Here is a 72089-nt window from a genome sequence, read left to right on the forward strand (position 1 = left end):
GTCTTGGCTATTGTAAATAGAACTGCTATGAAAAATGAGACACATGTATCTTTTCAAATTAGAGTTTTCTCCAGATAGATGCACAGGAGTGGATTGCAGGATCATATGGTAACTTTATTTTTAGTTTCTTAATGAACCTCCATACTGTTCTCCACAGTGGCTGTATCAATTTACATTCCTGCCAACAGTGTATAAGGGTTGCTTTCCAGCATTTTCCACACCCCTTCCAACATTTATTATTTGTAGACTTTTTGATGATGGCCATTCTGACTGGTGTGAAGTGATACCTCATTGTAGTTTTGATTTGCATTTCTCTATTAATGATGTTGAGCATCTTTTTCTGTGTCTGTTGGCTACCTGTATGTCTTCTATGGAGAAATGTCTATTTAGATCTTCTGCCCATTTTTTGATTGGATTGGGTTTTTATTTTTTATTTTTTGGTTGTTGTTGTTATTAAGCTGTTATTAAGGTTGTTTTTTAAATTATTTTGTATGAGCTGTTTTGTACAGTTTGGAAATTAATCTATTGTTGGTGACATCATTTGCAAATATTTTCTTCCATTCCACAGACTGTCTTTTCATGTTGTTTATATTTTCCTTTACTTTGCAAAAGCTTTTAAGTTTAATTAGGTCTCACTTGTTTATTTTTGTTTTTATTTCCATTATTCTAGGAGATGGATCCAAAAAAGTATTGCTGCAATTTATGTTCAAGAGTTTTCTGCCTGTGTTTTCCTCTAAGTGTTTTATAGTATCCAGTATTACATTCAGGGCTTTAATCCATTGTGAGTTTATTTTTATATATGGTGTTAGAGAAATTTCTAATTTCATTCTTTTATATGTAGCTGTCCAGTTTTTCCAGCACCATTTATTGAAGAGACTCTTTTCTCCATTGTATATTCTTGCCTCTTTTTTTGTAGATTAACTGACCATAAATGTGAGGGTTTATATCTGTGCCTTCTATCCTGTTCCAATGATCTACGTCTGGTTTTGCACCGGTACCATAATGTTTTGATGACTGTAGATTTGTAGTGTAGACTGAAGTCAGGGAGTTTGATTCCTTCATCTCCATTCTTCTTTCTCAGGATTGCTTTGGCTATCCAGGGTCTTTTGTGTTTCCATACAAATTAAAATTCTTTTTTGTTCTAGTTCTGTGAAAAATGTCATTGGTAATTTGATAAAGATTGCATTGAATCTGTAGATTGCCTTGGGTAGTATGTTCATTTTAACAATGTTGATTCTTCCAATCGAAGAACATGGTATATCTTTCCATCCATTTTATATCATTTTCAGTTTCTTTCATCTGCATCTGATAGTTTTTGGAGTACAGGTCTTTGGCCTCCTTACAAGCGTTTACTCCTAGGCATTTTAATATTTTTATGCTATGGTATGAATAACAACTTCCAATGTAGCATACAGTTTATTTCTCATGGTTAAATACTTATGATTTGGATTGCTGTGTATGTTTTACTTTAAAAAACACTGGCAACCTGGTTTTCTAAAGTGATTGTAACATTTTTTATTCCTATCAACGATCTCTGAGAACGTCAGTTGTACCACATACTTACCAACACATGTTATTTCAGTCTTCTTAATTTTAGCCATTCTGGTATGAATGCCATGGTATATCTCATTATGATTTAAATTCCCATTTTCTTAATCATTAATAATATTGCAACTTAATGTGCTTACTGTCCATTCATATATCTTTGAAGTGTCAGGTCAATTTTTCCCATTTTTAAATGATTTTGGTTTTCCTTTCTTTCTGAATTTTAAAAGACCTTTGTAAATGCTGCATATAAAACTTTCCTCAGATTATGAATTCCAAATATTTTTCTTAGTTTTTATTTATATTTTCATTTCCTTATTTGTATCTTTGGAAGAGGAAAAGAGTTGTTAATTTTGATGAAGTACTTTATTTAACTTTTAACTTTATAAGCCATGCTTTTGTGCCTTCTTCAATTAATCTTTGTCTATTGCAAGGTAACAAATATTTCCCCTCTTTTCTTATAGAATTATTATAATTTAGTCCTTTATATTTAGATCTATACTGTATGATGTAAATTTCAGCATTATTTAAAAAAAAAAGAAAATTTAGATATCCAGTTGTTCAAGCACCTTGTGTTTAAAAAAATCTATATTTAGTCCTCTGAATTATGCTGCTAATTTCAAACATTAATTTGCCAAATAAGTTTTGCTTTATTTCTGAATTCATTTCATTGATATTATATGGCTATTCTCATGTCAATGCTACTGCCTTGATTGTCCTAACTTAAAAGTTTGTCTAAAAATAAGGTATTTCAATTGGAACTTCAATTTACTTTTTAATATTATAAATCCTTTTTTTATATAAATTTTAGAAAAACTTTATATAGGTCTTTGGCATGCCCGCTAGGATTATAATTTAAACTTCTTTGAATCTATTAATAAAACTGGGAATAATACAATTTAGAAATATTGAATCTTCTAATCCATAAATACAGGATATATCTCCATTTATGTAGGTATATGTTAACTTCCATTAACAATGTTTTGTCACTTACAATATAGAGGTCTTGCATATCTTCTGTAAAATTAATCCTATTAATATACCCATTAAAATTTTTCAGAATTTAAAAATTTTAAAGTTTTTCATAACTAATGTTATAGAAAAAAATCTGACCTGACCTGAACAAATTAGGTGAAAAATCTGACATGAAATGATGTGAGCATATTTAGGGTTATTACTTATGTCATGTAATATGAATATTTTTTGTTACATAAATTTTAATTAATCACATACAAAGTGTTGCCCTTGACCATACTGGGGATGCAGTGTAATACAGAGTATACCTACAGTATTTCCTTAATAAATTCCGTGAAATTCAGAATTGTGGAACACAATTAACTTCAAGAAAGCTAAAGGGAAAATCAATTTTATTGACATTAAATTTTTTTCTCAGGAATAATAGATTAATTGAAGCAGATACACAGATAAATTGAAACTTGGTATTTGCCAACTATTTACAAATCAATGATTAAAGGACTAACTCTTCACAAATAGTCCTGGGTCATTCAGTTATTGTCATGTAATAAAATTAATAGTAGACCTCTGCATTACATCATTTATAAAAATAAAAAAACTTAAATGTATTAAACAAAATAATTAAATATTTACAAAGAAATATTAGACAATAATACCATAACCTTGGTGTTTTGTAGGATTGACTAAATAACTTTGAAACTGTACATCATAAAGCAAAATATTGGTAAATTTGGCTTTATTGAAATTAATATTCAATACAATAAAGAATATAACCTAAGTGAAAAGGTAGTTACAAGGAGATATTTCCAAATTATTCAACCATTTGGTGTCCAGAGTATATAATAACTTTTACAAATCAATGTGTAAAAGACTACAAAAATGAATGTGACAAAGAAATGTATTTACAAAAGATGAGTTTAGAAGAGAAAACACAAAAATTGTTGTTCACCCTCACCTAGAATCTAAAAATTATAATGAAAATGTCAATAAGGAAACATTTCTAGAGAAGGAGAAAGTCTCATTCTCTTAGTGTAGGCATGAAAATACTTTGCAAAGCAATTTAAAACTATCTACTAAATTTTTACTTGAGATTTCCTATCAATAACAATTTACTGTATAAAGATGCATGATGTGGAAATGGCCATATTGTCTGTATAATAACCACATTAAAGTAGCACAGGATAAATTGTTTAAACAGTGACATACACCTTCTCGCTGGTTAGTTAGCATTACAAGTTCTTCAAATACTGTTATTGTTATATCTTCTAAAGGCTTTTATTTCAGCATTATATATGTAAGAAGTATTTTCCATTGATGATTAAGGTATGTGGAATTGGTAAAAAAAAAAAAATCTTAGTAATTATGCTGCTTTCACATGAATGAGACAAAAATATCTAGCCAACCCAGTAGTCACACATGTCTTGATGTGTAGCCAACAACATTATTAGGTGATCTAGTCCCCTATTTAATAGTGAACTCTCTGTCCTGAGCCAGAAAGAATGTAATTTGATCCTGCTCTCAGAATATATTGCATCTACTTCAGAAAGACCTTGGTCTGCAAGATTTATTTTAGATTATCCTAGATAATGATTTCTTGCAGTTTACTACAATAACTGTATTTTATGTGATTGCCAAGAGTGAAACTGCATCTTTATTTAAAAAAAAAAATCAAACCAAACAAAATATACAAAGTAAAAAAACCCCAAAAAAAACAGAATGTTAAGATTTTCATAAATTAATAGTAAGAGACATAGTTTTTCATTTATAATTATCTGATTTTTTCCCTATATGCAAAATAATACCAAATTAAAACCCAAAAGTGTTTGTGCCAGTTTCCATTTCCACATGGAAGGAGCTTAGAAATCATTAAGGCATCGTTAAACAAGTAAAAAATTGAACAGATTGGAAAAAAAAAAACTCTTCTTTGATCTATAAGAGAGGGGAGGACACAGGGCAAACTGCTTCGCCAAGATTGGAAAGACAGAAGAATATAGGGAGTCACTGCTTACCTGAGTAGAAAATCATAAACAGAAACCTCTATGGGAGCAAGTGCTTGGGTAGGAAACCATGAACTGTAATTTACAAATTGCTAGAAATTCGGTGTAAACAGTGTAAGAGTTAAAACTTGAGAAAGACCCAGTCATAAGGTGGCTCCCACAGTATTGTGAGAGAGGTACAGGAGGTCTGCCAGTTTCCCACAATAAATATCAGAGAAAAATTCCCTCCGGCTTCTGTCAGGGGAGAGCAAAGAAAACTGGACAGGTACATATAAAAGTATGAGATCAGAACACTCCCTAACACCATACACAAAAATAAGCTCAAAATGGATTAAAGACCTAAATGTAAGGCCAGACACTATCAAACTCTTAGAGGAAAACATAGGCAGAACACTCTATGACATAAATCACAGCAAGATCCTTTTTGACCCACCTCCTAGAGAAATGGAAATAAAAACAAAAATAAACAAATGAGACCTAATGAAATTTAAAAGCTTTTGCATAGCAAAGGAAACCATAAACAAGACCAAAAGACAACCTTCAGAATGGGAGAAAATATTTACAAATGAAGCAACTGACAAAGGATTAATCTCCAATATTTACAAGCAGCTCAATAACACAAAAACAACCCAATCCAAAAATGGGCAGAAAACCTAAATAGACATTTCTCCAAAGAAGATATACAGACTGCCAACAAACACATGAAAGAATGCTCAACATCATTAATCATTAGAGAAATGCAAATCAAAACTACAATGAGATATCATCTCACACCAGTCAGAATGGCCATCATCAAAAAATCTAGAAACAATAAATGCTGGAGAGGGTGTGGAGAAAAGGGAACCCTCTTGCACTGTTGGTGGGAATGTAAATTGATACAGCCACTATGGAGAACAGTATGGAGATTCCTTAGAAAACTACAAATAGAACTACCATATGACCCAGCAATCCCACTACTGGTCATATACCCTGAGAAAACCATAATTCAAAAAGAGTTGTGTACCAAAATGTTCATTGCAGCTCTATTTACAATAGCCAGGACATGGAAGCAACCTAAGTTTCCATCATCAGATGAATGGATAAAGATGATGTGGCACATATATACAATGGAATATTACTCAGCCATAAAAAGAAATGAAATTGAGTTATTTGTAGTGAAGTGGATGGACCTAGAGTCTGTCATACACAGTGAAGTAAGTCAGAAAGAGAAAGACAAATACCATATGCTAAGACATATATATGGAATCTAAGAAAAAAAATGTCATGAAGAACCTAGGGATAAGACAGGAACAAAGACACCAACCTACTAGAGAATGGACTTGAGGATATGGGGAGAGGGAAGGGTAAGCTGTGACAAAGAGAGAGAGTGACATGGACATATATACACTACCAAATGTAAAATAGATAGCTAGTGGGAAGCAGCCGCATAGCACAGGGAGATCAGCTCAGTGCTTTGTGACCACCTAGAGGGGTGGGATAGGGACGGTGGGAGGGAGGGAGATGCAAGAGGGAAGAGTTATGAGAACATATGTATATGTATAACTGATTCACTTTTTTATAAAGCAGAAACTAACACACAATTTTAAAGCAATTATACTCTAATGAAGATGTTAAAATTTTTTTTTAAGAAATACAAAAAAACTCTATTCTTAACAAGGACTGATTTCAGGGGAAACTACTTAACCGCAGTCTAACTTGCTGGGATATTGTCAGAGACAAAGTGATCTGGAGAAAGGGAAATACCTAACTCTAGTCACTCTAACCATCCTGTCCAACCTATGGGGAAAGAAAAAATATATATATATATTGCAATGCTCACAGTTCAGAGACATAAGCTCACTAAAAGACAGATAAAATAATAATACTACAGAAAACTTTCCCTTACCCCATACCTCACCATAACTTTACTAAAGACCTATTTATAGCAGTTTCTTTTACCTGGTAAGTTATTTCTCATTATGAAGAAAAACTTACAAGGCTTACCAAAATAAATTTGGTACTACTTTTGGAGACAAAGAGCAGGCACCAAAACCAGATATGGCAGAGATATTGGAATTAGTAGATTGTGAGTTTAAAACAGCTATAATTAATATGCTAAGGACTCTAATGAAGAATGTACACAGCATGTAAAAACAGATTGTCATTGTAAGCAGAGACATAGAAATCCTAAAAAAAAGAACAAAAGAGAAATATTAGAGGTCTAAAACACTGTAGCAGAAATTAAGAATGTCTTTTACTTGCTTATTAGTGGACTGGAAAAGGATGGGGAAATAATTTCTGAACTAGAGAATATACCAATAAAATCCTTGAAAACTGAAAGGCAAAGAGAACAAAGAATAAAAACAGAAAAGGATGTCTAAGGATTGTGGGACAACTATAAAAGATGTAACATACACTTAATGAGACTATCAGGTGGAGAAAAAAGAACAGATATGGTGTTTGAAAAAATATTAGCTAATAATTTCCCCAAATTTATGTCAGACACCAAACCACAGGTCTAGGAAGCTCAGAGAAACCAAATTTAATAAATGTCCAGAAAGCTACATCTAGGAATATTATTTTCAAACTACAGAAAACCAAAAATACAGGAAAATTCCTGAAAAAAGGGGGAAAAAACAACTTACCTATAGAAGAACAAGATAAGAATTGTTTCCAACTTCTCAGAAAATATTCAAAAGAGAGAGTGGAGTGAAATATTATAAGTATTGACAGAATGAGAACCATGAACCTAGAAATTCTATAAAAAGCAAAATTATCTTCAAAAGTAAAGGAGAAATAAAGACTTTTTCAGACAAACAAAAAATGAGGGAATTTGTTACCAGTAGATGTGCCTTGCAAGAAATGTTAAAAGAAGTTCTTTAGACAGAATGAAAATAATATAGTTCAAAAACCTGGAGATATATATATATATATATATATATATATATATATATGCAAAGCATTAAAGAAGGAATAAGTGAAGATTACCTTTATTATTCTTACTCTTAATAAATTAATAAATTGAATAGGTGAGACTTAGGACGAATAATAATACCAATAATGTATTTGATTATGTAGCTTATGTATATATTTTATGTATTATACATACAATTATATATATTATATATGTGGTATATATAATTATTGATATATATATATGCACTTATGTATGCTTATATATAAATGAAATGATGGTGACAATGATACAAGGGATGGAAAGGAGGAATTAGAATTATTTTGTTACTATAAGGTACTCTCACTACCCACAAAGAAGTATAGTGTTATGGGAAGTGGATTTTGATTACATATAAGTGTATGTTAATAACCCTCGGAAAACACTTTTTTTTTTTAAAGAACTAAACTGCTATGCTATAAAAAGAGAGAAACTTGAGCTATATAAAATGCTCAGTTAAAATCACAAAAGGCAGAAAATGAGTGGAAGGCAAAATAGGAACAAAGACTAAGGACACAAAAAGAAAATGTTAAGAAATGTAGATATTAATCAAGTTATTTCAGTAATCACTTTCAATGTCAATGGTCTAAATGTACCAATTAAAAGATAGAGATTGTCAGAGTTTGTCAAAAAAAGTACTGAACTATATTTTGTCTTTAAGAAGCCCATTTTAAATATAAAGACATGTAGATTAAAAGTGAATGGATGGGGCTTCCCTGGTGGTGCACTGGTTGAGAGTCCACCTGCCAATGCAGGGGACAGGGGTTCGTACCCCAGTCCGGAAAGATCCCACATGCTGCGGAGCGGCTGGGCCCGTGAGCCATGGCCGCTGAGCCTGCACGTCCAGAGCCTGTGCTCCACAATGGAAGAGGCCCGCGTACCACGAAAAAAAAAAAAGTGAATGGATGGAGGAAAATATACCGTATTAATACTAATCAATACTGTACCAAGACTCATCCAAAGAAAGAAAGAATAGCTCTATTAATTTCAGATTGAACCGACTTCAAAGGAAGGAAAGTTATCAGGAATAACGAAGTGTATTACATAACTATAAAGAGATCAGTTATCCAAAAACATAACAATGAAAAGGATATTTGCCTAACAATAGAACATTAACTAAAGGAGACGGGAACTAACAGAACTGCAAAGATAAATAGATCCACTATCATAGTTGGAGGCTTAAACACTCCTCTACCAGAAGTGGACAAATATACAACAGGAGAAATTCAGCAAGGACATATTTGACTTCAACAACACCATCAATCAACTGGAGATAATTGACATCTACAGACTACTTCATCCAATACAGCAGAATACAAATTTTTCTGAAGCTCACATGAAACACTCACAAAGATGGATCACATTATGGGCTATAAAACTCACCTTAACAAACCGAAAATAATAGAAATCACCTGATGTTTGCTCTTAGACCACAATGAAATTAAACTATAAATCAAAGACAGAAACATAAATGGAAAATTCCAACATACATGCAGAGTAAATGACACACATCTAAACAATATATAGATCAAAGAAGATAAGAGAAATAAAAAAAAATTGTTTGAACTAAATTAAAATAAAAACACAATTTATCAAAATATGTGAAATTAATGAAGAGCACTGATTACAGGTACATTTATAGCATTAAATGCATAAGTTAGAAAAGGAGAAAGATCTAAAATCATTTTTTCCATATTAGGAAACAGGAAGAACAAGAGCAAATTAAATCCAAGTAAGTAGAAGAAAATAAATAAGATTTAGAACAGAAATCAATCAAATTGAAACTAGCAAATAAATATAGAAAGTAAAACAAAAAGTTTGTTCTTTAAGAGATTACATCATTTAAAAGAGTGACAGGAATGGATAAAGAATGTGTGGTACATATATGCAATGGAATATTACTCAGCCATCAAAAAGAATGAAATAATGCCATTTGCAGTAACATGGATGTACCTAGAGATTATCATACTAAGTCAGACAGATAAAGACAAATATCATATGATATCACTTATATGTGGAATCTAAAAAGGTGTTGCAAATGAACTTATTTACAAAACAGACTCACAGACTTCAAAACAACTTTATGGTTACCAAAGGGGAAAGTTGGGGGGTAGGGATAAATTAGGAGTTTGGGATTAACATATGCACACTACTATGTATAAAACAGATAATCAACAAGGACCTACTGTATAGCAGAGGGAACTCTACTCAATATTCTGTAATAAGCTACAGGAGAAAAGAATCTGAAAAAGAATGGATATATGTATATGTATAACTGAACCATTTTACTGTACACCTGAAACTAACACAACATTATAAATCATCTACACCTCAATATAAAATAAAGATAAATAAAATTATGTCTCTCGACAGGCTAAGAAGAAGAGAGAGAGAGGACCCATGATAGTAATATCAGAAAGGAAAGAGGGGAAACCACTGCAGATCCTATGGACATTAAAACAATAATCAAGGAACACTATGAACTAATCTAAGCCCACAAATTTAATAACCTAGATGAAATGACTCAATTTCTTGAAAGACACAATTTGCCAAAGTTCACACAGCAACAATTAGACAACTAAATAGGACTATCTATTTAAAATTTAATCAATAATTAATTACCTTCCAAAACCAAAAAACAGCCTCAGGTGGGTAAACTAGGGAATTCTACCAAACATTTAAGGAGGAAATTATACCAATTCTCTACAATCTCTTTCAGAAGATAAAAAACAGAGGGATACTTCCCAATTGATTCTATGAGGACATCGCTACACTAATGGAACCAGACAAAGATACTAAAAGGAAACAAAACAAACTACAGACCAGTATCTCTCATGAACAGATACAAAAAACTCTCGATAAAATAATAACAAATCAAATCCTACAATATACAAAACAATTATATACCATAAACACCTGGGATTTAGTCCAGGTATGCAAGGCTTGTTCAGTATTCAAAAATCAATGTAATGCATCACAACAGGCTAAAGGAAAAAAAAAATCATGTTCATATTAATTGATGCAAAAAAGCATTTGACATTTGACAAAATTCAACACTCATTCATGATAAAAATTATCAGCAAAGTAGGAATAAAGGGGAACTGCCTCTATTTAATGTAGAATATCTATAAAAATCCTAGTGTTAACATCATAATTAATGGTGAAAAACTTGAAGTTTTCCCACTAAAATCAGTTACAAAATGAAGATGTTCCTTCACACCATTCTTTCTCAACATCATACTGGAAGTTCTAGGTAATGCAATTAGACAATGAAAGGAAATAATAGATAAACAGATGAGAAGAAAGAAATAAAATTGTCTTATTTACAAATGACATGATCATCTATGTAGAAAGTCCAACAGAATAGACCAAAAATCTCCTTGAGCTACAAGCAATTATAGTAAGGTTGCAGCATATGAAATTAATATACAAAAGTCAATTGCTTTACTGTAAAGCAGCAAGCAAGTGGAATTTGAAATTAAAGAAAAAACAATACCATTTACATTACCATGCCCTCAAAATGAAAAACATATATAAATCTAATAAAATATGTGTAAGATAAATATGAAAAAAGCTATAAAATTCTGATGCACAAGGACAAAAATAATAATGTCCCATATTTATGGACAGGAAATCTCAATATTGTAAAGATGTCATTTCTTCCAAAATTGATGTATAGATTCAATGTAATCTCAATCAAAATTCCAGCAAGTTATTTTGGTATATCCACAAACTCAGTTCTAAAGTTTATACAGAGAGACAAAAGATCCAGTATAACTGAAAAAGTATTGAAGGGAAGAACAAAGCAGGAGGAGTGATACTACGTGACTTCAAGACTTATTATAAAGCTACAGTAATCAAAATAGTGTGATACTGAAAGAATAGACAAAAGTAATGGGACAGAATCGAAAGCCTAGAAATAGACCCATATAATTGAAATTCACTGATCTTTGACAAAGCAAAGGCAGTAATAGTCTCTTCAACAAATGGTGCTAGAACAACTAGGCATCCACATGTTAAAATATAAATCTAGACACAAATCTTATAAGTAAAATGGATCACAGATCTAAATGTAAAATGCAAAGCTAGTAAACTCCTAAAAGACAATAAGAGAGAAAAACTAGACAACCTTGGGAGTAGTGATGACTTTTTTAGATACAATACCAAAAGAATGGTCCATGAAATAAATGACAATATGGACTTCACTAAAATTAGAAATTTATGCTCTACAAAATACAATGTCAAGAGAACAAGACAAACCACAGACTAGGAGAAAATGTTGAAAAAGACACATTTGATAAAGGACTGTTAATTCAAAATACACAAAAATCTTTTTATCTCAACAATAAAGACATTCAATGTGATTAAAACTGGGCCTAAGACCTTAACAGATACCTCACTGAAGAGGATATACAAATGGCACATAAGCATATGAAAAGATGCTCCACATCATATGTCATCAGAGAAAGGCAAATGAAAACAACAATGGGATACCACTATACACCTCTTAGAATAGCCCAAATCTAGAACACTGACAATACTAAATGCTGGTAAGATGTAGAGCAACAGAAACTCTTATACGTTTCTGGCATGAAAGCAAAATGGTGTAGCAACTTTAGAAGACAGTCTGCTGGTTACTTATAAAACTAAACATAATATTATCATAGAATCCAGCAGTGACATTTTTGGTTATTACCCAAAGGAATTGAAAAACTTATGTTTACACAGAAACATGTACCTGGATATGTATATCAGCTTTATTCATAATGCTAAAAGTTGGAAGCAACAAAGATGTCCTTCAGTAGGTAAATGGATAAACTGTAGTACATTCAAACAATATAATATTATTCACTAAAAATAAATGAGCAATCAAACCATGAGAAGACATGTAGGAATCTTAAATCCGTAAAGCTTAGTGAAAGAAGCTAGTCTGAAAAGAATACATTCTTTATAATTCCAACTATACAACATTCTGGAAAAGGCAAAACTGTGGAGACAGTTAAAAAATCAGTAGTTGACAGGGCTTAGGGGGTAAGGAATGAATAGACAGAAGCAGAAGATGTTTAGAGCAGTAAAGATACAATATATGACACCATAATGATAGATACATGTCATAGATTTATTCAAACCCGTAGACCATAAAATGTACAACACAAACAGTGAACCATAAATGTAAACTATGGACTTCAGGTAATTTTGTTGTGTCAATGTAGGTTCATCAGTGGTAACAAATATACCACCTCATGGTAGTTTGTTGATACTAGGGGAGGCTATTAATGTGTGGGACAAGGAATATATGGGAAATCACTATATGTAATTTTCTCTCAATTTTGCTTAAAAAAATACATACGATATTTTTTAGAAAACAGTGTAATTAGACAAACAACATTAAATCAATAATTACCACTGATCTAAGGATGGCCACAATTTAAAAAGTTGGCTCCTAAATCACTGTTCTTTTAGAAAAGCTAAGTTATGAAAATGCTTCATATGTTACAGTTTTTATCAATTAGTTTGAATACTTGTATTGCATAAGAAATATACAAGGAACTTAAAATGGTAAAGTGAGATTTCTCTAGTTCCCCTTTCACAATGTAACATTTCTATTCCACACATTTCTTTATCATGCATTTCTGGGGAGGTAGGGGGATGTGGTTCTTGAAAGGAAGATAAAGATAAGAAGGTCTGTTATTTAAACTTAACACAAAATATAATGCCAGCTTTTGAAGGCCTTAGAATCCTACTGTGTCATGGAAATGACATTTTTAACAATTTATTGCTTTTCGGAGACCAAGTCTCTTTTTTTCCATTCAGGGAGAAATGGGTCTCAAGGTCTTTTCAGAAAGCAAGTTTGAAGTGTTACTCTTAGATGCTTTCTTGTCAACTCCCACAATGTTCACTTGCAGTTCTTAGAAATGCAAGGTCGTCTAAGATGTATAAGGGCAAAAGAGAAGAAATTTTACTCCCATATCTTCCAACTCCCTAGCTCTTTCGTACATTTAAAGGCCTTGCAACATTTACTGACAGCTTTGTTGCCTGATCTCCACAAGAGCATATTCACTTTGGGGATATTTGGGAGGTCTAAAACCAGTCTCTGATTTTCACAGGTGCTATAATGGAAACATGAATTTATTACCATTGTAGAAACTTGCTTCTTCCTTATTCCTTCCAGAAAGGTTTGCAAGAGTTAAATGTACATGCAACTGATTAGTCAATAGAGGAAGATATGATTTATCCATAAGAAAACAGGCCTGTATTTCTTCTGCTAGGCTGGTCATGGCTGTATACTTCAATCTGTTGCTTTTATTCTCATACTGTCCCTCTATCTCTGAGCCCCACTCCAAGGGCATTTGAAAATATGTATGGGCATTTTTGATAGTCATGAAAATCAAGGAGAATTATTGTGTTTAATAAGTAAATAGTTGGTTCACCAGAATGTTAGTAGTCTTCCTAGTGAGAAACATTACTGAGATGGGTTTTTAGGGGTTTGTGTTTTTCAGAGGACACATAAGTACAATTGATGACCATATGATAGAAAATAAATTTCGTAAAATCTCCATTTCCTTCTCATCTTCCATAAAATTTCTATGTATAAATGTCAATTGACATGCATTAATCTTCATGTAATTTACTCCGGGATACTGTAAAATTTATAGAAAAAAAATGAAATAAAGTAAGTTTTTTATTTTAGTTTTCTTGAGATATAATAGATATACAGCACTTTATAAAGATAAGGTGTACAGCATAATGATTTGAAACATATATGTTATAAAATGATTACAACAATGTTTAGTTAACAACCATCCACTCATATAGTTAACAAAAAAAAAATGTTTTCTTTATGATGAGAATTTTAGGATTTATTCTTTCAGCAAATTTCAAATATACAGAAGCATTAACTATAGTCATGATGTTGTACGTTATAGCCTCAGTATTTATTTATCTTATAACTGGTATTTTGTACCTTTTTATTCCTTCCTTCAGTTCCACCAACCTCCACTCTCACACCTCTGGTAATCACAAATATAATTTTTTTTTTCTATGAGTTTGGGTTTTTCTTTGTTGTTCTTTTTAGATTACACATATAAGTGAGATTATGTAGTATATGTCTTTCTCTGTATGACTTACTTCACTTAGGACAATGCCTTTTCTTTTCTTTGAATGATTTTTCCAGAAATGGGATTGCTGGATCATATGATAGTTCTACTTTCAAAGTTTTGAGAATCTTCTATATTATTTTCCATAGTGATTGTACCAATTATAATCCCACCAACAGTGCACAAGTGTTCCCTTTTCTCCATATCATTGCCAGCATGTCTTATCTCTTGACTTTTTGATGACGGCCGTTCTAAGAGGCATGAAGTGATATCTTGTGGTTTTGATTTGCATTTCCCTTATGATTAGTGATGAACTTCTTTTTATGTACCTGCTGGCCATTTGTGTACCTTTCTTTAAAAAACTGTCCATTTAGCTCCTTTGCTTATTTTTCAATTGGATTATTTGTTTTTGCTGCTATTTTTTCTTTATATTTTGTATATTAACCCCTTATCAGATATATGGTTTGAAAATCTTTTTCCATTCTATAGGTTGCATTTTTACTTTAATTTTTTTTCTGTGCAGACGCTTTTTTAGTTTGATATAGTACCACTTGTTTATTTTTTATTTTGTTGCTTGTGCTTTAAGCGTCATATCCAAAAAATCATTGCCAAGGCCCATGTCAAGGAGTAAATTTTCTGTTTTCTTCTAACAGTTTTATGGTTTACAATCTTACATTTAAGTCCTTAATTTATTTCAAGTTAATTTTTGTGAGTGGTATAAGATAGTGGTCTTGTTTTATTTTTTTACATGTGAATATCCAATTTTCCCAGCACCATGAATTAAAGATACCATCTTTCCTATATTGATTATTCTTGGCTCCCTTGTCAAAAATTAGTTCACTGTATATGCTTGGGTTTATTTCTCTGCTCTCAGTTCTGTCCAGTTGGTTTATCTGTCTGCTTTTATGTCAGTATTGCACAGTTTTTATTACTGTAGTGTGATATAGCTATTATATAGATTTAAATGAGGAAGTGTGATGTCTGATGTATTCTTTTCTCTCAGTATTTCTTCAGCTATTCAAGGTCTTTTGTGATTGCATATAAATTTTAGAATTTTTTGTACTTCTATACAAAATGTCATTTCTATCTTGATAGGGAGTGCACTGAATCTGTAGATGGTTTTTGGTAGCATTGACATTTTAACAATATTAATTCTTCCAATCTATGAACACTGGATACTTTTCCATTTTTGCTTGTGTTTTCTTTGATATTTTTTCATCAATTTCTGATAGTTTTCACAGTAAAGATTTTTAGCCTCCTTGGTTAAACTTATTCCTAAATATTTTTGGTTTTGATAATGATATTTATTTTTAATATATTCTTAATATTGCAAGTGGCATAATTTTTATTTACAAGTAATTTATTTACAAGTAATTCATTGTTGGTATATAGAAACACTACTGGTTTTTGTATGTTAATTTTGTGTCATGAAACTTTACTGAATTTGTTGATTGGATCTAACAGTTTTTTGGTGGAGTCTTTAGCATTTTCTATGTATAAATTCATGTCATATGCAAATATAGACAATTTTACTTTTTCCTTTTGAATTCTGATGACTTTTTAAAAGTTATTTTATTTTTAATTTTTTGGCCTCACTGCTCTAGCTAGAACTTCCAGTAAGTGGTAAGAGTGGACACCATTTTCTTGCTCCTGATCTTAGAGGATAAGCTTCCAATCTTTCACCATTGAGTATGTTAGCTGTGGGCTTGTCATATATGACCTTTATTTTATTGAAGTACATTCCTTCTATGCCTTATTTTTTTCAGAGCTTTTATCATAAACAGATGTTGAGTTTTGTCAGATGCTTTTTCTGCATCTATTGATCTCTTCATATGATTTTTTTCTTTCATATTATTAATGTGATATATCACATTGATTGATTTGTGTATGTTGAAGGATCCTTGCAGCCCAGGGATAAATTCCACTTGATAATGGTGAATGATCTTTCTAATGTCTTGCTAAATTTGGTTTGCTAGTACTTTATTGAGAATTTTTGCATCTATATTCATTGCGGACATCAACCTGGAGTTTTCTTTTCTGGTATTGTTCTTTTCTGACTTTGGCATCAGCGTAATGCTGGCTTTGTAAAATGAGTTTGAGAATGTTCCCTCCTCTTCAATTTTTTTGAAGAATTTTGGAAGTATTGGCCTTAATTCTCCTTTAAAAGTTTCACTGATAAAATTCACCAGTGAAGTCATCTGGTCTGGAGCTTTTCTTCATTGGGAGATTTTTGATTACTGATTCAATATACTCATTAGTAATTAGTTTTTTCACATTTTCTGTTTCTTTCTGAGTCGATCTTGGTAGGTTATATGTTTCTAAGATTTTTCCATTACTTCTAGGTTGTCAAGTTTGTTGGCATTTAGCTGTTCTTAGCAGTCAGTTATGAATCTTAGTATTTCTGTGGTATGAATAGAAATGTCTTCTTTTACTTTCATAATTTGAATTACATCCTCTCTCTTTTTTTCTTGGTTAGTCTAGGTAACAGTTTGTCAATTTTGTTTACCTTTTCAAAGAACCAGTTCAGTTTGGTTACCATTTCTATTGTTTTCTTATTCTCTATTTTATTTATTTCTGCTTAAATCTTTATTTCCTTCCTTCTGATAAATTTGGGCTAAGTTTATTGGTTTTCTTCTAGGTTTTTAAGGCATAGAGTTAGGGTGTTTATTTGGAATTTTTGTTGTTTCTTAATATATGATTTCCTGCTTAGAACTGCTTTTGCTGCATCTCATAAGTTTTGGTATGTTGTGTTTCCATTTTTGTTCATCCCAAGATATTTTTTATTCCCCCTTTAATTTCTTTTTGATCTATTGGCTTTTCAGGAGAGTGTTGTCTAATTTCTATATATTCATGAATTTTCTGATTTTCCTCCTGTTATTGATTTATAGTTTCATACAGTTGTGATCAGAAGAGATACTTGGTATGTTTCAATCTTCTTGAATTTGCTAGGTCTTGTTTTGTGGCTTAATATATTGTCTATCCTAGAAAATGGTCCCAGTGTGATTGAGAAGAATATGTATTCTGTTACTGACAGATAGAATGTTCTATATATGTCTGTAGTTCAATTTGGTCTGTAGCGTTTTTCAAACAGATGTTTCTTTATTGATTCTCTGTCTGGGATTCTCTGTCTGTCTCAACATTTATTGTTGAGAATGGGTTATTGAAGTCCCCAACTATTATTTAATTACTGTTATTTTCTCCCTTAGCACTATCAATTTTTTTCTTTATGTATTTAGGTGTTCTGATGTGAGGCACATAAATATTTGCAAAAGTATGGTTTTATAATCTTAAGATGTTTTATATAAGCCTCATGGTAATCACAAGAGAAAACCCTATTATTATAACATCCTATTTTAAGCTGATAATAACTTCAATAAAATTCCTAAATTTTACACTTTTCATGTCTCCTTCCCTTCACATTCTAGGTTATTATGTTACAGTTTTCATATTTTTTATATTATGTAACTAATAGCAGATGATCATAGTTATTGTTATTTTTCCAACGTTTGTTTTTTATCTTTTAAACTAGAGTTGTAAGTGAATTATTCATCACCATTACCATATTATGGAATCTAACTTTGACTATATATTTACTTTTACCAGCAAGTTTTACACTACTTTCTTATGTTTTTATGATTGTTAATTAGAGTCCTTTTTTACTTCTACTCAAAGAACTCTATCATTTCTTGTAAGGCAAGTCTAGTGGTGATGAACTTCCTCAGCTTTTGTTTGTTCAAGAAAGTCTTTATCCCTCCTTTATTTCTGAAAGACAGCTTTGCTGGTTATAGAATTTTTGCTTGGCAATTCTTTCTTTTAATATTTAATATATCATGACTTTCTACACTGACCTGAACAGTTTCTATTGAGAAATCCACCAATAGTTTTATGGGGGTTCTCATATATAATTTCTCTCTTTTGCTGTTTTAAAAATTATTTTTTTGTCTTTGCCTTTTGACAATTTAATTATAATGTATCTCAGAGTAGCCCTATTCAGGATCGAATTATTTGGTGGTCTTTGGGCCTCATGAATCTGGATGTCTATATTTTTCCCCACATTTTATAATTTTTCAGTCAACATTACCTTAAATATACTTTCTGTCCCTTTCTCTTTCGTTTTTCCATTTTGGAATTTCCATAACATGAATACTCTTTCTTTTAATTGTGTCCCATAAGTCCTGTAGGCTTTCTTCACTCTTTTTCATTCTTTTTGCTTTTTTCTCCTCTGACGGAAATTTCAAATGTCCTGTCTTTCAGATCACTCATTCTTCTTCATGGTCAAGAATGCTTTTGAAGCTCTCTATTGAATTCTTCAGTTCATTGTATTTTTCAACTCTAGGATTTCTGTTCATTTGTTTGGGATTTTTTTCTTTGGATGGTTTCTCTTTCTTTGTTGAACTTATTTTGTTCATGCATTGCTTTCCTAATTTTGTTGAATATTTGTCTGTATGTTCATGTAATTCACTAAACTTCTTTAAGAGGATTGTTCTGAATTCTTTGTCAGACATTTCATAGATGTTGTTTTCTTTAGTATCAGTTCATGGTGTCATATTTACATGATTTTTCATGATCCTTGATTACTTCCATTTGTATCTTGGCATTTGGGTATGCAGTTTAATCTTCTCCAGACTTCACAGGTTTGCTTTGACAGAGAGAGTTCTCCACCAGTCAGCTCAGTTTCGGTTTCTGTATGTGTCTGCTGGTAATGTCCTTGGGCAGGTGGAGCCTGTTATCAGGGTGTATTTTAGGGTGAGGCAACTGCCCAAGCCCTGAAGTTGTGTGTGTGGGGTTCCACTGGGGACTCTTGGATGGGACTTCTGGCTTGGTTCCCTGTCCAAGTAAGACTGTAAAATGGTCTCCATAATTGCCTGGATGTTCTGGTCAGGCTTTTTACTAGCCAATCAGGACTGGATATTCTACTCAGCAGTAGGTGAGACTATGAAGTATCTTCCCTGCCATGGCAGGGCAGCAGGATATGGCCCAGGGTTTGTACAGCTCATTGTTTGAGGACTCGAATCAGGCAAGAGTATGTACCAAATTCCCTGGCAAGGTGAGGCCACAAGTTTTGATCTGCAGATAGGGAAAGCTGTGGACTGTGCTCTCTGTTTAATTGCCATCGTAAGTTGTGTTGTTGGATGGGCTATGCAGCTTCTTGTGTACTCTGGTTAGGTTCCCAAATTAGGTAGGCTAAAGGCTGTATTCAGTAATAAACAGGGCTCTGAATTAGTTTTCCTGCCTATCAGGCCCAGCATTAGAAGCAGCTCCAGGGCCAGTAAGGCTCTTTATTTGTGGTCTTGACTCAAGCTGACCCATACCCCATGTTCCCTGGCTGACAGAGTTACTGGCTTTCAGAGAGGACTGTTTGTCCTCTCTGGAAAGGATTTTGTGAACTGTTAGCTCTTCCTCCTCACTTCTCTGCTGGAGCTTGCTGGGCTATGCAGTCTCCAGGCATTCCTACCATCCTCTCTGGCCAGACAGGCCAGAAGTTACATGCACAAGTGGGTAGGGCTATGGGTCATCTCCCTTATCTGTAACATGTGAATGCCCCCCCAGGCACCCCCAAAATTTCCCCCCAAATGCTTTCTGGTCAGTAGGGGCTGAGAGCTACATTCAGCAACATGTGGAGCTATGAATTAACTTCCCTTCCCAGTCATTGCAAGGGAAAACTCCATGCCCAGTATTGGCTTTGCTCTGGACATGATCAGCTCTGCTTACCATTCTGTCAGCTTTAACATTGCTGGGCTATGCAGTTTCCAGGTGTTCTTGCCAACCCTTCTGGTCAGACAGGACCCAGAACCGTGTTTAGTATTGGATGGGGTTATGGCTCAGCTCCCCTGCCTGGGCAGTGGGAACAGACAGGGCTCCAGCACCAGTGTATCTTCTTGTTTGAGGACCCAAATTAGGCAAACCTGTACTCTGCCAATTTCTCTGGTTAGACTTAACTTAGTTCCGCAGATGATCAAAGCCTCTGGTTTGGACTACTGCTTGTGCTCTGAAGGTAGTAACTTGGTCTGCTAAGATCTGAATGAGGGATATTATAAGCCCCTCTCCCTTTCTCCCTCACAACCAGATTCTCAGTGGTCAAGGACCATAGATTCCCTGTAATACTCATGGGGCGAAACCAGAGTCGGGAACCAGACAAAGTGACCCACAATGCTGGGCGTCTGGATGGCCCCTATAGACTCTGTTTCTCCAGTGAAGGAACCATAGGCTCAGGGAAGACCTCTCTGCATGATGGTGTGTCAACCAAGGAGAGGGGTAATGTGGTCAGCAGGTAGCTGCTCTTCTTACCCCTCTAATGCAATCTGTCTTGTTTTCTGTGATGTAGGGGGTACTTCAGCCTCATCCCCATGTTATAACATTCTTTCAGTGGTGTCTTGTCCATGAATAGTTAACAGTTATTTTTCTTGTGATGGGGATCAAATCAGTAATGACCTATGTTGCCATGTTGGTGACATCCTTTTAGTAGGAGTTAAATAAATCTCAACACTTAGAACATACCTAAAGAGACAGTATTGACCAAATACCTTGACCTATTAAAAAAAAGTATATGTGTGTGTGTGTGTATGTATATATATATATATATATATATATATATATATATATTTGTGGCTGTGTATATATATATATATATATTTATTTATATATTTGTATGTATACCTATTTGTATATACATGATTACCTTTATAGGAATATTGAAGTATACTAATCCCAATGTTATGGATTATCTTAAATATAAAAATGTTTTCTCAAGGACACTACTACTGTGAAAATTTCTAATAAAATAATTTGCTAAAAATAAATTGCTATGTTTAAATATTATAAAATAGTAAAGTATGAATAGGAGTATAGAGTTGTTAGAAAAGTATAAACTGGAAAAACATGGTTTTGGCTTATTTCCAGTAACTTGGTCATTATTTTTTTGTTATAAATAATAGTGAAGGAAATACTATCACTATAAATGGTGGTGTAAGAATTTTTAGCAGATTTTTAAATGCATCTCAAGATTACTTATTATCTTTACTTGTTTTTAAAAGTACTTATGGCTTTTTTTTTGGTATCTGTTCCATTTCTACTCCAAGTAGTGTACTGCATACAATTCTGATAATAATGATATTAGCTGCTATAACAATATACTCCAAACCGTTGTTTAACCAAGCTTAAACAACACTTTATTTTCTCATAGTTTTGGAAATTGGGAGTCCAAGATCAAGTTTTGGAAACTAGTGGCAGAGTGGGGTTTCTCTGAGGCCTCTTTCCTTGGCTTTCAGACTGTTATCCTCTTCTTATTCTTCAGATGGTATTTCCTCTGTACATACATACCTCTGGTGTATCTTCCTCTTCTAAGAATATTAGTCATATTGAATCTTTGCATCACTATAATGACTTCATTTTAACTTAATAACCTCTTTAAAGATCTTATCTTTAAGAATGGTTACATTCTGAGGTAGTTGAGTTGGGATTTCAACATATGAATTTTGTGGGGACACACTTCAGCCCATAACATTCCACCCTTTGGAACTCAATGTCCTTCTCACATGCAAAGTCTATTTTCCCCATTCCAACAGCCTAAAGGTCTTAACACATTTCAACAGTAACTCTAAGTCCAAATTAGCCTCTAAATATTATCTAAATCAATTGTGGGTAGAACTCAGGTGTGATTTGTCCTGAAGCAAAATTCCTCTGTAGCTGCGAACCTGTAAAACTAGACAAGTTATAGGCTTCCAAAATATTGCCGTGGAACAGGAACAGGACAGACATTCCCATCCAAAAAAGGAGAAGTTAGAAAGAAGAAAGGGGCTGTGGGCAGGACAAATTTCATTAGATTGTAAAGCTTGAGGATAATCCTCTTTTGCTGAATGCTCTGTGTTGAGCCCCGCATGGTTCTTGCTCCCACTTCCCTCCCACTTGAGTGGTAGCATTTTCCAAGCATCCCTGGATGGCAATCTCACTCTTGAGGCCCCCAACAATGGCAACCTGGTCTCCTGAAAAACAAGAAGTCCTCACCCTCTGAAACCAAAGAGACAGTTTTGAGCCCAGAACTGTGATGGGAGTGGCAGCCCCTGAACAGCTTTTTAAGGCCTTTTTTCTTTTTCTTGAAGGATGATGTGTTTACAGAAAGATAGCTCTATTGACTTGTAAAATTTCAGAGATCACACCCTTCATTTTGTCCCATCTCTATCCCCTTTATTCCAAGCTGGCAATATTTCTCCTGGTATAATCCTATCTTTATTCCTGGCTTCAGCTGAGATAGCTGATTAAATCTGTGTATGATCTCTCTATGGAGTGATAATTCAGCCATACCCTGCGTTCTCTCTAGAGCATACTTTTTCCTTTTTTGCTGTACAAATAGGCTGAGAATTTTCCAAATCTTCATTTCTGGTTTCTTTTGCTTAATAATTCCTTCAAGTTATCTCTCTCATCTTGTATTTTACTATAAGTGGTAAGGGAAAATCTGGCCATGTCTTCAACATGTTGCTTAAAAGTCTCCTCTCCTAAATATTCAAGGTAGTCATTCACAAGCCTTCCACAGGCAAAACATTAGAACACAATTCAGCCCAGCTCTTTGGCACTTTATAACAGGGATTGTCTTTTCTCCTGTTTATAATAATGTGTTCCTCATTTCTGTCTGAGACCAGAAACATGTTTAACATTCCTATTTCTATCAATATTCAGTTCATTATGACATATGTATTTTCTAAGATGATAGATACTTTCTCTACAATTCTCACCTTTTCTTTCTAAACCCTCACCAGACTTATCTTTACCATCCATATTTCTACAAACACTCCCTTCAAGACAATCTAAAATGTTCTAGTATGTGCCTTAAAGCTCTTCCAGCCTCTACTCATCACCCAGTTCCAAAGTCACTTCTACATTTGGGGGTATTTGTTATAGCAGAACCCCAGATCATGGTACCAAAATGTGTATTTTTTAGCTTAAGCTTTTATAACAAAATACCAGAGACTGGATGGCTTAAACAACAGAAATTTGTTTAAGCCAACAAATTTGTTAAAATTCTCATGGTTCTGAAGGTTAAAAGTGCAAGGTCAAGGTCCAGTAGGGTTGGTTTCTATAGAATTCTCCTCAGTCTGCAGACAGTGCCTTCTAGCTCTGTCCTCCCATGGGTGCATAGGGGTGGGGGGGATGAGCGGTGGGAGAGAGAGAGGGTGGGGCGAGAGAGAGAGTGTGCATAAACACTCCTCTGGTATCTCTTTTAAGATATACTAGCCCTATCTAATTAGAGACCCACCATTACAACCTCATTTAACCTTAATTACCTCATTAAAGAACCTATTTTTAAATAGAATCACTTTGGGGTTAGAGCCTTCAATATATGAATTTTGGACGGAAAACAGTTTGGTCCGTAACAATCAGATAAACAGTACTTGGCATATAGTTATTGCAGATTCTGAATGGGTCTTATGAATAAACACAGTGGCATTCTGTTATTAAAAGAGAAGCATGAGTCAGAAATAATTATTGCTAGAAAATTACTAGTTGCTTTTTCCATAAATTACTTTGAAATTTGACTATTATGGAGAAAAGATAATTGCATTAGTTTGCTATGGCTGCCACCACAAAATGCTACAGACTAGGTGGCTTGAACAACAGAAATTTATTTTTTCACAATTCTGGTAGCTAGAAGTCCAAAATTAAGGTACTGGCAGGTTTAGTTTCTTCTGAGGCCACTCTACTTGGTTTTGATGATAACTGCCTTTTTACTGTGTCCTCACATGGATTTTCCTCTGTGCCTGAAAATCCCTGGTGTCTATGAGTCCAAATTTCCTTGTCTTATAAAGATACCACTCACATTTTATTAGAACTCACCCATATGACCTCAGTTAACATTAATTATTCCTTTAAAGGCCTTATCTCCAAATATAGTCACATTATGACGAACCAAACGTTAGGGCTTCAACATATGAATTTTGGGGAAACAATTCAGCCCATAACAACTATCATTATATTTTACTGCACTGTGTTGAAAAGAAATGTTACAAATTTTAAGAAAACTATGCTATCTGCCTACTTTAAACTATGTATAGATTTTTAGGCAAAAAATCTTGTCTGGAAAAATTTGCTGTCAGAGTTTTATATGTACTTAAAAATCTCTTAGCAAGGGGAGATAAATTTATAAATAATTTTTCATTTTTGAGGTAAATTAGCCATTAATAAAAATGCTAATCATTGAATAAAGGGGTGTTGGCATGAGCAGCAAGGACAAAAACTAGGTAAGAACAATGTCTTTTCCATTCTGTATGGGGAAGTTGAAGAGATGCTATTATTATTGCTCTGAATTTCAGAGATGAAAAACAGAAAGAAGAGCTGAAGAAGATTTAGTGATCAGTACATCTCTCCAGATACCAAGTTAGGTGGTAGTCATGTGTTTAACAATTCATTGAATGTTAGTCTTTAGTTATTGACTAAATTAGTAGAAACTAACTTATCAGGAGCAAGACTTTGTTTTAAATTTCAACATCTTTAATGGTAAAAGGCAATGATTTTTTTTTAAATTAATGAATGGATTCCAAGGGTCTACAGCAGTGCCTGGCAAAAGGCACTTGATAAATATTGTTTGCATAAATATTGCCATTGCTTCATTCATTCAGAGAAATGTTCTTACAGTCAAAGCCTTCCCAAGCATAAACTTTATTCTAAGTTTAAGGTCCCACTTTGGTGTAGTTGGGAACGCATGAAAAATAAGTAATATAAGAAATATGTTAAAAGGTGAGAAGTGCAGGTTAAGAGAGATAAGGAATGATCAATGTGGAAGGGAGAAGGAAACAGATTATAGTATAAAATTTTGTAGTCAGTAGAGGTCATTCTAAGATATCTGAGCAAGGACTTGAATCAGGATGAGTTAAAAAGAAGAAAGTTTAGAGGAAAAAAAAAAACCTAAAATGAGAATATATCCAGCTTCCTGAATATCCTCAAGTCCATCAACCAGGAATAAGATGGTACGTATACACATGGAGTAAGATCTTGACCTCAAGATGTATCAACATTATACTGGACCAAAGATTGAGACCATGACTCCCTGAAGACATCCAAACTATTAGCGTTTAATAAGCAAAGACTTAAGCAACAAACTCAGCCATCATAACTTGTGTTTTAGCAGAGTTGCAAAGGTAAGCAGAAAAGTAGGAAAGCTTTAGAGTGTAGAAAAGTGGAGATTTCACATAAGCCCTGATTAGAGGTTGTTGGTATGGGAAAGCTGTAGGCAGTCAAACTAGAAGCAGGGCATCCTATGTGATTGGTTATGGCTGCATGTTTGGTTTTCTCTGGTAGACATAAAACAAAAATTGCAGAAGCTGTTGCTTATTAATCAAGTGCTAACCATTTGGAGCCAATTATTACAGGGCTTATTGTTTGGCTTCCTAGATTGTTACTTGAGATAGTAGTCTGAATTCCTATAAGTCTGACATATAGCAGATGGCTTCCTGGGCTATTTACCATAGGTAAGAGGGTTGGTTTCCTGGGGAAGTTGTTACAGGTTGTGAATCAGGATTCTACTTTTATATAGAATCTGTCCATTGTCTGCCTGTCTCAGTAAAAACTGAAACCTATGCCTTCCAATCCCCTCATATTTAAACCTTTGTCACACTATCTGCCTTGAATCTACTGGAATTAGGATCAATTTACCTTTTATGCATGATTATGGTAGTCATACCAAGAACAACAAAGGCCCAAGTCGACTCTCATCTTGTAGACTATAAGGACTTGTATTATACTTTCCTCATTCTTTCCCCTTCTCTCACTTTTCCCCCCCTGCTCTATAATACTCTCTAATTTGTGATCTATTATCAGAAAAATCCCACATATATTTAATTTTATCCATATATTTCTTCCCTTTACTTTCTTGTTCTAATGAGAACACTAATTCCCCTCAAGCCTTCTCCAGTGGCAACACCAAGTAGCCCTTTTCAGGCCACTTTTTTCTCCCTCTTGAGAAAACACAGACACACACAGAGAGAGAGACACACACACACGTAATTAGTTTGAATCTCATATAAGATTAGATTACTGACTCTTGTTGTTACATTCATCCATCCACCCTTGCAAATTTCCCCATTTTTTTCATCATTTTTAACTCCTCGATCAATCTACTCTCTCCAATACTACTACTGTCTTGGGTGCCTTGGTAGTATAATATTCATGTGTACAATCCTTCCAAAGTCCAGCCTCTCAGTACTTTGAATTTTTTTCTTCTAAAGTTCTTATACTTCAGCCTTTATCAGTCATTTACTTCCAGATACGTAACTCAGAAATTGTCAGTACTAATCACAGCAACCCCTTGATAATTGCAACTTTATACATCCAACTCTCTGACTGCCACTGTCTATCATTCCAGCTCATTCTCTCTAATATTAACTCCGTGTAAATATTTTTACTTTCCTGACCATCAATCCATTTATCTTTCCACCATTTCAATGTCTCTCACCTCCTAAATGTCTGCAGTCATCTAGTTTCAATTTCATGGTCAGTAATTATAAACACTCCCTTGCTTATACACTTAACTTCCTTGCCTTTCTCTCATGTCATTATGGGTTGGCAAAGCAGAATTTTGGCTGAATATAACTTTTCATCTAATCTGTACCTACTCTTAACACTATAGACTGAAAAGCTGTCAGATTATTTTATTTTCCAATTAGAACATATATGTTGCATATGTCTTTTACATGTCCTTTTATTTGATTTAGATTTTATCCTCCCAAACTTGCAAATTTTCTATCAGTTTCTCTTCTTTTCAATCTGTTATTAATGAGTTATCTGTATGCTGCTCAAGCCATATTTGGAAAAATATCAGATTTCAGGAAATCAATTTATCAATGACAGTCACTGCTTTTCCACTACTTTTTGTGATGGTGGGGAAGATATTTAATCTCTGTCCATAAAATGAGTATAACAGTAGTTTATGTTATTTATATATATATATACATATTTATATATAGTATATTTAAAATATATATTTATATATACTATAATGTATTAACAACTGTTAGATTTTACTACTAATTCTACAACTCTGACCATTCTTGTAATTATTATTTTTTGTCATTGCCATCCTTATTAACAGAAGGACAGAAGGATACAGACTATTCAACAAAAAATTTGAGATGGTTTGTGTTTTAGTTTGATAGAGCTGATGTAACAGAATACCACAGACTGAGTGACTTAAACAACAGAAACTTATTTTCTCACAATTCTAAAGGTCAAAAGTCCAAGATCAAGGTATTGGCAGGTTTGGTTTCTTCTGAGGCCTCTCTCTTTGACTTGTAGATTGCCGTCTTCTCGCTGTGTCCTCACATGGTCCTTCCTTTGTGCACTTGCATCATTGAAGTGCCTTTGTGTGTCCAAAATTCCCTTTCTTATAAAGATGCCATCATATTGGATTAAGGCCCACCTTAACAGCCTCATAGTAACTTAATCACCTTTTTAAAGTCTATCTCCAAACACAGTGCTATTCTGCAGTTCTGGAGGCTAGGGCCTCAACATATGAATTTCCAACTCAGCCATAACAGTTTGTATTATGCATCTCCTCAGAGTATTGTCTTCTTTAAAAATCCAAAGTGAAGTGCATACTTACTACCTTAAGCCTGATTCTTCATAAGCAGGACTGTCCTTTTTAAAAAATACCCTCGTTCAAGGACACCTGAGACAGATCCTTGTCCTCTTCCCAACCAAATTCTGAAAACCTATTTGCCTACCTTACTTCTGTACACTCTAAACTGCATCATTCCCATCCTTTGTTTTTAAAGATGTTCCCTACCTTATTCTCTGGATCAGAATGTCTCTGAATCGAGGCCAATTATGCAAGGTCCCCACTGGGTCCTTTTCTGCTTATCACCACACCCTGTTTATGTTAACATATTTATTCAAATTTTCCCATCACTGTGGTAATTCTCAATATACTTTGTGCTCTGCAGTAACATGAAATTTGGTATCAACTTGCTCTGCTCTAACATCATGAAATCGAGGGTGATAACCTCCCAGTGAGACTTTTTAGTATAATATATAAAATTAGAGAAAGCTAATCTTTGTTTCTCCAAAAAGCAATGACTGCTTTCATTAAAATTATGACAGGGCTTCCCTGGTGGCGCGGTGGTTGAGAGTCCGCCTGCGGATGCAGGGGACACAGGTTCGCGCCCCGGTCCAGGAAGATCCCACATGCCGCGGAGCAGCTGGGCCAGTGAGCCATGGCCGCTGAGCCTGCACGTCCGGAGCCCGTGCTCTGCAACGGGAGAGGCCACAACAGTGAGGGGCCCACATACCGCCAAAAAAAAAAAAATTATCACAACTAACTTTTAGAGCCTGTAAAGTATTCAAAGGAAATATGATTCATAAATACAACCCAAAATAAAATGACTGGACATATCCCAAACTTAATATTTCAGATATTTCTTGATAACAAATTATTTTTGAAGCAATCTGTCAAATATATACATGCTCCTGACCTCCAAATTTTCCTCTTTAGAATTACTTAGCCTGATATTCCTCCTGTTCAGAGGAGACACTGACCTACTTTCTAAGGCTTTGTCACATTGTTCTTGACTTTATTTGGTCTCCAATGCTGTTCTTATTGCCTGTTCAGTTTCTCCATCCTCAGTGTTTTTCCCTTAATCAACCCACACATTGCTCTTTCCTATGCTAAATAAATAAAGAAAGAAAAATAAAGAAAACAGGAAAAGAAAATCCTTCCTTTGAAAGTATCTTATCCACAATGTCATGCCCTAGTTCTTTCCTTTCATGATAAAACTCATTGACTGAAAGAGTTAATGTCAATGTCTCTATTTCAACCTCATTCCCCAATGCATTAAAAACTGGTCCCTATCTCTATGACTACATAGAAAAAGCTTTTGCTACAATGACTAATGAATTCCTCATCAATAATTCAGTCCCTGGGTTTTGTTCTCATCCTACTTAATCCTACTGCAGTATTTGGCACTGTTAAATACACTCTTCTTTAAATCTTCTCTTTCACTTTAGAGAATTTAATATCTATGATTCTTTTTTTTTCCTTGACTGTACTTTTATTATCTTTTAATATGGATTATGTGTCCCTGAAAACTTTATATTTCCCACGGGTATGTTTTAATATTAGGTATTTTTTACTATGCATCCTTCCAACTAGGTAATCTCATTTATTCCAAAGAATTTATCATCAGTAGAAAGTCTCCAAAAGCCCTTTGTTGTAAATGGTATTACAAGACCACAACCAGCTACTTGGGTCTCAGGGTTCCATTGTTTTTTCATGTTCAATAGATACTGTTGGGAGGATAAAAGTGTGTGTGTGGGGCTCCCCTGGTGGCGCAGTGGTTGAGAGTCCACCTGCCGATGCAGGGGACACGGGTTTGTGCCCCGGTCTGGGAGGATCCCACATGCTGTGGAGCGGCTGGGCCCGTGAGCCCTGGCCGCTGAGCCTGCGCGTCCGGATCCTGTGCTCCGCAACGGGAGAGGCCACAACAATGAGAGGCCCACGTACCGCAAAAAAAAAAAAAAAAAAAAAAGTGTGTGTTTGTGTTTGAATTGGAATTATCATGTATGTGTATGTGTGTATCATATTCAATGATTTTATATTGATAATTGTAATCAAATTCAAGAATACATGCTTACTTTAGTTTCTTTACTTCATCTCTTTCCTCTTTCTTCCATACTGAAAATTATGGTGGTCAAGGACATTCAACGTGATAGAATTTTTAAAAAATCCCAAATTACTCATTTACTCTGTCCTAAGGCACCCACATAAAAGTCTCAGAATAATAATAGTAACACTATCACCAATATGATTTCTTAAAACAATGAAAAGAACTGTGCATATGCACTAACCATTCTCTCACTATTATTTTTATGACTGAACTTTTTTTTATTGTCACAGCATGTAGCCATTACAACCCATAGTCTGCCTCTGTCCCTCTTATTCCATATTTTATCTTAATTATATGGGTAAGAATATATTTAATGCTCTCAAATACTTGATACCTATGTCTCTCTAGCCATGTTTATTGTCTGAAGCTCACTCCAAAGACAGTTATTGAAACGATGTTCCCCACAACCTAACATGTTGGTTAGTTTGTCTGTGCTCTTTATTTATCCTTATGCTCAGATTTGCTAGGTACAAAATGCTTGTTTCACACTTTCTGTATAGGTATATACAGAATATGTACACCTTTTATTCATCTCTTTTCTCTTTCCTGATTAATTTGAACCCACCTTTGACAGTTTCTCATCATCATGAGGCAATGTCCAAGAAGGGAGCCCAGGCATGTAAAGTTTGAGAGTTAATAAGGATAGAATGCTCCAGCCCTCAGTCCTTTTTCCATGTGTCTCTTGAAGTCATCTGGTATTGGCCCTTTCTCATGTTTGGCTGTTGTTTTCAAATTTACCTGCTATGTTCTTTTCAGTGAATATCCTTTATTTATATTGGTGTTTTCCTGCTCACAAATCCATCAGAGTTTATCTTACATTTCTTCCCACAAAAATATTAACACAATGCAGATTTTATAAACAGTGGTGACTTATTCTCATCTTTTTGAATTTTTGTGTAGTGTATGTACTTTGCCACCTAGTTTATTGGAAATGTGTCCATACATTTCTGATTTTTCTATCTGGTTGCTCTGTCTAAAAAATTATACTGCCATACCATCATCTTACCATAACTCTCATCAATGGAATTACATTTGATTCTGAGCCTGCACTTTAACTGTATTGAGTCAGCTTTTGGCATCTGAGGGCAAATTTGGAAACTCAAAAATGTATTTGAAGTAACTTGGGTATTCAAATCATATTCAAATTTTAAAGCACCACATTTAAAATTTAGTTCCCATATAATGAATTTAATATTATCTCAAAAGTCTTCACATTTTAATTAGTAAACCAGTAATTTTATATAAAGAGAAATAATTGTTTTCATATGGAATTTTATTAATGCTGCTTCTAGGTGAAATATACAGACTAAATAATCCTTAAATAGATCTATTTTCAATCTTAGTCAATAAAATTTTTTAAACAGGTGAAACCATGTATACAGAATTTTAATATTAATATATTTCTTGTTAATACTATAGATATCCAACTGAGCAATCTTATATACAAATAATCTACCTATACAAATAATTAACAACTCATAAATTTCATGGGGAGATTTAAAATTCAAATAAATCTAATTAATTTATATGTAGAAACATTACAAATTTTTTCAGATGTGCTTCAAACAACTTATCAGACATATTTCTACATAAAACTCAAGTTTAGAATTAAACTATATTTCTTCAACTATAATCAAAATTTGTATTTCTCTTTCATATATTTAATATGCCAACTTCCCTTCAAAATCATTTTAATATTAAACATATTCCTGGGATGAATTGGGAGATTGGGATTGATATATACACACTAATATGTATAAAATAGGTAACTAATAAACTGCTGTATAAAAAATAAATAAAATAAAATTCAAAAATTCATATTCCTAATATGAATTAATTAATAATAAAACATATTCCTAATTTTAAAACAAAATTATAAATATTAACAGACTTAATTTGCTTTATTTCATCTATTTTAATAATATGTCATTATAGGGTCAGAAAGATAGGTGTCTATTAAGGGAAGGATCAAAATTTGGTGTCTTAAGAGTTTCATTATTGAGTCAACAATTCATGACCACAAAACCTCAGGTAGGTTGGGGCTGTGTATTGATAAGAATTTTTTATTATCAGAATTTGAGCTAGGATATAACCAACATGATCCATTCTGATTGAAAATATTGAATAATTTTTGCAGTCATTACTGCAAAATCTCATTACTTTATAGACTGTTAAAGAAGTTAGTTTCACAACTGGATCTTCTGCATTCTGGTTATAACTGTATGTTAGCCTTTCTTATTTAAGTCAAAAGAAACCTATTTGTCCATCTAGGTTTCAGCTAACTATTTTAACTTAGGACTTTATTACAATCATCATTTGTTTCAGTAATCTTAAAAGTATTTTCTCATTGGTTTTCCTTTCTCAGCTTCATTTTGGCATAATTTGCATAAAGTAAAATGCCACATTTAAAATGTATAATTTAATGAATTGACAAAAACATGCATATATATACATAAACTCATACATCTGGGGAACCAGAGACATTATCCAGACATAAAATGTTTCCATCAAGCACAGAATCTCCTAATGAGACATTGCAGTCAATTTTTTCCTCTAGGCCAGAGACAGGTGACAACTGCTCAGCTCTCTGTCCTTATATATGTTTGATTTTTTAACTATTTTATATAAATCTTATCATACAGCATATGTTCTTTTATATCTGCTTAACTGAGCATGTTTCCGAGGGCTATCCATTTCGTAGAATATGCCATTATTTCATTCTTCTTCACAACTGTGTAGTGTCCCACTGTATACATACAACACAATGTGATTACCTATTTAACTGTTCATAGACAATTCAATTATTTGCAATTTGGGGCTATTATTTTTGTCTTTTTTTAAATTTTAATTTAATTTATTTATTTTATACAGCAGGTTCTTATTAGTTAACTATTTTACACATATTAGTGTATATATATCAATCCTAATCTCCCAATTCATCCCACCACCAACCCCCCACCCCCCTGCATTACCCCTTGGTGGCCATACATGTCTTCTCCACATCTGTGTCTCTATTTCTGCCTTGCAAACTGGTTCATCTGTACCATTTTTCTAGATTCCACATATATGTGTTAATATACAATATTTATTTTTCCCTTTCTGACTTACTTTACTCTGTATGACAGACTCTAGGTCCATCCACGTCTCTACAAATGACTAAATTTCATTCCTTTATATGGCTCAGTAATATTCCATTGTATATTAGTACCACATCTTCTTTATCCATTTGTCTGTCGATAAGCATTTAGGTTGCTTCAATGACTTGGCTATTGTAAATAGTGCTACAGTGAACATTGGGGTGCATGTGTCTTTTTGAATTATGGTTTTCTCTGGGTATATGCCCAGTAGTGGGATTGCTGGGTCATATGGTAATTTTTTTTTTTTTTTTTTTTTTGTGGTACACGGGCCTCTCATTGTTGGGGCCTCTCATTGTTGTGACCTCTCCCGTTGTGGAGCACAGGCTCCGGATGTGCAGGCCCAGCAGCCATGGCTCACGGGCCCAGCCACTCCGTGGCATGTGGGATCTTCCCAGACCAGGGTACGACCCATGTCCTCTGCATCAGCAGGCAGTCTCTCAACCACTGCACCACCGGGGAAGCACTCATATGGTAATTTTATTTTTAGTTTTTTAAGGAACCTCCATACTATTTTCCAACGTGGCTGTATCAATTTACATTCCCACCAACAGTGCAAGAGAGTTCCCTTTTCTCCACACCCTCTCCAGAATATGTTGTTTGTAGAGTTTCTGATGATGCCCATTCTAACCCATGTGAGGTGATACCTCATTGTACTTTTGATTTTCATTGCTCTGATAATTGGTGATGTTGAGCAGCTTTTCATCTGCCTCTTGGCCACCTGTATGTCTTCTTTGGAGAAATGTCATTTAGGTCTTCTGCCAATTTTTTGATTGGGTTGTTTGTATTTTTAATATTGAGCTGCATCAGCTGTTTATATATTTTGGAGATTAATCCTTTGTCTGTTGATTCTTTCGCAAATATTTTCTCCCATTCTGAGGATTGTCGTTTTGTCTTGTTTATAGTTTCCTTTGCTGTGCAAAAACTTTTAAGTTTCATTAGGTCTCATTTGTTCTTTTTTTTTTTCCATTACTCTAGAAAGTGGGTCAAAAAAGATCTTGCCATGAGTTATGTCAAAGACTATTCTTCCTATGTTTTCCTCTAAGAGTTTTATGGTGGCTGGCCTTACATTTAGGTCTTTAATCCATTTTGAGTTTATTTTTGTGTATGGTGATAGGGAGTGTTCTAATTTCATTCTTTTATATGTAGCTGTCCAGTTTTCCCACCACCACTTATTGAACAGACTGTTTATATCCACTGTATATCCTTGCCTTCTTTGTCATAAATTATTTGACATAGGAGCATGGGTTTATTCCTGGGCTCTCTATCCTGTTGCATTGATCTATATTTCAATATTTCTGTTTTTGTGTCGGTACCATACTATCTTGATTACTGTAGCATTGTAGTATAGTGTGAAGTCAGAGGGTCTGATTCTTCCAGCACCATTTGTTTCCTTCAATATTGCTTTGTCTATCAGGGGTCTTTTGTGTATCCATATAAATTTTAATGTTTTTTGTTCCAGTACTGTAAAAAATGCCATTAGTAGTTTGATAGGGATTGCATTGAATCTGTAGATTTCTTTGGGTAAAATACTCATTTTCACAATTTTGATTCTTTCAATCCAAGACATGACATATCTCTCCATCTGTTTGTGTCATCTTTGATTTCTTTCATCAGTGTCTTATAGTTTTCTGAGTACAGGTGGTTTTTTACCTCCTTAGGTAGGTTTATTCCTAAGTATTTTATTCTTTTTGTTGCAATGGTGAATGGGATTGTTTCCTTAATTTCTCTTTCTGATCTTTCATTGCTAGTGTATAGGAATGTAAGAGATTTCTGTGCATTAATTTAGTATCCTGCAACTTTACCAAATTCATTGAGTAGGTCTAGTAGTTTTCTGGTGGCATCCTTAGGATTCTCTATGTATAGTATCATGTCACCTGCAAACAGTGACAGTTTTACTTCTTTCCAATTTGGATTCCTTTTATTTCTTTTTCTTCTCTGATCACTGTGGCTAGGACTTCCAAAACTATGTTGAATAATAGTGGTGAGAGTGGACATCCTTGTCTTGTGCAAGATTTTAGAGGAAATGTTTTCAGTTTTTCACCATTAAGAATGACGTTTGCTGTGGGTTTGTCATATATGGCCTTTATTGTGTTGAGGTTGGTTCCCTCTATGCCCACTTTCTGGATAATTCTTATCATAAATCAATGTTGAATTTTGTCAAAAGCTTTTTCTGCATCTATTAAGAGGATCATATGCTTTTTATTCTTCAACTTGTTAATTTGGTGTATCACAATGACTGGTTTGCGTATATTGAAGAATCCTTGCATCCCTGGGATAAATCCCACTTGATCATGGTGTTTGATCCTTTTAATGTGCTGTTGGATTCTGTTTGCTAGTATTTTGTTGAGAATTTTTGCATGTATATTCATCAGTGATATTGGTCTGTAATTTTATTTTTTTGTAGTATCTTTGTCTGGTTTTGGTATCATTGCACTGGTGGCCTTGTAGAATAAATTTGGGAGCGTTCCTTCCTCTGTAATTTTTTTGGAAGAGTTTGAGAAGGTTGGGTGTTAGCTCTTCTCTAAATGTTTGATAGAATTCACCTGTGAAGCCGTCTGGTCCTGGACTTTTGTTTGTTGGAAGATTTTTAATCCCAGTTTCAATATCAGTGCTTGTGATTGGTCTGTTCATATTTTCTATTTTTTCCTGGTTCAGTCTTGGAAGGTTATACATTACTAAGAATTTGTCCATTTCTTCCAGGTTGTCCATTTTATTGGCAAAGTGTTGCTGATAGTAGTCTCTTATGATGCTTTGTATTTCTGTGGTGTCCATTGTAACTTCTACTTTCTCATTTCTATTTTTATAGATTTGAGTCTTCTCCCTATTTTTCTTGATGAGTCTGGCTAAAGTATTATCAATCTTGTTTATCTTCTCAAAGACCCAGCTTTTAGTTTTATTGATCTTTGCTATTATTTTGTTTCTATTTCATTTATTTCTGCTCTGATTTTTATGATTTCTTTCCTTCTACTAACTTTGGTTTTGTTTGCTCTTATTTCTCTAGTTCCTTTAGGTGTAATGTTAGATTGTTTACTTGATACTTTTCATGTTTCTTAAGGTAGGATTGCATTGCTATAAACTCTCCTCTTAGAACTGCTTTTGCTGCATGCCATAGGTTTTTGATCATCATCTTTTTGTTGTTATTTGCCTCACAGTATTTTTTGTTTTCCTCTTTAAGTTCTTCAGTGATGTCTTGGTTATTTAGTAATGTATTGTTTAGCCTCCATGTGTTTGTGTTTTTTACTGTTTTTCCATGTATTTGATTTCTAATCTCATAACGTTATGGTCAGAAAAGATGCTTGATATGATTTCAATTTTCTTAAATTTACTGAGGTTCAGTTTATGACCCAAGATGTAATCTATCCTGGAGAATGTTCTGTGTGCACTTGATAAGAAAGTGTAATCTGCAGTTTTGGGATGGAATGTCCTATAAATATCAATTAAATCTACCTGCCATATTGTGTCATTTCAAGCTTGTGTTTCCTTATTAATTTTCAGTCTGGATGATCTATTGGTGTATATGAGGTGTTAAAATTTCCCTGCTATTATTGTGTTACAGTCAATTTCCTATTTTATACTTGTTAGTATTTGTTTTATGTATTGATGTGCTCCTATGTTGGGTGCATATATATTTATAATTGTTATATCTTCTTCTTGGATTGATCCCTTGATCTTTATGTAGTGTCCTTCCTTGTCTCTTGTAACATCCTTTACTTTAAAGTCTATTTTATCTGATATGAGTATTGCTACTCCAGCTTTCTTTTGATTTCCATTTGCATGGAAAATCTTTTTCCATCCCCTCACTTTCAGTCTGTATGTGTCCCTAGGTCTGAAGTGGGTCTCTTGTAGACAGTATATATATGGGTCTTGTATTTTATCCATTCAGCAAGCCTGTGTCTTTTGGTTGGAACATTTAATCCATTCACATTTAAGGTAATTATCAATATTTATATTCCTAGTAACATTTTCTTAATTGTTTTGGATTTGTTTATGTAGGTCCTTTTCTTCTCTAAGGAGAAGTGTTTCCCACTTAGAGAAGTTCCTTTAGCATTTGTTGTAGAGCTGGTTTGGTAGTGCTGAATTATCTTAGCTTTTGCTTGTCTGTAAAGTTTTTGATTACTCCATCGAAACTGAATGAGATCCTTGTTGGTTAGAGTATTCTTGGTTGTAGTTTCTTCCCTTTCATCACTTTAAATATATCATGCCACTCCCTTCTGGCTTGTAGAGTTTCTGCTGAAAAAGCAGCTGTTAACCTTATGGGAATTCCCTTGTATATTATTTGCCATTTTTCCCTTGTTGCTTTTAATAATTTTCTTTGTTTTTAATTTTTGTCAATTTGATTACTGTGTGTCTCAGCATGTTTCTTCTTGGATTTATCCTGACTGGGACTCTCTGCGCTTCCTGGACTTGAGTGGCTATTTCCTTTCCTATGTTAGGGAAGTTTTCAACTATAATCTCTTCAAATATTTTCTCGGGTTCTTTCTCTCTCTCTTCTCCTTCTGAGACCCCTATAATGTGAATGTTGGTGTGTTTAATGTTGTCTAAGAGGTCTGTTATGCTGTCTTCATATCTTTTCATTCTTTTGTCTTTACTCTGTTCTGCAGCAGTGAATTCCACCATTCTGTCTTCTAGGGCACTTATCCATTGTTCTGCCTCAGTTATTCTGCTATTGATTCCATCCAGTGTATTTTTCATTTCAGTTACTTTATTGTTCATCTCTGTTTGCTTGTTCTTTAATTCTTCTAGGTGTTTGTTCTTTAATTCTTCTATGTGTTTCTTAAATATTTCTTTCATCTTCTCCATCTTTGCCTCCATTCTTTCTCTGAGGTCCTGAATCATCTTCACTATCATTATTCTGAGTTGCTTTTCTGGATGGTTGCCTATCTCCACTTCATTTAATTGTATTTTCTGTGGTTTTATCTTTTATCCTTCATTTGGTACATAGTCTTCTGCCTTTTCATTTTATCTATCTTTCTGTGAATGTGATTTTCATTCCATAGGCTGCAGGATTGTAGTTATTCTTGATTCTGCTGTCTTCCCTCTGGTGGTTGAGGCTATCTAATAGGCTTGTGCAACTTCCTGATGGGAGGGACTGGTGGTGGGTAGAGCTGGGTGTTGCTCTGGTAGACAGAGCTCAGTAAAACTTTAATTCACTTGTCTGCTGATGTGTGGGCCTGAGTTCCCTCTCTGTTTTTTGTTTGGCCTGAGGCGACCCAGCAGTGGAAACTACAGGCTCTTTGGTGGGGCTAATGGTGGACTCCAGGAGGGCTCATGCCAAGGAGTATTTCCCAGAACTTCTGCTGCCAGTGTCCTTTTCCCCATGGTGAGCCACAGTGAACCCCTGCCTCTACAAGAGACCCTCTGACACTAGCAGGTAGGTCTGGTTCTGTCTCCTTTGGGGTCACTGTTCCTTCTCCCTGCATCATGATGCACACACTATTCTGTGTTCCCTCTAAGAGTGGAATCTCTGTTTCCCTCAGTCCCATTGAAGTCTTGCAATCAAATCCTACTAGCCTTCAAAGTCTGATATTCTGGGAATTCTTCCTCCTGTTACCAGACCTCCAGGTTGAGAAGCCTGACGTGGGGCTCAGAACCTTCACTCCAGTGGGTGAACTTCTGTGGTATAATTGTTCTCCAGTTTGTGAGTCACCCACCCAGCAGTTATAGCATTTGATTTTATTGAGATTGTGCCTCTCCTACCATCTCATTGTGCCTTTCCTTTGTCTTTGCATGTAGGGTATCATTTTTGGTGAGTTCCAGTGTCTTCCTGTCGATGATTGTTCAGCAGTTAGTTGTGATTCTGGTGCTCTAGCAATAGGGAGTAAGTGCATGTCCTTCTACTCTGCCATCTTGAACCTGGGCTATTATATATAAGGTTGTTATGAACATTCACGTACAAATCCTTATGTTGATATATATTTTTTTCCTTTCCTTTGGGTAATTACATAGGAGCGAATTGTTGGGTAAATACATGGGAGTGAATTATTGTATAGAAGGTACTATTTTGTTGCATAGTAAATGTCTCTCATACATTATGACTAAGTGGTTACAACTTGTAAGTTGTGCTCATGAGTTAGCTTCTTAGATGAATATCCAAGTATGTGTCATCATTGGGACAATATATGTGCTACTATTTAAGGGAGTGCTGCCAAAATGTGACTTCTGTTGGCTGGGTACTTTTGTTTGACTAGTGAAACATAAATACGTTCAAAGAGAAATAGTAAGCCTTCTGTGAAATGTAGGGCTTTGGAAAGAGCATTTTACTTATATAAATATATATATATATAGATATATATAGATATATATATATTTCTGTAACTTATGGGAGCAAACTGTAAAGTATCTAAAGGTTTTTCATGTTACCCTAGTGAAGCACAATAAAATATGGTTTGATAAAAGTTATTAAATTGTGATATGCCTAAATTTAAACCTCTGTCATGAGTTAAAATACAGTCTGAATTACAGTGTATCTGAAAATTGAAGCTTGCAGGTGTTTCCCTAAAGACAAAAATGACAGAAGAGTCAGTGGCCTGATAATTGCATCCCATGAAGATCAAAGACGTAAAAGATAAAAGGGATCTTCTCACATAGCCTAACCTGGTCCTTCCGGACAATGATTGACAAAATCATTCTTCAACTCAGACACACATTGGGAAGATAATGAGGTCACCAGAGAGGACTGGGCATGCTTCTTGGATTTTGTATAAAGTGTTCTGAGAATAGAATTTTCTGGTAACACTTAATCCAAACACTTACCTAAACTGTAGTGGCCGATCATTTCACTAATAAAACTATTCTGAATTGAATATAGTTATTTTGAGATTTCTAGGTAAGTTATTTGTATATGAATAAGATCAAATATATTGCTAATTGTAATGTTTTGCTGTCTTGAGCCTTTATACTCTGATGAAGAAACTACCATGTATCCCTAAGAAATGGATGCAGGATGTTGAGTTTAACAGTGTGAAAGGATAAGGAGCTGGATAATTTTAAGTAGTGAGAGGGTAAGTGTGTGTGTGTGTGAAAGGACCATGAACCAAAGATTTAATGATGAGAAGTATGAAACAAAGCCAACAGTATTTTCACCAAATATTTTCAAATCTCCCCAATCACTTTAAGGATTGAACTTCTCTGGCACTTGAAGTTATATGTGACATGTTGACTTCCTTTGTACAACACATCATGAGCATAAATGATATATATTATTTCTAGATGGAAGTTAGAATAGGCATTTCATAATTTGCACCATTTAGAATGGAGCCTGTAGATGGCTTTTACTTCCCATTGAAATACTGAGAAAAAGAAAATCACAGCAGGTCAGCCTTCTACCAACCAATTTAACATTAAATTATAGCAGTATGGTGTGAAATACAGAAGCCCTCTGAGGCAACATTTAAAGATAACTTTGTCTCCTGGAGGGCATAGCGTGCTAAAAAATTAGCACAGGATCTTATTATAAGAATAGTGCAATTCACACCCTGGCAAGTCTTTGGGAAAAGAAAAATGTAGTACTCTATTAGAGAAGGAATGAAATTATGAAATACAGTGTGGATATGTTTAAGTAGATGTTCCTAAAAACTTAAAAAAATCAGATTGTCTGAACTATCTGAGCTGAAAGAGTTGTTTGCCTCTATCTGGTTATAGGTAAGCAGATTCTCTTCTCTTATAACCATGAAGAAGATGCCTTTAAAAATATTGCTTGCATTCCTCCAAACATGTGCCCACCTTCTCTCATTCCTTTTATGCAGGCCATCCATAAAACAGACCAGCAGCAACAAATTCACCTGTAAATAAATTGAAAATGCCAATTCTTAGGTCAGTCTCAAAACTAGTAATAGGGGAAGGGACATCAATCTATATTTTAACAAGCCTTCTAAGTCTTTCTGGTGTATGACACAGTTTGAGAACCTCTGCTTTATTTTATTTTTTTAAATTTTTATTGGAGTATAGTTGATTTACAGTCTTGTTTTAGTTTCAGGTGTACAGCGAAGTGAATCAGTTATACATATATCCACTCTTTATTTATTTATTTTTTATATATTTTCTTTTCCCATATAGGCCATATGGGGCCTGTAATCCTTACAGAGGATTAAGTAGAGTTCCCTGTGCTATACAGCAGGTTCTTATTAGTTATCTATTTTATACATAGTAGTGTGTATATGTCAATCCCAATGTCCCATTTTATCCCCTCTCCACCCACTTACCCCCTGGTAACCATAAGTTTGTTTTCTACATCCATGACTCTACTTCTGTTTTGTAAATAAGTTCATTTGTACAGAACCTCTGTTTGAAATAAAGTAGTATTTTCCATGCTTTGAAGGAGAAGGCATTATTCCTTTAAGGATATTTAGGACCTTGCTAAAATGTCCTAGCAGAAAATAGAAGAAATGCCTGGGAATGAATCTTTATGGTGCTGAACTGAAGTTGAGACAGAGAATATAAAGCTGGATAGTGGATCTTTTTTTATATATATATATATGAGGACTCTTTTATGATTTAGAAAGCCTGAAATGAATCCTAATATTCTTCTGGAATAGTTCCTAAAAACTTGAAAAAAATGGCTTATAGTAACAGGGTGGAAATTTTGGACCTCCCTTGAAAAAAGACTGAGGGAGGGTCTAAACATGTGTATAGCAGAACATTTTTTTTACATAAAACCGGATAATCTACCACCTGACTATATTCCACAGGTAAGAACTATCAAAAAGAATCAGAGCTGGACAATAGTTAAAACATCAAAGACAGATTTTGTTCAGTAATTATTTTGTAATAGGGGAAAGAGATTTCAGTACAGAACTGAGCTCAATTTCAAATACAGGAAAGACATCAGGGGATTTATAGCTAAGGAACAGGGTGATGGTGTCATTGGATGGAAAATTACTAAGAGGAGACACAAGGGTAGGAGGATTTGTGCTAAACCAACTTAATAGGATTCTTGCTGAAGACAGGTCAAGTTGATCATATATAAAGCATGAGGAAATGACTTAGTATGATTCTTTGTTAAGACTGGGCTGGGGAGGCCACAGACAGTACAGGCACCAAGGGTGATATCTAGTAGAGAAGAGAGCTCAGAGGAGCTTCACTAAAGTTTGGTCAGGGAAAGTATTAGGCCACAGTACCTCCTTTTACCTAAATGATTAAGAATTCAAAGATAGCTGTCTCTTGCAGTTCAAGGTTGATGGAATTGGGAGCACAAACATGAAGCTGGATCCCTTCTGTCAATGGAATGGCAGGGTTCTAGAATAAAAGTAGTCACATGGTGGCACTGAACTCTTAGATGCAAGGTAGAAATAATTATCATTATAGGCAGAAGGCTAGAAAAGCAATCAAGAAAGATCTGTAGTTTTTTGTGTGTGTGTGTGTGTGGTGTTAGGAGGTGTTCTAATTTCATTCTTTTACATGCAGCTGCCCAGTTTTCCCAGAACCACTTATTGAAGAGGTTGTCTTTTCTCCACTGTATATTCTTGCCTCCTTTATCAAACATAAGGTGACCATATGTGTGTGGGTTTATCTCTGGACTTACTATCCTGTTCCACTCATCTACAATTCTATTTTTGTGCCAGTACCATACTGTCTTTATTACTGTAGGTTTGTAGTATAGTCTGAAGTCAGGGAGCCTGATTCCTCCAGCTCCGTTTTTCTTTCTCAAGATTGCTTTGGCTGTTAGGGTTCTTTTGTGTTCCATATAAATTATGAAATTTTTGTTCTAGTTCTGTGAAAAATGCCATTGGTAGTTTGATAGGGATTGCATTGAATCTGTGGATTGCTTTGGGTAGTATAGTCATTTTCACAATGTTGATTCTTCCAATTCAAGAACATGGTATATCTCTCCATCTGTTTGTATCATCTTTAATTTCTTTCCTCAGTGTCTTATAGTTTTTTGCATACAAATCTTTCATCTCCTTAGGTAGGTTTATTCCTAGGTATTTTATTCTTTTTGTTGCAATGGTAAATGGGAGTGTTTCCTTAATTTCTCTTTCAGATTTTTCATCATTAGTGTAGTATAGGAATGCAAGAGATTTCTGTGCATTAATTTTGTATCCTGCTACTTTACCAAATTCATTGATTAGCTCTAGTAGTTTTCTGGTAGCATCTTTAGGATTCCCTATGTATAGTGTCATGTCATCTGCAAACAGTGATAGTTTTACTTCTTTTCTGATTTGGATTCCTTTTATTTCTTTTTCTTCTCTGATGGCTATGGCTAAAACTTCCAAAACTATGTTGAATAATAGTGGTGAGGGCTTCCCTGGTGGCACAGTGGTTGAGAGTCCGCCTGCCGATGCAGGGGATGCAAGTTCATGCCCCAGTCCAGGAAGATCCCACGTGCCACAGAGCGGCTGGGCCCGTGAGGCATGGCTGCTGAGCCTGTGCATCCGGAGCCTGTGCTCTGCAATGGGAGAGGTGACAGCGGTGAGAGGCCCACGTACTGCAGGAAAAAAAAAATAGTTATGAGAGTGGGCAACATTTTCTTGTTCCTGATCTTAGTGGAAATGGTTTCAGTTTTTCACCATTGAGAAGGATGTTGGCTGTGGGTTTGTCATATATGACCTTTTTTATGTTGAGGTGGCCATCATCAAAAAATCTACAAACAATAAATGCTGGAGAGGGTGTGGAGAAAAGGGAACCCTCTTACACTGCTGGTAGGAATGTAAATTGATACAGCCACTATGGAGAACAGTATCGAGGTTCTCTAAAAAACTACAAATAGAACTACCATACGACCATCAATCCCACTACTGGGCATATACCCTGAGAAAACCATAATTCAAAAAGAGTCATGTACCACAATATTCACTGCAGCTCTATTTACAATAGCCAGGACATGGTAGCAAACTAAGTGTCCATTGACAGATGAATGGATCAAGAAGATGTGGCACATATATACAATGGAATATTACTCAGCCATAAAGAGAAACAAAATTGAGTTATTTGTAGTGAGGTAGATGGACCTAGAGACTGTCATACGAGTGAAGTAAGTCAGAAAGAGAAAAACAAATACTGTATGCTAACACATATATATGGAATCTAAAAATATATATAAAGTTCTGAAGAATATAGGGGCAGGACAGGAATAAAGACGCAGATGTAGAGAATGGACTTGAGGACACAGGGAAGGGGAAGGGTGAGCTGGGACAAAGTAAGAGAGTGGCATGGACATATATACATTACCAAATGTAAAATAGATAGTGGGAAGCAGCCACATAGCACAGGGAGATCAGCTCGGTGCTTTGTGTCCACCTAGAGGGGTGGGATAGGGAGGGTGGGAGGGAGATGCAAGAGGGAGGATATAAGGGGATATATATTTATGTATAGCTGATTAACTTTGTTATACAGAAGAAACTAACACCCCATTGTAAAACAATTGTACTCCAATAAAGATGTTAAAAAAAAAAAAAAGATCTGTAGAGACGGTTAATATATCATGGTGTGCCAAGGGACAAAATAAATATTCAGACAATAAGAACGTTTCTTGACTTCTAGAATTTAAAAAGATCAGAAGCCAGCACTCAAGAGTGATGTAAGTTACTACAAGGGATAATAAGGACTCAGTTTCCAAACGTGAGCCAGTCCTTAGCCATTGACTTTCACTGTGATATTATTGATCACAGAACTATGTCTTTAATCTTCATCAGAGATGAGCATCAGAAGCAGTCCTCATGCACTTAAATGAACAGCAGTATACACACTTTTGCCAGGACTTTATTATCTTCTGCTTTCTGTCATAATATAGCATGAAGGCATATTCATTATCTGGAAATTCTGAAGAACCTCATGCTAGGTTACTATATTGATGACATCATGTTGAGCGGCCCTTTAAAATAGGGAGTTGAATGTCCTGTAGCTGGATGCCAATAGACATATTGACATCAGAGGATGAGAGAAACATCTGACAGGTCTTTACTATAATTGTAAAATTTATAGCCACCATACGTAATGCATTATACTGGAATATTTCCCCTAAGGTAAAGGAAAATGTATTACATTTTGACCTATCACTATGAAAGAGGATGTGGAATTTTTAAGCCTTCTTCAGCTTGCTCAGGCTTTCTGCAGGCAAAGCAGGAATTATTAGAGAGTTAATGTTCCCAGAAGCAGCTCTCAACAAATGTCAGACATTGATTTAGTTGATAAATATCCCAGCTTCCTTGCCTTTTTGGTGGAATTACTCAAAGCATATTCTATTATATTTCCCCACACTTGTACAGTGGAATTAAGCTTTATTTTCCCACAGTGGTAACTTGCTTAATAATGTATTCCTTTAGGACTTTCCTCTCCTCCGCATCTCACATCCACAACCTCCCATCAGTGTTGCTTGAGATTACATCCCAAATACATTGCTTGTACTCTAATGTTTGTCCCAGTGTCTGATTCTGTGGAATCCCGTATTAGACAATCTTTAGTACAGAATTTTAGCCCTGATTATGGGAAAAATAGCTATATAGCAACACTAGAATTTTAAACATTTGCCTTTAGTAAAATTTATAAGGCAACTTTGCTAAAATTGTAATGATCAGTTGCTGACATCCTTTCTCCATACTTACCCAAATACTATATTCAATTGAAATCTCCTTGCATCTTCTCTTATTTAATTTCTCTTAGATGTCCTGTTATTCCCTTTTGTACTTAACGTTTAGTCTCTGTATGATAATACACTTCTTGAAGACAAAGATGCTTTCATTATTATCTTTATATTTCTCCACTACTTAGCACAATGTCTTCTACATTCTGGGGCTCTGTAGATGGGTTACATTATAATAAATACTTTGATTTTAATACTATTATACCAATAATGCTAACAAAAATATATTTAATGTAATTTTCCCAATAGGCATTTCTTATTTTTGTGAACATGTAACAGGAAGACAGGAATTAATTTACAAATGTCTCTATAATTGTCTCAATCTCCTGTGCCTGGATAAATGATATTGCTTTAGACAAAACTAAAGAAATTAAAAGTCACAGTTATATGAAAAGATGATGACTCTAACCAAACATTTGGGAAATTGAGAGTGTGACATTGTACTGAGCCATGGATATGACCAAAACTAGAGTGCTGGGAGTGTGTTGGTGGCATACTTCGGATAAAAATCTAAAGGCAGGGTTATAATTGTCAAATAGTCAAACGGGGTTTGAACTAAAATTATCTGATCTTGTTATTTACTTGCTGGAGGCCATGAACAAGCCACTTAGCATTTCAAACCTCAATTTCTTTATTTGCCTTGATGATAATAGTGATATCTATACTTGAGGGTTTTTTTTTTAGGAATTAAATTGTTTATGCTTTTGGAAAAGAGCAATTTGGGTCAAGAGATGATTATTTCAATTTATAATTACATAACCACTTAAGATATTATTTCATGTTCTTTTCAAAATTATTCAGAATTTACTATTATAGTCTCTTAACTCATTTTTTTACATTATTATGCAAATATTCTTTTAACAGAAGTTGCTACCAGTAAAAGAGAGCTTTCCCCTATGTATTTCTGGCTTACTTATAAGCCTGGTAGGTAAATTTTTTAATGAATGACCATTACATTAAATCTTAAATCATCATATTATTTACAACATCCATTACATCAATTTATACTTTTATTAATATAATAATAATTGGAAGGTAGTATTTTAAAAATAATTGTAATATCTAAAGTAAATGTTATATACTATGCTGATCTGGTTTTTTCCCAATGCCTTTATTCTCTTCCTAGTTATTGTTTTATACATTTAAATACATTTTTAAAAACGTCTTAATTGAGTAAAACTGCAAAGAAAAGTGCTTTTACAATATGTATGTAATTTCAAGAATAAATTAATGGTGTCTCTGGTAGTAAGATGACAAAATTTGCTTCTTAGAACCCAAAAGAGATGAAGGATACTTCTTAAATATAAGCTTTAAATTTGAGTTATCACTTCTTTCTCATTCTATCTGAATGTTATATTTAAAAAATCAATTATACTATAACATACATATTGAAAAATGCATAGATGTTAAGAAAACTATTCTATAAAAAACTTAATAAATTTATACATAGTCATAATTGCTAAAAATTAAGAACGATCAAATGTCCATTAATACAAGAATAAATAAAATGTGTTATGTATATATGGACTCCTAAATAGCAGTAATATTGATCTACTGCCATGCTTAAAAACCCATATTATGACAGATAAAAGTATAATGATAAGTGGAAAAAAAACACATCAAGTACTACATAATGCATAATTTCATTTATATACGCAGTTCAAATTCAGGCAAAATTATTCTATATTTCATAAAAATCAGAATCGTTGTTAGCTTTACATGTGGATTATTGACTGTAAAGCAACATGAGAACTTCATATTATATGAATAGAACTATTCATAGATTAGTTCCATGGCTAATTAGATATTATGTTATTTAAATAGATGTCTTCCAATATGGGTCTCAGTACACATATTTGCAATGGTTAATGTTTACATAAATTAATTTTTATATCCAAAAATTCAAATAGATGTTTCTAAAATCATGGCAGAATCTTAAATTATTCAATTCCATTTGTAAACTTTGGCATATTTATACCTAGCTCTAGCTAATAATGCTATGAAATTACACTGTTGATTCCAAAATGGTATCAAAATATTTTAGTCATAACACATTTTATTGACAGAATTTTAGGTTGCATGTCCTGGTAAAAATGGACAAATAACTCTGCTTAGAGGAGGAAAAAGCTCTCTTCTGTTTTCTGAAATTCTATTTCTAACATCATAGGGCTGTGATGATTCAGAGAAGTAAAGTTACTATCTTAGTTTTAAAGCCAACCAGGGAGATGGAAACAGCTGGAAAATAACATCATAATTCACAAGCAAATTCTTGTGAACTTCAGAGAAAGGTAGAATATATATAAGATTTTGTAGGACATAAATTTGGTTCAGTATTAAAAAGGCATGAAATATATTTTAGGTAGTTCAAACAATATGAACAATAACATGGAAGCAAATATTCTAATTATACTAATAGATGTTCTTAATTGAGCTTAGTTACAATTATAGATTAAGTAATCCACATTATCAGACCTTCATATTTTCATTCAAAATATTCCTTCAGTTTAAAATTCTAATCAACAAATGCATGCTTGTACAAGATACTGTGTTTTGGCAGGTGATATGAAAATCAATGTGAGTGTAAATCAAAATGTGATATCATATAATATAGCCAGCATTTCTAAGGAATAGCTAATGGATCTGCAATAAATAATGATGAAATATTTCATAATTTATTTGGAGCAAAATAAAATCAAAGAAAATTCCAAATTCATATACAAAATAAATTCCAGGTTGATTATATGTAGAAAATATAATTATAGACATTATAGAAGAAAACAGAAAAGAATAATTTTATAATATATAAGTGAAAATTACCTTCCTAAGCATATAAAAATGAAGACTATCAAGAAAAAATGTACTTATATGAGTACATAAGAACTAATAAATTGTGTAAAATGAAACACCATGCAAAGGTATAAAACAATTGAATTATCAACAAATTTGATACATTAATAACAAGAAATGGAATTCCTGGCTCATATGGTAGTTCTATTTTTTAGTTTTCTGAGACATTTCCATACTGTTTTCCTTAGTGACTGCAACAACTTACATCCCAACCAACAGTGTACCAGTGTTCCCTCTACATCCTTGCCAACATTTGTTATTTGTAGACTTTTTGATGATAGCCATTCTGAGAGGTGATATCTCGTTGTTTTGATTTGCATTTCTCTAATAATTAGTGATACTGAGTATCTTTTCATGTGCCTGTTAGCCATTTTTATATCTTCTTTGGAAAAATGTCTATTCAGGTCTTATGCCAATTTTTTGATTGGGTTTCTTGCTGTTTTCATATTGAGTTTATGAACACTTATATATATATTTTAGTCATATTATTTGCAAATATTTTCTCCCATTCAGTAGCAAAAGTTTTCAAGTTTAATTGGGTTCCATTTGTTTATTTTTGCTTTTATTCCTTTTGCCTTAGGACACAGGTCCAAAAACAACCAACCAAACAAACAAACCAAAAATAAAACATTGCTGCAATTTATGTCCCAGTGTTCTGCCTATGTTCTCTTCTAGGAGTTTTGTGGTTTCAGGTTAAGGTCTTTAATCCATTTTAAATTTATTTTTGTATATGGTGTGAGGAAATGTTCTAATCTCATTGTTTTACATGTAGCTGTCCAGTTTTTCCAGCACCACTTATTGAAGAGACTGTCTTTTCTCCATTGTATATTCTTGCTTCATTGTCTTAGAGTAAACCTATGGTCTTACTTCATTGACCATAGGTTTATGAATTTATTTCTGATCTCTCTATTCTGTTTCATTGATCTTTGTGTCTTTTTGTGTGTGTGCCAGTACCATGCTATTTTGAGTACTGCAGCTTTGTAGTACTATATGATCCAGCAGTTACACTCTTGAGTATATATCTGGAAAAACCAAAAACACTAATTCAGAAAGATACATGCACTCCAATGTTCAGAGCAGCACTATTTATAATAGCCAAGATATGGAAGCAAACTAAGTGTCCATCAACAGATGAATGGATAACAATGTGGCGCGCGCACACACACACACACACACACACACACTGGAATATTATTCAGCTATAAAAAGGAATGAAATTCTACCATTTGTAGCCAAGTGGATTGACCTAGAAATATTATGCTGAGTCAAATAAGTCAGACAGAGAAAGATAAATACTGTACAATATCACTTCTATGTGGAATCTAAAAACTAAAACAAATGAATACATATAGCAAAATAGAAACAGACTCACAGATATTCAAAACAAGCTAGTAGCTATGAGTGGGAAAGGGGGAGGTACAAGATTGGGATATGGGATTAAGAGATACAAACTACTTTGTATAAATTAGATAAGCACAAGGATATATTGTACAGCATAGGGAGTCATAACCAATATTTTGTAAAACTTTTAATGGAGTATAATCTATAAAAATACTGAATCACTATGCTGTATATCTGAAACAAACATAATATTGTAAATCAAATGTACTTCAATAAAAATTAAAGAATAAAAAAACAAGAAATGGATTACCGTGCTACCATTCAATAAATAAAATAATCCCATGACAAATGGGAAAATATATAAACTAAAAAAATTTAAAATGGCTACTAATGATATAAATTACATAGAGAATAGAGTAGGAATTAAGGAGAAGGAAATTTCAACAAAAGTAGATATTAATTTGTGAATAAACATAAAATTATCATTATGATAATATCTTCTGTTATAAGGACTGGTTTATATTTACAGTAATGGTCATTGTAGCAGTTTTTTGTTACACAGGAAAACTGGAAACAATCTTCTATTTTAATAATTTGGGCATTATTAAATAAAAGAAGGTCCAGCATTACAGTGTTCTATGGAATACTATGCCCAATGACAAGTTGTGAGGGAAAAAGTGTTAGTGAGAAAAAGAAAATGAGAATTTAAAGGGAGAAATAAATTTCTGATACATTTTGTTAAATGCATTGTGAAAAATAGCAAGTCATAAATACAAAATATAGACTATGATCCTATTTACATAAATGAAGTCACATATTTACTATGTGTGTGTGTGTGTGTGTGTGTGTGTATGTGTGAGAGAGAGAGAGAGAGAGAGAGAGAGAGGGAGAGAGTGCATGTGCACATGCCTGTGTGTAAGATACTCAAAGTAGGTTACATACAAGTTGTAGGCATTTTTCTGGGGAGTAATTTGATTATGAGAATGTTTCTGATGTGGCCTTTTTCATGTTACTTACACACTAATAAACAGCTACAACTGTAAAATTTGTAGGAAAGAAGGAAGGAAAGAAATTGAGGGAGTGAGCAAAGGCAGAAAGAAGAAAGGCTATTGTGAGGTGATCTGGGTTTTTATGTCTCTACCTTATTTTCCCCTTGGAATAGATAGATATAGATGAGACTATCCTGAGATTATGACTGCTATGGTACCACAACTTGATTCCTCTGGGTTCTTGTCAACGTTCCTAGGAGTAGAAACTGGGTGAGCTGACAAACTCAATAGTATTATAAACTCAGAATCACATGAGTCAAATATCTTACTCAATATCAAGTTTTACTAATAATTTCATGAAGATAAGCAATTAAGAAACAGAGGAAAAGCAGAGAGAATGTCTGGGATAGTGAAGGCAGCTCCCAAGGTCTCTTGTTCTTAAACCAAACACAGGTCTCTAGACGAGAGTATTGTCATGGAATGTTTAGTTTATAAAATATCTCCATTTTGTACGTCAAATAGTAGCATAGATTATGTGACATTTTATAGGGAATCATATCTCACAAATCAATATTTTCTAGGTTTGTTTGAAATAACCAATGTTAAACCAGTACTAAAAGCATTACATAGGAAAGCATACTTTCTTGTACATATCATTGGTCTACTTTTCAGAAGTTCCAGTGATCATGTTTATAAAAATTGAGATCAAACCTCTCCTAGTCCTCTCTCTGAAGCCACAGTATTGAGAAATAAATAGGTCACAGGTCAGTTGCTTTAACTTCTTTTCCCTCACTGGGTATGGGGCATGATCCAAACAAGATCCATGTTCTGGGAATAGAGAGATAAGAATATCTCTTTTCCTGAAATTTTAGCAATGTTTCATAGGAAAGTAGTATTCACGGGCCATATGATATACTGTGGTGTGGCACAGTAATTTAAATACTTTGAAACTTCAAAATCTAATAAATGATTGTTCTATTATTTCAGAATGTTGCAAATGCATGCATTATCATTGGTCCATGTCAAATATTATTAGTCTATTAATATAAGTATGTCAAAATGGACAGAAAGATAAGTTCTATCAATTATTAGGCCTTTTCTTTGTGTTATCACAAAACTAAGTCAAAAAAGAGTGCTTGTGTTCTTGGATGCTAGGAGAGCATTCATGTTAATTTAAATATAATTTCAATCTTTAGGTGTTTATAAAAATCATATTTGAATATAGTTCATGATAGGAATTTATATTTACATCTTCAGTGTGGCACAGATAAAATTTTTTAATGCATGAAACAGTAATAATTCACAACTCAAGTCCTAAAAATAATTCTAATACAAATATGCAAATAACACAGAGGACATAATTTAAAAGATAACCCTGTGGAAAATCATAATTTACTTGAACAAGATCAAATTAATCTTTTATAATCACATAAAATTCACTGGGATAAATAAAAGAACAAATAATTAATTCAGTACCAGAGCTTACATGATGTTAGAAATGAATGCAATAAATGAAAACACTCTATGAGCAACAGTCAAATAACAAGAAAGATATTTTAAACTATAGTAGAATCAAACACCTATTTCTTTGTCAACTCTCTCAAAATTGGGTCCTGGTCTAATAAATTTGAAGTCACTTTTTGAGCAGTATACATAGTATTCGTAAACATATTATTAGAGTTTAAAAAACAAACTTTAAATGCAGTAATATTTTTCTGAGTGCTACTTTAAAATTATTAATAACAAAGACAGCATGAAAATTCAAAGTTATAGAACAAAATACAGTATAATGGAAAACACTGATAACTCTGAATATAGAATTGTCTTTTCAAACTAGGCTAAGAAGGGCCTAGTTCAAAGGAAGAATAAAAATCTAGTAGTTTTTCTTTTAAATTCACCAATTCTTACGGTATTTACTGAGTACCTATTACGGGTCATGATATATTCTAGGTACTGGGGTATAGTGAGAAATGAGACAGAGAATGTTCCTACTCTTTCAATGTAAATTCCATTAGGGAATTATGGAAAAAAAAACTCTCAAAAATAAAAAAAAGGGCTTCCCTGGTGGCACAGTGGTTGAGAGTCCACCTGCTGATGCAGGGGACACAGGCTCGTGGCCCGGTCTGGGAAGATCCCACATGCCGCGGAGCAGCTGGGCCCGTGAGCCATAGCCGCTGAGCCTGTGCGTCCGGAGCCTGTTCTCCACAATGGGAGAGGTCACAACAGTGAGAAGCCCACGTACCACAAAAAAATAATAATAATAAAATTTTAAAAAAAATTAAAAATCACTAAAAATGTTTAGGCAGAGATGAAACAGAGAATGATAGATGGTGATTTTAGGACTATTTTGAATAAGGAGGGAGAGGAGAAAGCCATTTTGAGATAGTAACTTAAGCTGAGATTTGAATGCCATGAAGCTAGCAACAAAAAAAATTCCAACCAGAGGGGATACAAAAGCCCTGAGTAGAGAACACGATTAACAGGTTCAAGGTGCTAAAATGAAGCTAGTATGGTAGGAGCAAGGGAGGCTATTTTAAAGGGACAAAAGATGAGCTCAGAAAAGTCATCAGGTTCTTCATAACCTAGGAAGAGAATAATATTTCACTATATTCTTCAAGTGCATGAATCATAAATATTTGTGAGGTAGTGATAGATTTTTTAAAGAAAATTCAAAATTATTAATGTATTTGTTTTTCCTGATTTATTTGTCTCTTCTCACTCTTCTTTCTCTTTTAGGTATATGACTACCTATCTTGCTATATAGATGTGATGTGCATTTTTCAAGTGGAAGGCTTATGTTGTGTTATTTATGTTTAAGATATAATAATTGTATATAGTGAGAAACAGAAGTTGATAAGACACAATTAAAATGACATTGAGTGCCTACCTACCAGTCAGGATAAGGAAATACATTTTCTAGAGTAATTAAATTGTATCCATTTTCTATCACAGCTAACAAATTAGCACACATTCAGCAGCTTAAGACTGAAAACAACAAACATTTTTTATCTTTCAGTTTTTGAAGGTCAGAAGTTGGGGCAGAGCTTATCTGGGTTTGCTACTGAGGCTTACAGAAGGCTATGTATTTATTGGGTTGTGTTTTCACCTAGAGTGTTGACTGGGGAATGATACCCTTCCAAGCTCCCACAGATTATTGACAGAATTCATTTCCCTATAGTTGTAGGGACGAGTACAGGTTTTCTTGCTGTATTTCAGATGGAGGGCTTTCTCAGTCCCTGAGGATGAACATACAGCTCTTTGCCATATGACCTTCTCATGACATAGAAACTTACTCCCTCTAAGACAGAAAGAATACCTTGAATTCTGTTTTCTAAGATAGAGTCTTATATAACAATAATGCTAGAAACATCCCATCACCATTGTCTTAAAATATAACCTAATCAAGGGAGTAATGTCACATTTTCCTCTGCCATAAAAATAGCTTAAATAAAGAGGGGCATCCATTACTGTCACTATATTCTATTGATTAGAAGCAAGTCATGGACCCCACTCACACTTATGGATTATAAGGGGTATAATACCAGGGTGCTATCATGGGACTATCTTAGAAATCTGCCTAACATACTTATTTGATATTCCCAACAATTATATGTAATAGGCTCTAATATTTTCAAGGTACTGGGGATTCAAAGTCACTATGACTAATCCCGATATAAACTATAATACACATGTTATAGGTTATCTAAAGAAAAATGTCCTTATTAGTTACTGAGAGAAGTGTGTTAATATCAACTCTGATTTGCCTATTTATTCCCTGTTAATTTTGTAAAATTTTGACTTCTAGATTTTGAAACTTTTTTAGGTACATACAAATTTAGAACTGCTTCACCATCTAATTGAATTGACAAAAGTCACAATAAAGCATTATTTTTGTCTAGTAGTATGTCTTGCCTTAAGATTTAATTTGCCTGATTTTAAGGGACCTACACAAATATTTTAGGATTAGTATTTCTATGGTGTATGTTCCTCCATATTTTTACATTTCATCATTTTGTATCTTTATATTGGAAATATTTCAGATGCAAATAACATAGAGATGCATTGTTATTTTATTACAGTTGATAATCTTTGCCTTCAATTGGAGTGTTTATTCCATTTACATGTAATTTAATATCTGATGTAGTTTGGCTTATGTCTTTCATGTTTCTATTTATCTTCTGTTGCCTATTATTTATTCTTTTTTTTTTTTTTTTTTGCGGTACACGGGCCTCTCACTGTTGTGGCCTCTCCCGTTGTGGAGCACAGGCTCTGGATGTGCAGGCTTAGCAGCCATGGCTCATGGGCCTAGCCGCTCCGTGGCATGTGGGATCTTCCCAGACTGGGGCATGAACCCGTGTCCCCTGCATCGACAGGCAGACTCTCAACCACTGCGCCACTAGGGAGGCCCTATTAGTTATTCTTTAATTCTGTTTTATTCTATTCTTTTGGCATAATTAAGCATTTTTAATTCTCCAGTTAGTTTTAAATCACATTTTAAATTTTGTATTTTTGTATGGTTCCTAATTGGTCACACCAGGTATTTGAATATGCATCTTGACTTACTATAGTCTGTCTTCAGTTAGTACTTAAATTGTTTTCCCCAAAAGTAAGAACTTTAAAACAGTTTTAAAAATTAATTGCATTTTTAAAGCTCCAATCTTGGCTTTGGTTATTTGTCTTTTGGTCAATTATTTTATTTCTACATTACTTCTACATCTCACAAGATGTTTTATTGTATTTGTTTTTAATAGTCAATATCTTTCATATTTGTTCACATATTTATCCATGACACTGACTTCTTTTCTTTCTATAGTTTAATGTTTCTAGCTGAGGTTATTTTCTTACAGTCTGAAGACCTCCTCTAGTAATTCTTATAGAGAATGTCTACTGACAGTGGATTTTCTCATCTTTTGTTTTAGAAAACCTATTTGCTTCACCTTTATTTATTTTATTTTATTTATTTTATTTATTTTTTTGCGGTACACGGGCCTCTCACTGCTGTGGCCTCTCCTGTCGCAGAGCACAGGCTCTGGATGCACAGGCCCAGCAGCCATGGCCCACAGGCCCAGACACTCTGTGGCACGTGAGATCCTCCCAGACCGGGGCATGAACCCGCGTCCCCCGCATCGGCATGTGGACTCCCAACCACTGAGCCACCAGGGAAGCCCTCACCTTTATTTTTAAATAATTTCCTCTGTTTAAGAATTTTTTGAGATAAAATTCTCATGACATAAAATTCACCAATTTAACAATTTTCAAGTGTACAATTTAGTGATTTTTGTATGTTCACAGAGTTGCACAACCATCATCACTACCAAATTCAAGAACATTTCCACAACCCCAAAAATAAACCCCAGACCTGTTAACAGTCAGTTGCAATTCTCTCCTTCCTCTGTCAATTGGAAGCCTCTAGTCTATTTTTTGTCTCTGTGGTTTTTCCTATTCTGGACATTTTATATAAATGCAGTCATACCATGTGTGGCCTTTTGTGTCTGGCTTCTTTCAGTTAGCATAATGTTTTGAAGGTGCATTCATGCTGTTATATGTATCATTACTTAATTTCTTTTTAAGGGTAAATATTCTATTGTATGGATATACTAGACTTGTTTATACTTTCATCAGTTGATAGACATTTTGATTTTTCTGCTTGTAGAAGTAATGTTTCTATGAAATTCATGCACAATTTTTTGTATAAACATGTTTTCACTTCTCTTTGATATATATCTTGGAGTGAACATGTTGGGTCATATGGTTACTCTATGTTTAATTATGTGAGGAATAGCCAAACTATTTTTCAAAATGGCTGCACCATTTTACATTCCTATCATCTGTAGATGAAGATTACAATTTCTCTATATCCTCTCCAATACTATTTTTTCTCCATTTCTTATTTTTATTTAAAATAATATTTTAAATATTATTATAGGCAAACTAGTGGATGTGAAGTGGTATCTTATTGTGGTTTTTATTTGCATTTCCCCAGTAGTAATGATATTGAGCATTTCTTCACACATTTACTGACCATTTGTATATCTTCTTTGAAGAAAAGTTTTATGTCCATTTATTAAATGAGTTACTGATGTTTTTACTACTGAGTTTTAAGGATTCATTATACATCCTAGATACTAAACTCTTAGCTGTTAAAATATTTTTAAATAGTTTTTCTTATTAGGAGGTCCATCTTCTTTCTTTCTTTTTTTTTTTTTTTTTTGTGTGTGTGTGTGGTATATGGGCCTCTCACTGTCGTGACCTCTCCCATTGCGGAGCACAGGCTCCAGACATGCAGGCTCAGTGGCCATGGCTCACGGGCCCAGCCGCTCTGCGGCATGTGGGATCCTCCCGGATTGGGGTACAAACCCATGTCCCCTGCAGCCATGTCCCCTGCATCGGCAGGCAGACTCACAACCACTGCACCACCACGGAAGCCCCCATCTTTCTTGATAATGTACTTTGACATGGAAAAATTTTAATTGTGAGAAACTTCAGTTTACCAATTTTTATTATTGCTTATGCTTTTGTTTTCATATTTTAAAAACAAGTACCAAAAAAAAAGTACCTATTCCAAGGTCATGAAGATTTATTTATACCTATATTCATGTCAAAGAACTTTATAGTTCTAGCCCTTACATTTCGATACTTGATCTATTTTGACTTACCTTTTAAATGTGGTATAAAGTAGGATTCTGTCTTCATTACTTTGCATGCAAATATCCAGTTGTTACATTGCCATTGCTGCAAAGACCATCCCAGTTGAATAGTTTTGGCACCCTAGACAAAAAGCAATTGACCAGAAATCTATGAGTTCATGTCTAAAGTCTGAATTCTATTCCATTGATCAATATGTCTATCTTTACACTGGCCACACACAGTTTTGATTATTGTAGCTTTGGAGTAAATTTTGAAATTAAGTGTGAGTTCTCCAACTCTGTTCTATTTCAAGATGGCATTGGCTTTTAAGGGTTCCTTGTACATTTATTAAAAATAGGCAAATGGGACTTTGATAGGAATTACATACAGTATATGAATCAATCTGGGAGTACTGCTATCTGGAATAAATCCCACTTAGTCATGGTGTATGATCCTTATAAAGTATTGTTGAATTCAATTTGCTAATATTTTGTTGAGGATTTTTGCATTTATGTTTATCAGGGATAATGGCCTGTAATTTCCTTTTTCTGTAATGGCTTTATCTGGCTTTGGTATACGGTAATGCTGGCCTCATAGAATGAGTTTGTAAGCATTCCTTTCTCTTTAAGTTTTTGGAATAATTTAAGGATAGGCAAATCTTTACATTTAACTCATTTAACTCTAACATTTAACTCTTCTTTAAAAGTGTAGTAGAATTCACTTGTGAAGCAATCTTGCCCTAGTCTTTTGTTTGTTGGGAGATTTTTTTTTTTTTTTTTTTTTTTACTGATTCTACTCGCTTTGTTCATATTTTCTAATTCTTCATAATTCAGTCTTGGAAGATGGCTTCTAAGAGCTTATCCATTTCTTCTAGGTTGTCCAATTTTTTGGCATATAATCGTTCATAGTAACTTCTTATGATGCTTTGTGTTTCTGTGGTGTCAGTTGTAACTTGTCCCTTTAATTTCAAAGTTTATTTGTTTGAGACATCTTTTTATTGATAAATCTGGCTAAAGTTTTATTTATCTTTTCAAAGAAACAGTCTTTAGTTTTATTGAATTTTTCTATTGTATACTTTTTAGTCTCTTTTATATATTTCCACTCTCATCTATTAATTCCTTACATGTACTAACTTTGGGCTTTTTTGTTCTTATTTTTCTACTTACATTTGGTGTAAGTTTAGATTTTTTATTTGATATTTTTCTTGTTTTCTAAAGTAGGTCTGTATCACTGTAAACATCCCTTTTAATACTACTTTTGCTGTATCCCATAGACTTTGGAATACTGTGTTTCCAGTTTCATTTATCTCAAAGTATTTTTTTGATTTCCTCTTTGAATTCTTCATTGACTATTTTTTTGTTTAGTAGTATGTTTAACCTCCCTGTGTTTCTATTCTAGTTTTCTTGTAATTTATTTCTAGTTTTAACTTTTGTGGTCAGAAAAGATGCTTTGTATGATTTCAAACTTCTTAAACTTACTGAGACTTGTTTTGTGGCCTAGCATAAGATCTATATTGGAGAATATTCCATGTGCACTTTAAAAGAATGTGTATTCTACTGTTTCTCAGTGTACTGTTCTATATATATCTATTACATCTGGTCTAATGTATCATTCACATTTGATAATTTTGTATTGATTTTATGCCTGGATGATTTATGTATTGATATAATAGGTGTAATGTCAGCAACTTTTATTGCCTTACTGTCAATATCTTCCTTTATACCTGTTAATATTTTCTTTATGTATTTCTGTTGGGTACATAGATATTTGCAACTGTTATATTCTCTTGTTGGATTGATCCCTTTATAATTTTATGATTCCCTTCTTTCTCTCTTTTTACAGTCTTTGTTTTAAAGTCCATTTTGTCTCAAATAAATATTTCTACCCCAGGTTTTCTTTGTTTTCATTTGCATGGAATATCTTTCTTTATCACTTCACTTTCCATCTGTTGATGGTCAGGGACAGGGTTAGATCCTTGGAATGGGAGTCACTTTTGAGGAACGCTTGTTTGTGTCAGGGCTGACTGATGTATGGGGTGGGTAAAGCCATTTTGGTGAGATCAACCAGAGAGGTGGAGTGGGTGGGTCTGGTCCTCATGGGGACTTTGGGGTGGGTTGCAATAGTTTAGCCAGTTTTATGGAGTGATAGAAATGGCATCACTGGATCAGATAGGAGGAAGGAGAGATTAAAAAAACAAAAACAAAAACGAGGATCCACCAGTGTTTCTATTCCTTGAGAATGTTCCACTAGGTCCAGGCAATGAATCTCCTCCTTATAGGACCCAGGTACTTTTCAACTTGCTGCCTCTGTACTGGAACTCATATCTAGTGAGTTTTGCATGAGCCTTTCGAAAGAGAGTCTCACTATGCCACTGAGGCTCTCCCAGATGTAAACCCCACTGGTTTTCAAAGCCAGACATTATACGTGCTTGTTTTTCTGGATCAGGTACTCAATATTGGGGAGCCCAACTTCCCTCACTCCTCCAGGGGAGTTCTGTGGTTCTATTCTCCCTCTCACTTGTTGGTCCTACACAGGTAGTATGGATTTTAGATAGATGATATCTCTTGTCTTTTATGTTTTTCAGTGTGGTATTTTCTTTATATCCTTTGTTGTAGAAAATCTGTTTTGCTGCTCTTCTAGTTGTTCTCAGAGATAGTTTTTCTATTTGCTGTGTTAGTTTTGCTGTATCTGTGGGAGGGGGTAAGCTTAGGATCTTCCTACTCTGCTATCTTGATCCAGGCCCCTATTGTTATTCAATTTAATTCAAAATATTTAAAACTTTATCTTAAAATTTAATTAATTATTAAACTTAATTTATTTAATCTCCACAATTTTCAATATTTTCCTTTTACATTTTGGTTATTGATTTCTAGTTTAATTACATTGTATTTTCATAGCAGACCTTATATGATTTTTTTTTAATAAGTAAGTTATGTTTTGTGGTCCAGAATGTGGTCATTTTGATGAAGATTCCATGTGAGATGGAGAGGAATGTGTATTGTGCTGTAATGGATTCATCTATTTCTCCTGGAATTTCCACCAGTTTATGCCTCCCATAGTTTGAGACTCTGTTGTTAGGTATTTGCACATTAAGAATTGTTGTTTCTTGCTTAACTGATACAATTATCCTTAAGTAATTCTCTACTTGATCCCTGAGAAATTTCCTTGCTTTAAGGTCCGTTCTGTCAGAATTTAATATAGCTCCTCCTGCTTTATTTTGACTACTTTTAACATTATATATTATACTTCATCCTTTTGCATTTAATCTTTATATTTCTTTATACACAAAGTGGATCCTGTTTTTGGATCCACTCCAGAAACCTCTGCCTGTTAATTGGTCTTTAAATAGTTGACATTCTAAATGATTATTTAGATATTTGAATTCATATTTACCACATTTGTTACTGTTTTACAATTTTTTTGCCCTACTTCTCTGTTTCTTTTATTTTGCCTTTTGTCATTTTTAAATTAATTTTTATTGGAGTATAGTTGCTTTACAATGTTGTGTTAGTTAATAGTATACAGCAAAGTGAATCAGTTATAAGTATACATATATCCTCTCTTTTTTGGACTTCCTTCCCATTTACATCACCACAGAGCATTGAGTAGAGTTCCCTGTGCTATACAGTAGGTTCTCATTAGTTATCTATTTTATACATAGTACTAATAGTGTATATATGTCAATCCCAATCTCCCAATTCATCCCAAACCTCCTTTCCCAACTTGGTGTCCATACGTTTGTCCTCTACATCCGTGTCTCTATTTCATTTGCAAATAAGATCATCTATATGATTTTGCTAGATTCCACATATATGTGTTATTATATGAGATTTGTTTTCCTCTTTCTGACTTATTTCATTCTGTGTGAGAGTCTTTAGTTTCAACTACGTCTTACAAATGACCCAATTTCATCCCTTTTATGGCATAGTAATATTCCATATGTACCACATCATCTTTATCCATTACTCTGTTGATGGACATTTAGGTTGCTTCCATTACCTGGCTATTGTAAATAGTGCTGCAATGAACATTGAGGTGCATATGTCTTTTTGAAATATGGTTTCTCTGGGTATATGCTGAGAAGTGGGATTGCTGGATCATGTGATAGTCCTATGCTTAGTATTTTTAAGGAACCTCCATACTGTTCTCCATAGTGGCTGTATCAATTTACATTCCCACCAACAGTGCAAGAGGGTTCCATTTTCTCCACACCCTCTCCAGCATTTATTATTTGTAGTATTTTTAATGATGGCCATTCTGACTGGAGTGAGGTGATACCTCACTGTAGTTTTGATTTGCATTTCTCTAGTAATCAGCAAAGGTGAGCATCTTTTCATGTGCTTTTTGGCCATCTGTATGTCTTCTTTGGAGAAATGTCTATTTAGATCGTCTGCCAATTTTTTGATTGGGTTCTTTGATTTTCTGATCTTGAACTGTATGTGTTGTTTGTATATTTTGGAGATTAATCCTTTGTCAGTTGCTTTGTTTGTAAATATTTTCTCCCATCTGAGGGTTGTCTTTTCATCTTGTTTATGGTTTCCTTTGCTGTTCAAAAGCATTTAAGTTTCATTGGGTCCCATTTTTTAAGTTTTGTTTTTATTTTCATTACTCTAGGAGATGGGTCAAAAAAGATCCTGCTGTGGTTTATATCAAAGAGGGTTCTACCTATGTTTTCCTCTAAGAGTCTTATAGTGTCTGGCCTTACATTTAGGTCTTTAATCCATTTTTAGTTTATTTTTGAGTACAGTGTTAGGGAGTGTTCTGATTTCATTTTTTTTACATGAGGCTGTCCAGTTTTCCCAGGACCACTTATTGAAGAGCCTGTCTATTCTCCATTGTATGTTCTTGACTCTTTTGTCATAGATTAGATGACCATATGTGTGTGGGTTTACCTCTGAGCTTTCTATCCTGTTCCACTGATCTATATTTCTTTTTTTTGTGTGTGACAGTACCATACTGTCTTGATTACTGTAGCTTTGTAATATAGTCTGAAGTTAGGGTGCCTGATTCCTCCAGCTCTGTTTTTCATTCTCAGCACTGCTTTAGCTGTTTGGGGTCCTTTTTGTTTCCATAAAAATTTTAAAATTTTCTGTTGTAGTTCTGTGAAAAAAGTCATTGGTAATTTGATACGGATACAATGTACATATTGAATTGAATTTGTAGATTGCTTTGGGTATTATAGTCATTTTCACAATATTGATCCTTCCAATCCAAGAACATGGTATATCTCTCCATCTGTTTGTGTCATCTTTGATTACTTTCATCAGCATCATATAGTTTTCTACATACAGGTTTTGCCTCCTTAGGTAGGTTTATTCCTAAGTATTTAATACTTTCTTTGCAATGGTGAATGGGATTGTTTCCTTACTTTCTCTTTCTGATTTTTCATTTTTAGTGTATAGGAATGAAAGAGAATTCTGTGTATTAATTTTGTATCCTGAGACTTTATTAATTTCATTGATTAGCTCTAGTAGTTTTCTGGTGGCATTTTAGGATTTTCTGTGTAGGGTATCAAGTCATCTGCAAACAGTGACAGTTTCACTTCTTTTCCAATTTGGATTCCTTTTATTTCTTTTTCTTCTCTGATTGCTGTGGCTAGGAATTCCAAAACTATGTTGAATAATAGTGGCGAGAGTGGATAGCCTTTTCTTGTTCCTGATCTTAGAGGAAATGCTTTCAGTTTTTCACCATTTAGAATGATGTTTGCTGACGGTTTGTCATATATGGCCTTTATTATGGTGAGGTAGCTTCCCTCTATGCCCACTTTCTGGAGAGTTTTTACTATAAATCCGTGTTGAATTTTGTCAAAAGCTTTTTCTGCATCTGTTGGGATGATCATATGGTTTTTATTCTTCAACTTGTTAATATTGTGTATCACATTAATTGATTTGCATATATTGAAGAATACTTGCATCCCTGGGATAAATCCCATTTGATCATGGCATATGGTGCTTTTAATGTTTTGTTGGATTTAGTTCGCTAGTATTTTGTTCAGGATTTTTGCATCTATGTTCATCAGAGATATTGGCCTATACTTTTCTTTCTTTGTGATATCTTTGTCTGGTTTTGGTATCATTGTGATGGTGGCCTTGTAGAATGAGTTTGGAGTGTTGCTGTCTCTGCAAATTTTTGGAGGAGTTTGAAAAGGATAGTTGTTAGTTCTTCCCTACATGTTTGATAGAATTCACTTGTGAGGCCATCTGGTCCTGGACTTCTGTTTGTTGGAAGATTTTTAATCACAGTTTCAATTTCAGTGCTTGTGATTGGTCTGTTCATATTTTCTATTTCTTCCTGGTTCAGTCTTGGAAGGTTGTACTTTTCTGAGAATTTGTCCATTTCTTCCAGGTTGTCCATTTTATTGCATATAGTTGCTTTAGTAGTTTCTTATAATGCTTTGTTTTTTTACAGAGTCTGTTGTAAATTCTCCCTTTTCATTTCTAATTTTCTTGATTTAAGTCCTCTCCCTCTTTTTCTTGATGAGTCTCGCTAAAGTTTTATCAATCTTTCTTATCTTCTCTAAGAACTACCTTTTAGTTTTATTGATCTTTACTATTGTTTTCTTCATTTCTATTTAATTATTTCTGCTTTGTCTGATTTTTATGATTTCTTTGCTTCTACTAACTTTGGGGGTTTTTTGTTTGTTTGTTTTTTCTCTAGTTGATTTAAGTGTAAGGTTAGGTTGTTTATTTGAGATTTTTCTTGTTTCCTGAGGAAGGATTGTATTGGCGTAAACATTCCTCTTAGAACTGCTTTTGCTGCATCCCATAGGTTTTGGGTTGTTGCGTTTTTCTTGTCATTTGTTTCTAGGCATTTTTTAATATTTCCTCTTTGATTTCTTCAGATCTCTTGGATATTTAGTTGCATATTGTTTAGCCTCCATGTATTTGTGTTTTTTGCAGTTGTTTTTTTTTTTCTGTAATTGATTTCTAATCTCACAGTGTTGTGGCTGGAAAAGATGCTTGATACAATTTCAAATTTCTTAAATTTACCAAGGCTTGATTCATGACCCAAGATGTGATCTGTCCTAGAAAATGTTCCATGTGCACTTGAAAAGAAATTGAATTCTGCTTCTTTTGGATGGAATGTCTTATAAATATCAATTAAATCTATCTGATCTAATGTGTTATTTAAGGCTTGTGTTTCCTTACTAATTTTCTGTCTGGATGATCTGTCCATTGGTGTAAATGGGGTGCTAAAGTTCCCCACTATTTTTGTGTTCTTGTCAATTTCCCCTTTTATGGCTGTTAACATTTGCCTTATGTATTGTGGTGCTCCTATGTTGTGTACATAAATATTTACAATTGTTATATCTTCTTCTTGGATTGATCCTTGTTCATTATATAGTGTCCTTCCTTGCCTCTTTTAACAGTCTTTATTTTTAAAGTCTATTTTATCTGATATGAGTATTGCTACTCCAGCTTTCTTTTGACTTCCATTTGCATGGAATACCTTTTTCCATCCCCTCACTTTTAGTCTGTATGTGCCCCTAGGTCTGAAGTGGGTCTCTTCTAGACAGCATATATATGGATCTTTTAATTTTGTATCCATTCAGCCAGTCTGTGTCTTTTGGTTGGAGCATTTAATCCATTTACCTTTAAGGTAATTATCAATACGTATGTTCCTATTCCCATTTTCTTCATTGTTTTGGGTTTGTTTTTGTAGGTCCTTTTTCTTCTCTTATGTTTCTCGCCTAGAGAAGTTCTTTTAGTATTTGTTGTAAAGCTGGTTGGGTAGTGTGGAATCTTCTTAGCTTTTGCTTGTTTGTAAAGCTTTTGATCTCTCTGTCAAATCTGAATGAGATCCTTGAAGGATAGAGTAATCTTGTTTGTTGGTTTTTCCCTTTTATCACTTTAAATATATCCTGCCACCCCATTCTTGCCTGCAGAGTTCCTGCTTAAAAATCAGCTGATAGCCTTATGGGTATTCCTTTGCATGCTATTTGTTGCTTTTCCCTTGCTACTTTTAATATTTTTTCTTTGTATTTAGTTTTTGTTAGTTAGATTAATATGTGTCTCAGCATGTTTCTCCTTGGGTTTATTCTGTATGGCACTCCCTGCACTTCCTTACTTGGGTGGCTATTTCCTTCCCCATGTTAGGGAATTTTTCAACTATAATCTCTTCAAATATTTTCAGACCCTTTCTCTTTCTCTTCTTCTGCTGGGACCCCTATAATTTGAATGCTGGTGAACTTATTTTTGTCCCAGAGATCTCTGAAACTGTCCTCATTTCTTTTCTTTTTTTTTTTCTTTATTCTTCTCTGCAGCAGTTATTTCCACCATTCTATCTTCTTGCTCACTTATATGTTCTTCTGCCTCTGTTATCCTGCTATTGATTCCTTCTAGTGTATTTTTCCTTTCAGTTGTTGTGTTGTTCATCACTGTTTCTTTGTTTTTTAGTTCTTCTAGGTCTTTGTCAAACATTTTTTTGTATTTTCTCAATCCATTCTGTGGCTCCATTCTGTTTCTGAGATTTTGTATCATCTTTACAGTCATTACTCTGAATTCTTTTCCAGGTAGATTGCCTATTTCCTGTTCATTTATTTGGTCTTGTGCATTTTTACCTTGCTCCTTCATCTGCAACATATTTCATTGTTCTCATTTTTCTAACTTACTGTGTTTGAGGTCTTCTTTCTGCAGGCTGCAGGGTTATTTTTCCTCTTGCTTCTGGTATCTACCCCTGGTAGGTGAGGTGGTCTCTGGTAGGAGGGAGGCTGGTGCCTCTGCTCTGGTGGGTGCAGCTGGATCATGTCCTTCTGATGGGTAGTGCCATGTCAGGTGGTGTGTTTTAGAGTGTCTGTGAGCTTAGTATGTCTTTAGGTGGCCTGTCTGCTGATGCGTGAGTTTGTGTTCCTGTCCTGCTTGTTGTTTGGCATGAGGCATCCAGCACTGGAGCCTACAAGCAGTTGGGTGAGGCCAGGTCTTGGAGTTGAGATGGAGACATCCTGGACAACTCTTGCCAATTAATATTCCCTGGGGCCAGGAATTCTCTGGTGTTCCAGCATCCTGGACTTGGCACTCCAACCCCAGTGGCTGAGGCCTGATCCCTGGCTGTGGAACAAAAACCTCACAAGTCGCATGGTATGGCAAAAATAAATAAATAAATAAGAAAAGTAAGGGGGGGGGGAGAAAACAAACAGACTAATACAACCAACGACAAAGAGCAAACACAAAAACAAACAAACAGTAACAACAGTTTAAAAAAGGAAAAAAAGAAAACAAATGAACAGAACAGTAAAACTCAAGATAAATGTTAAAAGCAAAACCAAACAAACAAAACAAAAACTAACAAAGAAACACACACACATACAAAAAACCAAGCAAAAACAAAGAAAAAAAAAAACAAGGTAATAAGCAGACAAATAAAAGTACTCAGAAATGAAATCAAACAATTATAAACTAAATTTAAAAAAAAACAGAAACAAAACAAAAGCTGAATGCAAACTAAAATAAGCATAGAACACATAAAGCAAACACTAAAACAATAAAAATAATTAAAAACAAACCATAACAAAACAAGGAAAAAACACAAAACAGCAAAAAGTGAAGTAAAAAAAGAAAAAGAAAAAAAATAGAAAGAAAAATATATTTAAAGTTTTTTAATTAAAAAAAATAAAAAATAATAAAACAGAAAAAAACATTAAAAAGTAATAATAATATTTTCCTGGAGTGTCAGTGTCCTTGCCCCCACAGTGAGTCACAGCCAACCTCCACCTCCCCAGGAGGCCCTCCAATACCTCTAGGTAGGTCTCTGGACCCACTGTGGACACTGTGGAGGCAGCTCAGATTCTGACCTGGCCCAACTCTCTCATGTACTTGTCCCCATAGATGAGTCTCAATTGTGGGAACACTAGTTGTCCATTCAGATATTCCACTTATGCAGGGTTTACCAAGCCAGTCACGGGGATTTAATCTGCAGCTTTTGCAGCTGCACAGATAGATTTTCATTCTTCTTCCTTAGTTGTCTGCCCCTGGGGCTCTGCTGTGGTTTTAGCCCCACCTCTGCATGTGGGCCTCCCTCAGGGATCTACTCCCAAGGCTTCCCTGGAGCAGTCAGATCTGCCCCAGTTAGGACAGGGTGCAGAGTGGGCATGGCTGCCAGGGTCATGGTAGCTCCAGTGGTTACAGGTTCATGGTGTGGGGTTTGGCAGCTATGAGAGATCCAGCACTGCTGGTAAGGAGGTGTGTGGGGAAGCCTGTGGCCACAGGTATGAGAGATCCAGCCCTAGTGGGAGTCTTTCCTAGAGCCTGGCAGCTGTTGTGAGAGGATCAGCCCTGGAAGTGACCTTTCCTAGTGCCCGGCAGCGGGCATAAGAAGGCCAGCCCCAGTAGGGGCTTTTCCTAGTGCCTAGTGACAGGCACATGTGTGCCAGCCTTGGCTTGGACCTTTCCTAGGTCTTGGCAGCAGGAACAAGAAGGCCAGTCCCGGTAGGGGCTTTTCCTAGTGTCTGGCAGCAGATGCACGAGAACTAGCCTTGGTGGGGCCCTTTCCTAGTGTCTAGAGGGGCAGGGACTGGCATGTGGAGAGATAGAGGCTGCAATGGTGGCTCTACCCATGCACATCACTGAACAGTAGTGCCTTGCTTCTGTGGCAATCTGGGTTTCCTCCATAAGCCTTCCTGGTTGTGGATTACCTCTCTCCCATTCCCTCAGGCTGTCTCCGTGCAGCCAATTGCAGTGTTCTCCCCAGGTTTGCTCTCCAATCCCCACATTCCAGCTCCCTGCCTTCGTGCACAGCAGTTGACACATGTCCCAGTCTGAGATGTACAGGGCCATGGCACAGACCATCTGTGTAGGTCATACTCTTTCCTGTCTGCCCCAGACCAGCTGTTTCACCCTCATCCAACAGCCTCAGATGCTCCCCTTCTGTCCCAAGTGATTTCCCCATTGGTGAAGGGGCTTCCCCAGTTGCAGGAACTTCACCTCTTCCTCAGCTCCCCCCACAGGGGCACAGGTCCTGTCTTGCTTCCTCTCCTCTTCTTTTTCCCTTGTTCTTTCTTTCATCTTACCTGGTTACATGGGGATCTTTCCTGTCCTTTCTGGTGTCCAAGGTCTTCTGCTAGTGTTCAGCTGGTGCTCTGTGAGAAGTGTTCCATCAGTAGATATATTCTTGATGCATTTGTGAAGAGAGATAAACTCCACGTTCTCCTACTCCTCCACCATCTTGAAAAAACTCTGCCTTTTGTCTTTTTAATTAAGCATTTTATATCATTCCATTTTCTTTCCTCTCTTGGCATATTAGTTTCAGTTATATTTCTGTTTTTTGTTTTGTTTTTACTTTTTAAATGTTGTCCTACACTTGCAATAGACATTTACAACTACTTCAAGTCCACTTTTAAATAACACTCTACCTCTTCAAGGGACGTGTAAGTACTTAAAAATAACAAAGTAGTCTTACACTTCATCCCTTGTATCATTGCTGTCATTCATTTTACTTATATACTTGTATACATAAGTAGGTATGTATATATATCTATATGTGTATATGTATACACACATAATATATATACAGAATTGAATTGATTGTTGCTAATATTATATTGAAGAAACTGTTATCAGTTAAATTAAGAATAAGAGAATGAAAGTTTTATTTTACTTTTTATTCTTTCCTCCATTCTCTTTAGTGTTTAAAATGTGAGCTTCTAACACAAATTATTTTCTTCTTCCAAAAAAAAATATATTTAACATTTTTTTCAAGGAAGGTCTACTGGCAACAAATTCTCTCAATTTTTGTGTGTTTGAGAGTATACTTTATTTTCTTTTTAACATTTGAAGGATAATTTTGCAAATTACAGAATTCTATGTTGATGTTTTCTTCTTTCTTTTTTTCCTCTGAACACTTTAAATATTTCCCTCCACTCTCTTTTTATTTGCATAGTTTCCAAGGAGAAGTTGGACATAATTCTTATATTTGCTCCCCTATAGCTAAGGTATTATTTTCCTCTGGCTTCTTTCAGGATTGTATCTTTATTTTTAATTTTTGTAGATTGAAAATGATATGCCTACATGTTGTTTTCTTGGTGTTCTCTGAGTTTCCCAATCTGTTGTTTGGTTTCTGGCCTTAATTTGAGAAAATTCTCATTTTTGCTTCAACTATTTCTTCCTTTTCTTTCTCTTTTACTTCTCCTGATTGATATTCCTATACACATATGTTACACCTTTTGTAGCTGTCCCACAGTTCTCAAATATTCTGTTCTCACTTTTTTTACAGTCTTTATTCTCTTTGTTTTTCAATTTTGTAGAATTCTATTGAGATATTCTCAGTTTCAGAGATTCTTTCCTCATCCATGTCCAGTCTACTAATAAGATGATCAAAGGCATTCTTCATTTTTGTTACAGTATTTTTGACCACTAGCATTTCTTTCTGGTTCTTTAATAAGATTTTTATCTCTGTTTACATTGCCCATCTCTTGTTGTATGCTGTCTACTTTATCCATTAGAGTCCTTAGCTTATTAATCACAGTTGTTTTGAAATCTTGGTCTGATTATTCCAGCATCCCTGTTATTTCTGTTTCTGATGCTTGCTCTGTCTCCTTAAGCTGTGTTTTTGCCTTTTTATGCCTTGTAATTATTTTTCAATATCCAGATATAATGTACCAGGTAAATGCAACTTGTGTATATAGAGGCCTTTAGTAATGTGGTGGTTAGGTGTTGAGGAGGGGAAGTGGTCTATAGTTTTATGATTGGGTCTCAAACTTTTAATTAGCCTATAACTCTGGAAGGTAAACTTCACAATGTTTCTCAGTTTTTTTCTCCCTCTTAGGTGTAATAGAATGGCTAGAGTTGACTGGAGTTAAGTATTTTCCTTCTCTTACTTGGAAGGCTAGAGCTGAGTCTAGTTGGGTATTTCTCTTTCCCCAGGTCATTTAGGCTCTGATAATATCTTGGCAAGTTAGACTCTGGTTAATTATTCCTGAGGAAATACCTCATGAAAAACAGAGCACTATGGTGTATTTTAAATATGTTTTAAATTGGCCTCTTTTCTTCTGCTCCCTTCAGAAGCATAAGGATTTTTTTTTTTTTTTTTTGGCCTCTCCCGTTGTGGAGCACAGGCTCCAGACGCGGAGGCTCAGTGGCCATGGCGCATGGGCCCAGCCACTCAGTGGCATGATCTTCCCAGACCGGAGCATGAACCTGTGTCCCCTGCATTGGCAGGCAGACTCAACCACTGCACCATCAGGGAAGCCCCACAAGGTTTTTTTTGTTTTGCTTTGTTTTTTATTTTCCCCTCTAATATTTACTGTGGTAACCTGGTGGAGCTCAACATGGTAAAACTTACAAAAGTGTGGGGACCCCTTTATGACTAGGATGCCCCTGAGAATTTTAACTCTCAAAATTGTTCATATTGAGTCTCCAACAATTCATCAATTATAGTTCCTATTTTCCTACTCCAACACCAGTTACCATGGATGTTTGTAGTTGTGAGTCTCGTTTCCAGTAAGTCGTGACTCCCTATGTTCACCTGTCTATATCTTCAAACATGGGAGCAGTGATTTGCCTTGTATTCTCATCTCTCATGAATCCGAGAGTTGTTGATTTTTCAGTATGTTCAGACTTTGAATTGTTATTAAGACAGGGAGAATGACATGCTTGCAAATAATAAGTGGAAGTATAATATATATTTTTTCTAAAGTGACAAGACTCTTGTGGTGTAAAATTATGTGTATCACTAACTAAGTGGGTATAAAGGAGATCATAGATATGCTACATCTCTATGACTGCAGGGGTAGTCAGTGTCTCTCAGATGTGAGAAGCCAGTCTGATGATCTGTGTAGTTTAGTGTAGATATGAAAGAGCTACTGAAGAGAATAGGAGAGATGTCTGAACCTGGGTAAAAAAGGGACAACAGTGCATTCCTGAGAGCACAACCGTTTTTGCATAATTAGAATTTATGATGGTAACAATCTATAGTTGTCCCTCAGTTTCTATGGGTGATTGTTTCTAGGACTCTCTGTGGATAGCAGAATCCACAGATGCTTTATGTCCCTTATATAAAACGGCATAGATTTTCATGTAAACTATGCACATCCTCTAGTATACTTTTAATCATCTCTAGAACACTTACAATACTTAATGCAGTGTAAATGTATGTAAATATTTGTTGGTATGAAGGAAATTTGGGTTTTGATTTTTGAAATTTAATGGAATTTTTTTTCAAATTTTTTTTAACATCTTTATTGGGGTATAATTGCTTTACAATGGTGTGTTAGTTTCTGCTTTATAACAAAGTGAATCAGTTATACATATACATATGTTCCCATATCTCTTCCCTCTTGTGTCTCCGTCCCTCCCACCCTCCCTATCCCACCCCTCCAGGTGGTCACAAAGCACCGAGCCGATATCGCTGTGTCATGCGGCTGCTTCCCACTAGCTATCTACCTT

This window comes from Tursiops truncatus, chromosome 4 (assembly GCF_011762595.2).
Source record: "Tursiops truncatus isolate mTurTru1 chromosome 4, mTurTru1.mat.Y, whole genome shotgun sequence".
NCBI lineage: Eukaryota > Metazoa > Chordata > Mammalia > Artiodactyla > Delphinidae > Tursiops > Tursiops truncatus.